A 57,578-nucleotide genomic window follows, 5' to 3' on the forward strand; every position below is an offset into this window, starting at 1 on the left:
ACGCATGGGGAAATCTGAATGTTTTTTTAAACCTGGTTGTGAGTGGTATGTGTGCCATGGAGAGGGCCTGTGTGTTTTAGGAACTCTACGAGACTCATGTCAGCCAGGTCTCTCTGTGTGCAGTGCCATTTCGCATGAGCTCGCTGTTTGTCAGAACAAGCTGTGAACACACTCCTCTCAGGACTAGGCTGTGTGTGTGTCCCACGGGATGGAGGCAGGCTTTCAAACTGCTTAGTATGTGTCCTCCCTGTTAGTCAGTTAGCCTTAGAGTCACTGCACTGCCGTAGCTATGTTTTGTATTGTGGTAGCAACTTGCAACAGTTCGTTAAGGGTGTTAGCACTGTTTTAGCCGTTAATCATTACTGTAGACTGTCTCTAGATGGTGTTGCTAACCTTAGCGCCTCTGTCTCAGTGTTACTGAGTTTGTGGTTGTTGTGGTTTAACAACTAGCGTGTTACAGTCAACTGAAGCTTAGTAGTTGTGTTGTAATAGTCTGTTATGGTTAACTGAAGCTTAGTAGCTGTGTTGTAATAGTCTGTTATGGTTAACTGAAGCTTAGTAGCTGTGTTGTAATAGTCTGTTATGGTTAACTGAAGCTTAGTAGCTGTGTTGTAATAGTCTGTTATGGTTAACTATAGCTTAGTAGTTGTGTAGTAACCAGCGTGTGTTGGATGGTTTTAGGCATAGCTTTGTCACGGCTGTGTACTAGAGGCTTGGTCCCTCTCCCCGTCTCTCGGTGTCCCAGCCCTCAGATCAGTAATGCTCTTATCTAACACTGTTACTTTGGAATGCACTCTAATGCTGTCGTTAGGGTGTCTGTCAGTCCGCCAGCCCCGCCGCCCAACAGGCAGCAAGCCCCGCCGCCCGACAGGCAGCAAGCCCCGCCGCCCAACAGGCAGCAAGCCCAGCCGACAGGTAGCAAGCCCCGTTTCTTTTAAAAGGCCCTCCGCTGCCACCGTCATCGTCACAGCAATGCAACGAAGGACAGCCAAACAGCGGGAGGGATGGTAGGGAAGTGTCTGACCCTGCAGGGTGACGTAGTTTAGACGGATACATAGAGAGCCCTGGGGACGACTGAAAGTTAGCTGGACAGACACATGCTTCCCCTGTATGGTATGATTTCCCTGGGTCGTGCTGTAGTCAGCGGCAGCAGGCACAGAGATAGATACTAGTGTTGTTGTTGTGTTTCTGTGGTGGAAGGATTAACTGTGGTGGAAGTGTGGGTTAACTTTTGTGTTCACTTGTAAAGAGAGTGTGTGTGTGTGTGTGTGTGTGGGAAACAGAACTGCAGGAGTAGGGTCTCTTTTATTTATCTCTCTCTCTTCTCTAGTCCCTCCCTACCTCTGTCTCTGTTGTGTGATGAATACCTCAGTGGTTTCAGGCTGTGATGACAGGCTCAGACAAGCAGCCGTGTAATGACCTCCGACGCCAGCCAGCCCAGTCTCTCTCTCTCTCTCTCTCCTCTCTTCTCTCTCCTTTTGCTCTCTCTCTCTTTCTCTCTCTCCTCTCTCTTCTCTCTTCTCTCTCCTTTTGCTCTCTCTCTCTCTCTCTCTTCTCTCTTCTCTCTCCTTTTGCTCTCTCTCTCTCTCTCTCTCTCTCTCTCTCTCTCTCAGGAATAAAAAAACACAGAGGAAAGGAAAGGGGGGGTTAGTGTGGGAGAGAGAGCGAGGGAAAGAGCAGGGAGGAGTAGAGAGCACAGCCCACAGGTGCGCTCTAAGAGCTTTGCCTCGAGTCACTCACATCCAAGGAACAATGAGAATATTAACTTTGAGGCCTTTAAGAGGCCACGAACGAGCGTGCGCACAGACACACAGACACACACACACACTCACACACCCACAGACACAGACAGACAGACAGACACACACAGACACATAATAGCGGCCCCCTCACCTTTTATGCCTCTTTTCTCTGTCTTTTCTCTTCAGTCAGTTTGAGGAATGTTTTTTCAAATCAAATGTAAATACTACCTTTGTCCCTAATAGGTGGATTTACAATCAATTCCCCTCGGCCTTCCATTGGCTGACTTCAAAGCGAACGGCCCATGATCAGCCTGTGGAAGAAATGTCTCCCCTCCCTAGTGTTGTCTTTTTCCCCCCACTAGTTCTTAATGAGGTCTGGAACTGCATCCAAAATGGCACCCTATTCCCTATATCAAGGCACTCCAACCCCTAGGTTTTCACTCCAACCCTGTTCCCGGAGAGCTACCGTCCTGTAGGTTTTCACTCCAACCCTGTTCCCGGAGAGCTACCGTCCTGTAGGTTTTCACTCCAACCCTGTTCCCGGAGAGCTACCGTCCTGTAGGTTTTCACTCCAACCCTGTTCCCGGAGAGCTACCGTCCTGTAGGTATTCACTCCAACCCTGTTCCCGGCCCTATATAGTATCCCTACTTTTGACCAGGACCCAATGGACCCTAGTAAAAAGTTGTGAAAAGGGTGCCATTTCAGTTGCAGCCTAGATGCTGAGTTAATAGCAGGCCTCTAGTCTAGCAGAGCAGCCTGAGGACGCCAGACCAGACTGTGAATGCATCCAAAATGGCACACTTTCCCCAATATAGTGCACTACTTCTGACCAGGGCTCTGGTCAGAAGTAGTGCACTATGTAGGGAATAGGGTGTCATTTGGGATGCAGATTAAGATACTTAACATAACTGTACAGTTTTCTCTGCTCGCTCTGCTTTGGCTCTGGTTCCTCTGAAGAGGTTGCTGCCCAAATTACTGGGTACACTCTGCCGGCCCAGAAAGATGAAAGGATTGGGGGGGGGGGCAAAATGACTGTGAGGGGGCTCTGTTCCAGATTTTTTGTATTTTTCCTAGTTAACTTTTAACCATTGAATGTCTGACTTTCTCAGAGGATAGGCTACAACACTGAATAATTGCTGAACGTATGTGTGTGTGTGTGTCTGTGTGTGTGTATCTGTGTAAATAGTTTACTGTCAGTCCTCTGCCGTTTATACTTTATCGGTTTGTTTGTAATTAGGCCATGGTGGTATAAGAATTGAGAGGAAGTTGAGACGCAAAAGTAAAGTTGTGAAAAAAGCCCTCCCACCTTTTCCTTTGCTCTTTCTCGCTCTCCCTCTCTGCCTGGCTGAATCCCCCTCCCCTGCTTAGGAGTCAGGTTTCTGTGGGATAGAGATACGGAGGCAGGGATGGGGATAGAGACGGGAGGCACGCTAAGGGGGTCGGAGGGAAACCAGAGCTGAACGATACACTCTTTACGCTCCGGGGGGGGGGGGGGGGGGGGGCTCTAAACCTTCTGAGAGGCGTTGCTGTTCAACCAGTCACATAGCTGCCGTTGTTGTCCATTTACAGCTTTTTCTGTACCTGCAGAAGACCACTTAGTCTTCCTCTAAAAGCAACTTCTTTACCTCATGTACTGTGCTGCTACTTGGGGAATGAAGACTTGTACTTCTCAGTCACTGCTGCTTCTCGTTGCTGTGTGTTTTATTGGCCCCCTCGCTCCCCTTTAATCAAACCCATTCCTATGCGCAGAGGGGAGAGGAGAGCAGCTCTCATAGCCTGCCTCCCAAATGGCACCCTATTCCCTGTAGTTCACTACCAAAAGTAGTGCACTGTAAAGGGAATAGGGGGACATTCAAGACACAGCCCTTGTCCTAGCATGGTTTTATACTGCCTTTCAAAGATAGGCCAAATTTCTTCATGGTTCCCCTCTCTTGGATATTAAACCTATTACTTATAATTTCCTCTGGTAGAATGAGGGAACGGCCATAAAACAATGATTAGGACAGATTTACCGTCCACTTGACGGCAGCACATTGTTAGTTGGCCTGTAAGGAAAATACAAGGCTCCAGACCGAAGATAACCATTAAGGCTTGTATAAACAGGGTTTGGATGGCTGTGTGCGCGCGCGTCCTGGTGCTTTGGGCTGGTTGCTTTTCTTGGATGGTTATTGTGAAAGGAAGGATGCAACACGCGGTATTTGGCAGCTGAAGTAACATATTTCCTTTTGTGCACTGTGATGTTGATTGTACTTTTGACTCATAGGGTTTGTAGTTGCACATAATTGTGAAATGTCTACAGTATTTAGTCAGAGTTGGAAGTTGTAAAACAGTTTTGTTTGTCTTTCATCTCCCTTGTATCATTACTTTTATTGAGTAGTTGGTGTTTGATAAGACTCCCTCTCCCAGCTCTCAGCCACTGCATCACCAAGACAGATTTGTTTTCCTGTGGAAGTCAATCTTGGCCAGTCTGCTTTCCCTCTATCTTCTACCCTCATCTGTCCTATCATCTTTCCTTACGAATGACTCATTTTAAATGAGTGAAATATGTTATTTGTCAACTATTGTATCTTCAGTCCAGTGTTGTAACCATCCTCTCTCTTTCTCTCCTCTTATAGATTCCCAGGCTCTCCAGGAGTCGGGTGACAGATCCCACTGGTGTGTGGTTGCGTACTGGGAGGAGAAGACACGCGTGGGGCGCCTCTACTCGGTCCAGGAGCCTTCCCTGGACATCTTCTACGACCTACCTCAGGGGAACGGCTTCTGCCTGGGCCAGCTCAGCTCCGACAACAAGAGCCCGCTAGTTCAAATGGTGCGGACCAAGATCGGCTACGGCATCCAGCTGAGTCGCGAGCCCGACGGGGTGTGGGTGTACAACCGCAGCTGCTACCCCATCTTCATCAAGTCGGCCACACTGGACAATCCCGACTCGCGGACCTTACTGGTGCATAAAGTGTTCCCCGGATTCTCCATAAAGGCCTTTGACTTTGAGAAGGCAGACAGCCTGCAGAGGCCTAACGATCACGAGTTCACGCAGCAGCCGAGGACTGGGTTTACTGTACAGATCAGCTTCGTGAAGGGCTGGGGTCAGTGCTACACAAGACAGTTTATTAGTAGCTGCCCCTGTTGGTTGGAGGTTATATTCAACAACCAATAGCAGCAGATGGATTAACCTTCCTCTCCAGAGGAGTGTTTCCCGAGGACACGGACTAGTCCTTTACTCTTTGTTCTCAGAAGACAGAGGTTTAAAAAAGAAGAATATGTTTAAAGAAAAAAGAAGAGACAAGCAAACCCCAATGAACTTGTTTAATATGACAAATGACTCTAAGATTTAATTCAAGTGAAATAAAAAGCGGAAATGTATTTTATGTTATATATAAATATATTATTACTTGTAAATATGAAGACGTTTTATATGCATCATTATTTATGTATTGTGCAATGTGTTGATGAGAAAAAAATGAAATAAGATGCACTTTGCTTAATATAAATGCAAACAAAGAAATGCCAAAATAAAAATAAATATAAATGTTTCTACTGGCGTTTATTTGCTGTGGGTGTACTGTAGGCACCAAGGAAAATGATCATCTTCTTATATGATAATGTCTTCCACTGTAGGACCAAAAGAGGATGAAATGAGTAGCTAACATACACTACAATTGTCAGTTAACAGTAATTTGGCATTTGGATTTGGTAAGGCAACTAAATATTGACAGACCCCTATCCAACATGACACAATCCACCTGCCTAACCATGTCATTGTAAACAACGTCAACAAATTGTGGTTTATTTTCTATTTTGTTTTACAGCTATTGTGCCATTTACAGGCATTTAACACAGCTTAAACTCACATCTGTCTGTCACCCTCTTCTGAAATGCTTGTTGGGGCTTTTTCTCTTCTTCTACTGGTTGTTTTCTGAAGAATTCGTGTTCTCTCCTTCCTCTCTTATTAACCAACCTAAGCCCTATACTACATACCTGGTTTGAGGAGTTAGTAAAGTACATTTTGACGAACTCGGGATAACTGGTACCTTACCGTAGCCAGGTCATTTCTATGGCAATGAATCCTTCAGAACCTAGAAAGGCTAACTTCATATCAGAGGCTGGTGGGAGGAGCTATAGGAGGACGGACTCATTGTAATGGCTGGAATGGAACAAATGGAACTCATTCCATTCCAGCCAATACAACGAGCCCGTCCTCCTATAGATCGCTCTCTGAACTCAATTTATCCTGAATGACGTGTCTTGAGCCGCGAGTTGAGGACCAATGAAATAAGATTCCCTCCCTCTCGCAAAAATTGCGTCATCACGCAAACATTGACTCGTCATCCTCTTCGTTTGAGGAAGACAACGGATCATATTTGAATGCGTTTTGTGTACGAAAGTAGTCGTGTTAAAATACCTATCACATCAAACGTTTAGTAATGACAGAGTGCATTTGGAACTTCGCACACAGTAACACTTGTATTAATACAATTGTTTTATCGATAGGAGTGGTGGAAAAAAACATGCTTGTGCATTGATAAGCACACCGAAGGCGGCATTAAGAATAAGTAATCAAATCAGGATGCATTTCAACAAGCTTATTGTTGAAATACCCATAGTCTGCGGAATTAACAGATGAAAATGTGCCACTGTCACGCCCATGGATTGATGTTTCAGTATTGTCTCAGTGAAGGGTTCGGCAAGCCACGTGGGACATGCACATGCAGTTACAAGCCTGCTTGAGTTAGCGGCAGGCGGTCGGAACAATATCCACCGTCATAGTACGGATGAAGCCGGAGCTGGAATGTGAAGCTGGCTCGCTTTAGAAAACCCAGAGTAGATCTAGTTTCAATCATAGTATACCCCTCTGCTCTGATGACATCACAGGAAGGAAGCCATAATAATGACATACAGGAGCCTATAAAAGTAACAGGCACTTAAAACACTGTCTGTGTCTGGCTGGCAGACCAGTCTGACAACCAACACAACAGCATGCAGGGCTGTGCAGCGCTGCCCAGCTCTCTCTTAACTAGTGTGTGTGTGCCCGGCTTCTAGCTAGCAGATGGCATGTAATTAGTGTTTTCCTTCAGCTAAAAGAGAACTTAATGACTGAGAGTCTCTTTACAAAGAGAGAAAAACTAATGAAGGACTTTCAGAGTTACAAGGTGAGACTCATATATTGGTTCAGCAGATTCAAATTTGCACAAATGTGCTATTTAGCTGTGGAAGTGAAGAAATTCAAGTGTAGGAGAAAACACACATTTCTCCAAAACAAACTGTAGCCTACACTGCCTGAAATTTAAAAAACTAGCCCACCCTCCTTTCATTTTTGCCTTAAGTAACCTTCTGTAACCATATAAAACGTAACATATACTAATTTGAGTGTCCTGAATTTACAGTGCCTTCGCAAAGGATTCAGACTTTTTCCATGTTTTGTTTTACGATACAGCCTTATTCTAAAATAGATTTTAAAAATCTGCACACCCCATAATGACAAAGCAAAAATGTAATTCATTTTAAATTCATTTTTTATTTATAAAAAATATCATATTTACATGAGTATTCAGACCATTTACCCAGTACTTTGTTGAGCACCTTTGGCAGCGTTTACAGCATCAAGTCTTCTTGGGTATGACTACAAGCTTGGCACACCTGTATTTGGGGAGTCCCCCCCATTCTTCTCTGCGGATCTACTCAAACTCTGTCAGGTTGGATGGGAAGCATTGCTGCACAGCTATTTTCAGGTCTCTCCAGACATGTTCGATCGTGTTCAAGTCCGGGCTTTGGCTGGGCCACTCAAGGACATTCAGAGACCTGTCCCGAAGCCACTCCTGCGTTGCCTTGGCTGTGTCGTTGTCCTGTTGAAAGGTGAACCTGCGCCCCCGTCTGAGTGCCTAAGTGCTCTGGAGCAGGTTTTCATTAAGGATTTCTCTTTACTTTGCTCCGTTTATCTTTGCCTGAATCCTGACTAGTCTCCCTGCCACTGAAAAACATGATTTATATTATTTAACCTCTATTTAAACAGAGTCACATTGAGATTATAAATCTATTTTGCAAGAGAGCCCTAGAAAGCAATATAATTCAGCACAATAAACAAATATAAACATTTAATAAAAGCAATCACATTCAACTACATAGAGGTCCTCAATCAATCATTTCAACTGCCAGAGTGGCACTAGTACATCTAGCTGCAGTGAAATCTGTATATTGTTCCACAAATTAGGGGCAAAAAAAAACCAAATGCAGATTTCCCAAATCCATTCCTGTGAACGGGTTTGGTAACTTGTGATTCTTAATTAATGATGTTACATATAGAGTGAGTTTCTGTAAGATTACTTTGTAAATAAAAAGAGAACGCAGGATGGGGTCATTTTATACAGACTACAATGATGAGTCCTAAAATTGTCCCCTGTGATAAAACGTATTGCTGAATGGCAGACTGCGTCCAAGGTTTTAAAACAGAGGTTGCCGCATGCATGTAAACAACATCGCCAAAATCCTATACAGGGAGAAGCGTTGTTTGTACCATCTTTGTTCTATTTTTAATACTAAGGCATGATTTATTTCGATATGAAAAAGCAATCTTGGATCTTAGCTTCTTAGTCAGATTTTCTATATTTGTTACAAAGGTCAACTTGTCATCAATCCAGACACCCAGGTACTAATATTGAGAAACGAGCTCAATTTGGGCTCCATTTATAGTGTAGATATGCAGGTCCTCAGGGTCAACATTTTGTGACCTAGAGAACAGCATGAGCTTGGTTTCACTTGTATTTAACACTAATTTAAGATCTGCAAGTGATTTCTGAATGTAATCAAAGTCATGCTGAAGTACACGAATGGCCTGCTGCACTGAGGTGGCACAGGAATACAAAACGGTGTCATCTGCATAGAGATTAATGTTACAAGTATTAACAGTGTTTCCTATCTCATTAATATGCAAAGTGAACCATAATGGACCCAAAATCAAACCCTGAGGAACACCTTTTGAATCTCAAGAAATTCAGATTTAACCCCATCTATGAAGATGGCCTGAGTTCTGTCGCTAAGATAATTCTGAAACCATAAACAGGCTGTATATCCCAGGCCTACTCTTGATCATATCCTCAGCAAAGCAGAATGGTCAACAGTGTCGAATGCCTTTGACAGGTCAATAAACAAGATAGCACAGCTCTTTTTAGCATCCAAGGCATTGACAGGATCATTAACAATTAGCGTCGTTGCTATGCTATCAGGGTTTAGGTGTGGTGCCCAGGCCTAAACCCTGATTGGTTTATATTAAGAATACAATTATCAGATTAAAAGGAACAAGGTTGTACAGTCGTGGCCAGAAGTTTTGAGAATGACACAAATATTCATTTTCACAAAGTTTGCTGCTTCAGTGTCTTTAGATATTTTTGTCATATGCTACTATGGATTACTGAAGTATAATTACAAGCATTTCATAAGTGTCAAAGGCTTTTATTGACAATTACATAAAGCTGATGCAAAGAGTCAGTATTTGCAGTGTTGACCCTTCTTTTTCAAGACAACTGCAATATGCCCTGGCATGCTGTCAATTAACTTCTGGGCCACATCCTGTCTGATGTCCGCATAATCAATGCTTGGAGTTTGTCAGAATTTGTTGGTTTTTGTTTGTCCACCCGTCTCTTGAGGATTGACCACAAGTTCTCAATGGGATTAAGGTCTGGGGAGTTTCCTGGCCATGGACCCAAAAGATCAATGTTTTGTTCCCCGAGCCACTTAGTTATCACTTTTGCCTTATGGCAAAGTGCTCCATCATGCTGGAAAAGGCATTGTTCGTCACCAAACTGTTCCTGGATGGTTGGGAGAAGTTGCTCTCGGAGGATGTGTTGGTACCATTCTTTATTCATGGCTGTGTTCTTAGGCAAAATTGTGAGTGAGCCCACTCCTTTGGCTGAGAAGCAACCCCACACATGAATGGTCTCAGAATGCTTTACTGTTGGCATGACACAGGACTGATGCTAGCGCTCACCTTGTCTTCTCCAGACAAGCTTTTTTCCAGATGCCCCAAACAATCGGAAAGGGGATTCATCAGAGAAAATTACTTTACCCCAGTCCTCAGCAGTTCAATCCCTGTACCTTTTGCAGAATATCAGTCTGTCCCTGATGTTTTTCCTGGAGAGAAGTGACTTCTTTGCTGCCCTTCTTGACACCAGGCCATCCTCCAAAAGTCTTCGCCTCACTGTGCGTGCAGATGCACTCACACCTGCCTGCTGTCATTCCTGAGCAAGCTCTGTACTGGTGGTGCTCCGATCCCGCAGCTGAATCAACTTTAGGAGACGGCCCTGGCGCTTGCTGTACTTTTTTGGGCGCCCCTGAATCCTTCTTCACAACAATTGAACCGCTCTCCTTGAAGTTCTTGATGATCCGATAAATGGTTGATTTAGGTGCGATCTTACTGGCAGTAATATCCTTGCCTGTGAAGCCCTTTTTGTGCAAAGCAATGATGACAGCACGTGTTTCCTTGCAGGTAACCATCGTTGACAGAGGAAGAACAATGATTCCAAGCACCACCCTCCTTTTGAAGCTTCCAGTCTGTTATTCGAACTCAATCAGCATGACAGAGTGATCTCCAGCCTTGTCCTCGTCAACACTCAGACCTGTGTTAACGAGGGAATCACTGACATGATTGTGGCAGGGCTGAAATGCAGTGGAAATGTTTTGGGGGGGATTCAGTTAATTTGATCAAGCCCCTGGGGATTTTTTTCTGTCTAACGTTAACAAAGCATCCCGGACCTCTTTATCAGTGAATTTCCGAAAAGAAAACTCCTGACCAGCATTTTCAGTACCATTCAATAGATTTTCACCATCCACATCCAAACTACTCTTCTCAAGAGCTTTGAAAAACGTTAAAATATAAAGCCCGCAGAGATAAAATGGTGATTAAATGCATTAGTGACATCAATTTTGTCAGTAATAGGGCCAGAATCTAAATACATTTCTTGGGGGGAGAAGAAGAGACACAAACCTTCAGTGATTTAACAGCTTTCCAAAATTCTGCTGGGTTCCCTGTACATTCAGATAGTGTTTGAACATAATAATCTGATTTAGAATTTTTAACTAGTTTTACACACAGATTTCTCAATCGCCTGAAAGACTGCCCGTCTGGGCCCAAGTCTGTGAATCTAGCTTTGGCCCAGGCAGTATCTCTCTACCATGCTTCACAGTAGGGATGGTGCCAGGTTTCCTCCAGATGTGACGATTGGTATTCAGGCCAAAGAGTTTAATTTTGGTTTCATCATACCAGAGAATCTCATGGTCTGAGGGTCTTTAGGTGCCTTTTGGCAAACTTCAAGTTGTAGAAACTTCTCAAGGATGATCAATGGAAACAGGATGCACCTGAGCTCAATTTCAAGTCTCATAGCATAGGGTCTGAATACTTATGTTAATAAGGTTTTAAAAATTATATATATATATATTAATTAACAAATATTTCTAAAAAACCTGTTGTCGCTTTGTCATTATGGGGTATTGTGTGTAGGTTGCTGAGATTTTTTATTTATTTGATCAATTTTACAATAAGGCTGTAACATAACAAAATGTGGAAAAAGTGAAGGGGTCTGAATACTTTCTGAACGCACTGTCCATTTACTGTTATGTCTAGTCTATGAGATCAGTGTTTGCTCAGCATCTAAAATAGCATCCTATTCCCTATTATAGTGCACTACTTTTGACCACAGCCCTATATAGGGAATAGAGTGCCATTTGAGATGCACCATAATGTCTAGACTACTGCTGTCTGTCAGATGAACGTCTGCCCAAGGGATTACTAGAGTAAACCAACTGCACCAAATGGCACCCTAATTCCCTATACAGTGCATTACTTTTGACCAAAGCCCTATGCGATTCCATGTGGGTCCTGGTCAAAAGTAGTGCACTGCAAGTGGAATAGGGTACCATTTAAGACTCAGTCTAAACCTGATTTACCCACACTCACTGTCTCATCTAGGGACCTACATTCACCAAGACCCAGTTTCCACTAACTCCCACCAACCCCCAGAGAATGCTTTTAGAACTTTAGTAGGAAATAGAGCATTGATTCTGTTATAACCACGACACTGTTTGTTAATCCGTTGTACGAGGAATGGAGTTGACCCCGGTCTGGATTCCCTTTTCTCTGGACCGAACAGAGAGGGTCTGGCGGTATAGGACTGGTGGGCTGGGTTTGCGGTATAGGGCTTGTACTGTGCATAGGGAATGAAAGCTGGAGCTAGGCTAGGGCCAGAGCTGGTGCTGGGCCTGAGGGATAGGTATGAGGCTGGGCTGCATGGGGCTGGAGCTAGGCTAGGGCCAGGGCTGGTGCTGGGCCTGAGGGATAGGTATGAGGCTGGGCTGCATGGGGCTGGAGCTAGGCTAGGGCCAGGGCTGGTGCTGGGCCTGAGGGATAGGTATGAGGCTGGGCTGCATGGGGCTGGAGCTAGGCTAGGGCCAGGGCTGGTGCTGGGCCTGAGGGATAGGTATGAGGCTGGGCTGCATGGGGCTGGAGCTAGGCTAGGGCCAGGGCTGGTGCTGGGCCTGAGGGATAGGTATGAGGCTGGGCTGCATGGGGCTGGAGCTAGGCTAGGGCCAGGGCTGGTGCTGGGCCTGAGGGATAGGTATGAGGCTGGGCTGCATGGGGCTGGAGCTAGGCTAGGGCCAGGGCTGGTGCTGGGCCTGAGGGATAGGTATGAGGCTGGGCTGCATGGGGCTGGAGCTAGGCTAGGGCCAGGGCTGGTGCTGGGCCTGAGGGATAGGTATGAGGCTGGGGCTACATGGGGCTGGGGCTAGAGCCAAGGCTAAAATTGGGGCAGAGGGTAGAACCAGGGCTTGGTGGGAGTCTATTGCTTGGCAGTGGCAGTGAGCTGGGGAGGGGTGGTGGCAGTGACTTGGGGAGGGGTGGTGGCAGTGAGCTGGGGAGGGGTGGTGGCAGTGAGCTGGGGAGGGGTGGTGGCAGTGAGCTGGGGAGGGGTGGTGGCAGTGAGCTGGGGAGGGGTGGTGGCAGTGAGCTGGGGAGGGGTGGTGGCAGTGAGCTGGGGAGTGGTGGTGGCAGTGGGCTGGGGAGGGGTGGTGGCAGTGAGCTGGGGAGTGGTGGTGGCAGTGAGCTGGGGAGGGGTGGTGGCAGTGAGCTGGGGAGGGGTGGTGGCAGTGAGCTGGGGAGGGGGGGTGGCAGTGAGCTGGGGAGGGGCGGTGGCAGTGAGCTGGGGAGGGGTGGTGGCAGTGAGCTGGGGATGGTGGTGGCAGTGAGCTGGGGAGGGGTGGTGACAGTGAGCTGGGGAGGGGTGGTGACAGTGAGCTGGGGAGGGGTGGTGGCAGTGAGCTGGGGAGACGTGGTGGCAGTGAGCTGGGGAGGGGTGGTGGCATTGAGCTGGGGAGGGGTGGTGACAGTGAGCTGAGGAGGGGTGGTGGCAGTGAGCTGGGGAGGGGTGGTGGCAGTGAGCTGGGGAGGGGTGTTGGCAGTGAGCTGGGGAGGGGCGGTGGCAGTGAGCTGGGGAGGGGTGGTGGCAGTGAGCTGGGGAGTGGTGGTGGCAGTGAGCTGGGGAGGGGTGGTGACAGTGAGCTGGGGAGGGGTGGTGGCATTGAGCTGGGGAGGGGTGGTGGCAGTGAGCTGGGGAGGCGTGGTGGCAGTGAGCTGGGGAGGGGTGGTGGCAGTGAGCTGGGGAGGGGTGGTGGCAGTGAGCTGGGGAGGGGTGGTGGCAGTGAGCTGGGGAGGGGTGGTGGCAGTGGGGAAGACAGGAAAAGGGAAAGGGGGATACCTAGTCAGTTGTACAATTGAATGCATTCAACTAAAATGTGTCTTCCACATTTAACCCAACCCGAGGGGTGGTGTCACAGCCTCACAAGACCCCGGCCCCAATTATTTTTTAGATATACTTCCAGTTAAACTATTACTATTAGCTACCATTGTTGCCAGCTACTTTACTAATAGACTATACTAACACAACTACTACTTCTACTACCACTACTATTAATACTAGGATCTTAATTTGAGCCAGTTTGCTACAGCAGGAAAATAATCCTGCGCAACAAGAAATGTGAATTATTATGAGGATTATAACTAATGGACATTTTTGTAGGGGTTCATACATTTTTAGTAATGCAAAATCAAGTCTGAAATGTGCAGCCTTTTTAAACCTAAAATATTTTACAAGTTTAAAATGTCCTATATTGCCGTTCTCCTGCAACAGGGGGATCAAATTACGGTCCTACATCTGTACTACTACTATTGTCACAACTATTACTACTGTTACTACGATTAGGGCAGCAGGTAGCCTAGTGGTTAGAGTGTTGGGACAGCAACCAAAAGGTCGCTGGTTCAAATACCTGAGCTGAAAATCTGTCAATGTTCCCTTGAGCAAGGCACTAAACTCTAATTTGCTCCAGGGGTGCCGTACTACTACGGTTGACACTGTAAAAACAACACATTTTACTGCACATATCCAGTGTATGTGACAATAAGTTGTTATTTTTTTACTACTGCACACTGCTAACCCTAATGCCTAACCTTAAATGAAGACCAAAAAGTGAATTTTTGCTTTAATAAAAGATACAATATAGCCAATTTTGACGTTGCAGCTGGCCTATCTAAGGGGAAATCACTAAATTCTGCTTTCAGGACAAGACTCATGATAATAAACATTAACCTGCCTACTAAATACTACTACTATCCCTAATTAAAATGGTTAGTCTACTAGTACTCTGAACACTAACACTTCTGTTTGCACATTAAAAAAAACTGCCTATTAATATTATTACACTGTACAAAGGAGCTCTCTAACAGTGTGTTGTTTGATATCCATACATAGTGGCTCAACAGACAGACTGTTCTATACATACACTGGCTGGTCACTGCCAGCCAGACATCCAGGCACAGTGGCTCCACCATTCCAGAGACGTCACATCACAAGGGGTCTTTTCTCGGCACTCGCCTGGCCTTTCCCTGCAGTGGATCTCCAGACTGTGGCTTCAGTCTGCAGGCCATAACCAGGCACCGGCCCATGTGTCACCCCAGTGCGACCACTGACAGAGGAGAGGAGTGTTCAGAGTGTTCCGAGCTCCAGACTGCAGCAGGAGCCAGGCCATGTTGATGAATGAGCTGGAGTTCCCCTGAGCTATGTCGGGTCGCTGGGCATGGGGCTGGAGAGGTGTGCGTGCGTGCTGTGTGGATACCTAAGTGAGTACACGTCTCTAGTTTGGCCCTGGCTAAGACCTGGGGCCTGGGTAGTGTTTTGGGACTCGGACAGGTCTGAGGCCCACAGAGACTATCTAAACAAACACAGGACCAGAGCTGCTTTCTCCAGGAACAGGGCACCCTGTCTGCTGCCCTGCGCAACCCAGCCTAAGACCCCTGGAGCTGAGGTGGGGAGAGAGGATGCAAGGGGGTGTGAAGGTGGAAATGGTGGGACAGTAGAGTGAGGGTACTAGGGATCTGTTTGCTATTGTTAGTTTTCTGTGTGTGATGAGAAGGCAACTACTCGTCAGTCAGTCACTCAGTCACTCATGACAGCAGTTCTCCTGACCTCCTCTCCCTGATGACTGTAGACTAACTTCCCTGCTGGAATCCACAACGGTGTCGGTCTGTAGGTGCTGCTGGGTGGGCTACGCTCAGCCTTCACAAACAGACCCCTCCAATCAGCTCCATGCAGATCTGCCTGGTGGGGCCAGTCTGGCGGAAGGGAATGGTCAGTGAGGATGGGAGGTGCCAGTGTGGTGGGGTGATCATGGATTAGAGGGGGGGTTCTGCTGTTCGGGCACACAACATTTTTTCTGGAGGCAAGCCGAAGTTTGGAGCCGAAGTCTGCACCCCTCCGTTGGTGATTGGTCAACAGTAGGGATTCTTCAATAAGGTCTTTGTTGTCATTCAATACTGTACCAACATCTTAGTTAGATGTAAAATTGCGCGAGTAAGATCTCCTCGGCAAAAACATTAGAATTAATGACTTATCTTAGATTAATTCAGACTATACTGGCTATGGTGTCTCGAAATGGACAAATAAACGACTGCTGTTTTTTTCAAGCTAATGTCTTTTAAGGGAGTATGCGATCACACTCGTTCGGCTAGGTGCCAGTCGTCAAACTGATGCGTGTGTGTGTGTGTGTGTGTGTGTGTGTGTGTGGCTAGCATACCTCCCTGAGTACACGTCTCTGGGAGACACAAAGCCGACCCCATCTCCCTCCTTTCCCCATCACCCATATCCCCCCCATCCCCCTCTTCCACTGGGGGAGAGATAAGGCACTTTACTGTCTGTCTGCTCAGTCTCAGCAGGGAAGGGGGGTGAGGTGGCCTGTTTACAGGGTGGGCGTGTTGCAAGTCTTGGAGGGGGGGAGGAGGGAGGCAGCCACTTCAAGCATTCTTATGCTTAATTATTTCCCTAAGCTGCCCTGCAGTTGTATTCATAATGCTTTCTAAACCCCCCCAAAACTAGGAGGGGTTCAGTTTAGTCATCAACTTAAACAAGCAAAATATCCCTCTGTTTGACTTCTTTGAACATTTTGTGAAAGGTTGTGGTCTATCCCTTTAAAAAACGAAGTAGCATTTTTGGTGAATGATTACCTCTTCTTTTCAAGCACACATATTTTGAAACTGCACACAAGGCAAGCAGACAAATCGACTGGGCTCTCTCTCTCTGGTACAGAGCCTTCAGAAAGTTTTCACACCCCTTGACTTTTCCACATTTTGTTGTGTTACAGCCTGAACTTAAAATGGATTAAATGATCATTTTTGTCACTGGCCAACACACAATACCCCATCATGTCAATGTGTCACATTTCTTTTTACAAATTAATAAAAAATGAAAAGCTGAAATGTCTTGAGTCAATAAGTATTCAACCCCTTTGTGACATAAGTCAAGCCTAAATAAGGTCATGAGTAAAAATGTGCTTAGCAAGTCACATAATAAGTTGCATGGACTCACTCTGTGTGATTTTCAATGACTACATCATCTCTGTACCCCACACATACAATTACCTGTAAGGTCCTTCAGTCGAGCAGTGAATTTCTAACACAGATTCAACCACAAAGACCAGGGAGGTTTTCCAATGCCTTACAAACAAGGGCACTTAATGGTAGATGGGTACAAAAAAATGCAGACGCTTTGGATGGCATATCAATACACCCAGTCATCACAAAGCTACAGATGTCCTTTCTAACTCAGTTGCCGGAGAGGAAGGAAACCGCTCTGGGATTTCACCAATGGTGACTTTAAAATAGTTACAGAGTTTAATGGCTATGATAGGAGAAACTTAGGATGGATCAACAACATTGTGGTTACTTCACAATACTAACCTAATTAAAAGAGTGAAAATAAGAAAGCCTGTACAGAATAACATATACACTGTTTGCGATAAAGTACTAAAGTAAAACAGCAAAAAAAAAATGGCAAAGAAATTCACTTTATATCTTGATTAAAAAGCATTTGGGGCAAATCCAAGACAAAATCTTATTGAGTAACACTCTTCATAATTTCATGCATGGTCGTGGTTGTATCATGTTATGGGCATGCTTGTCATTGGCAAGGAAAGAGAGTTTTTTTATGACAAAAATAAACAGAACATAGTTAAGCACAGGCAAAATCCAAGATGAAAACCTAGTTCAGTCTGCTTACCAAACAGACACTGGGAGAAAAATGCACCTTTCAGCAGGAAAATAACCCAAAACACAATGCCAAATAATGTGCCAAATATTGACTGTAGTTGCTTACCAAGATTACATTAAATGTTCCTGCGTGACCTGGTTACAGTTTTGACTTAAATTGGCTTGAAAATCTATGGCACGACTTAACAATGATCAACAACCAATTTGGCAGAGCTTGATTCTTTTTTCAAAGAATAATATGCAATTATTGAACATTCCAGGTGTCCAAAGCTTTTAGAGATTTAACCAGAAAGACTCATAGCTGTTATCACTGCTAAAGGTGATTCTAACATGTACTGACTCAGGGGGTTGAACACTTACCTAATCAATATACATTAGTGTTTAATTTTTATATTTTACAAATGTTCAAATTTTTCTTCCACTTTGACATTAGAGAATTTTGTGTAGTATTTTGTGTAGATAGATTGACAACAAAAAAAGACAATTAAATACACTTGAATCACACTTTGTCACACAACAAAATGTGGTAAAAGTCAAGAGGGTGAATTATTTCTGAAGGCACTGTATGTCCAACAAGGGCCCAGCCAGGCTGTGCTGCAGCACTAGGAGTGAGTTAGCCACAGAACTGGGTTCAAATAGTATTTGAAATACTTTGAGAATTTCCTTGACCCTGCCTGTAGAGAAAGATGGCTGGGGTTTGCCCTTGTGAGGCTCTATCCATTTTCAGAAATGTTGGTAAATTAGCTTTTATTGTTAAAGGGAAATTTCAACATTTTTCGACATCATATTCATAATCTCCAGCAGCACCCCAACATCAACACATGTAAAAATGGCACGTTCCTTTAATTACACACACATGAAGGTACCCATAAACAATCATTTCTGATGAAAAAACACAAATGTGAAAAATTTGTTTAAATAGCATTTTGGAAATCAACTCTTAATTTGTCCATTGATCCAGGGAAGATCAATCAAGCACAGAGAAATTATTTCTAAAGATGTCAAATACTGTTTGAACCCAGGTCTGTTTGGCTAAGGGTTCTGGCGTAGTCAGAAGAGAGAGGGTGGGGTTGTCATTAACTCAGCATAGGCCAAACATCTAGCCCAGCTTCCTTTTCCCAGCCAGTGTGACTGTGTGTGTGTGTGTGCTTGCTTACGTGCGCGCGTGTGTATGTATGTGTGCGTCAGTGGAGGCTGGGAGACCAACAAATTTAACATAGAAAAATGTATTAAAGACGTTTATAGTCAAATATTATGGGGAATGGGAATGAGAGGGCTACTTCCACAGTGTTGGGAAGGGATCACAGCAGTGACAGGGATTGAGGTGTTCAGAGGCTTCAAGGCAGGACAGGCTCATCACAGATGGATGGTGTTGGAGAAGAGCTCAACTTGTCCACTGAGGGCAGGAAAGGATTAGACTGGGAAGTCAAAAAACAATAACACAACAGCTAGACAAAAGAGATAAGAATTAGTTTGTCCAAGCAAGGATTAAAATCACATTGATGTGTCATAATGTGATTGTGTTTCTCTCATTACATAGAGTAATGAGAGAACATTTAGGGCCTACTCACATAGCTTGGAGAGGAAACATTGAAACATCCAGTGGATGAAAGGGCACATGAGACACATGGCTTAAGTTCTTATCAGAGAGTTGACACTGGTAGTGGAGTGGCCATTAATCAGGGAAACGGAGGGGACTTAGCTATAAATACAAATAGAAGATACATTTCATTACAGCAGCACCATCATAGGTTTGGGCAACAACTTTCTCCATGAAGTTAAACGCAGACATCTCAGAATTCACGAAGTCTAACAGAGACTGTGTGTGTGTATGCATGAGAAAGACAGAGACAAACAGGGACTGAATGGAACAACTATGACTCATGTTGGAAGACGGCGATCCACTGATAATGATTGGACTTATGGAATCTGTTTACGTTGATCTGGTGGCATGAATGAACAGTGTGTGTGTGTGTGTACTGTACACCACCATAACTGTCTATAAGTACTATACAGAGTGCACTTTGAAGTATAGTGCGAGGCTCCACTACTCCAGTTTTCTCATCGGAGCTGCACCATCACAGACATCATTGATCATTTTTTAAATTTACTTTTTCAAATTCATGCAACATAATACCTGTGATAATGTCTGATTTGGATAATGAAATGTTGTGGTTTTATGGGGTACTGTATACATGAACAGTTGGAGTCAGAAGTTTACATACACCTTAGCCAAATACATTTAAACTCAGTTTTTCACTATTCCTGACATTTAATTCCAGTAAAAATGCACTGTCTTAGGTCAGTTAGGATCACCACTTTATTTTAAGAATGTGAAATGTCAGTTTTAATAGTAGAGAGAATGATTTATTTCAGCTTTTATTTCTTTCATCACATTCCCAGTGGGTCAGAAGTTTACATAGCCTCAATTAGTATTTGGTAGCATTGCCTTTAAATTGTTTAACTTGGGTCAAATGATTTGGGTAGCCTTCCACAGTCTTCCCACAATAAGTTGGGTGAATTTTGGCCCATTCCTTCTGACAGGGCTGGTGTAACTGAGTCAGGTTTGTAGGCCTCCTTGCTCGCACATGCTTTTTCAGTTCTGCCCACACATTTTCTATAGGATTGAGGTCAGGGCTTTGTGATGGCCACTCCAATACCTTGACTTTGTTGTCCTTAGGCCATTTTGCCACGATTTTGGAAGTATGCTTGGGGTCATTGTCCATTTGGAAGATCCATTTGTGACCCAGCTTTAACTTCCTGACTGATGTCTTGAGATGTTGCTTCAATATATCCACATAATTTTCCTACCTCATGATGAAATCTATTTTGTGAAGTACAGCAGTCCCTCCTGCAGCAAAGCACCCCCAGAACATGATTCTGCCACCCCTGTGCCCGTGTGCCACCCCTGTGCTTCACATGGGTGTCCCCATGTGCAGTTGCAAACCACAGTCTGTTTTTTTATGGCGGGTTTGGAGCAGTGGCTTCTTCCTTGCTGAGCTGCCTTGCAGTTTATGTTGATTTAGGACTTGTTTTACTGTGGATATAGATACTCTTGTACCTGTTTCCTCCAGCATCTTCACAAGGTCTTTTGCTGTTGTTCTGGGTTTGATTTGCACTTTTCGTACCAAATTACATTCATCACTAAGAGACAGAACTCGTCTCCTTCCTGAGCGGTATGACGGCTGCGTGGTCCCATGGTGTTTATACTTGTGTAATATTGTTTGTACAGATGAATGTGGTACCTTCAGGCATTTGGAAATTGCTCCCAAGGATGAACCAGACTTGTGGAGGTCTATAATTTATTTTCTTTTGAGGTCTGGCTGATTTCTTTAGATTTTCCCAACGAGGCACTGAGTTTGAAGGTAGGCCTTGAAATACATCCACAGGTACACCTCCAATTGACTCAAATGATGTCAGTTAGCCTATCAGAAGCTTCTATAGCCGTGACATAATTTTATGGAATTTTCTAAGCTGTTTAAAGGCACAGTCAACTTAGTGTATGTAAACTTCTGACCCACTGGAATTGTGATAAGTGAAATAATCTGTCTGTAAACAATTATTTAAAAAATGTATTGTGTCATGCACAAAGTAGATGTCCTAACCGACTTGTCAAAATTATAGTTTGTTAACAAGAAATTTGTGGAGTGGTTGAAAGACGAGTTTTAATGACTCCAACCTAAGTGTATGTAAACTTCCGACTTCAACTGTATATATACAGTGCCTTGCAAAAGTATTCACCCCCCTTGGCGTTTTTCCTATTTTGTTTCATTACAATCTGTAATTTAAATAGATTTTTATTTGGATTGCATGTAATGGACATACACAAAATAGTCCAAATTGGTGGAGTGAAATGGGAAAAAAAAGCTTGTTTCAAAACAATTATACAAAATAAAAAACTGAAAAGTGGTGCTTGCATAGTTATTCACTCCCTTGGCTATGAAGTCCACAAATAAGATCTGATGCAACCAATTACCTTCAGATGTCACATAATTAGTTAAATAAAGTCCACCTGTGCGCAATCTAAGTGTCACATGATCTGTCACATGATCTCCATATATATACACCTGTTCTGAAAGGTCCCAAAGTCTGCAACACCACCAAGCAAGCGGCACTATGAAGACCAAGGAGCTCTCTAAACAGGTCAGGGACAAAGTTGTGGAGAAGTGTACTGTAGTGTATTTATAAGGGTTAGGGTTATAAAAAAATATCCGAAACTTTGAACATTCCACCCCCCACCACCATTAAATCCATTATTAAAAATTGAAAGAATATGGCACCACAACAAACCTGCCACCATAGAGGGCCGCCCATCAAATCTCACGGACCAGGCAAGGAGGGCATTAATCAGAGAGGCAACAAAGAGAACAAACATAACCCTGAAGGAGCTGCAAATCTCCACAGTGGAGATTGGAGTAGGACCACTTTAAGCCGTACACTTCACAGAGCTGGGCTTTACGGAAAAGTGGCCAAGAAAAAAAGCCATTGCTTAAAGAAAAAAATAAGCAAACATGTTTGTTGTTCTCCAAAAGGCATGTGGGAGACTCCCCAAACATATGGAAGGAGGTACTCTGGTTAGATGAGACTAAAATTGAGCTTTTGGCTATCAAGGAAAATGCTATGTCTTGCGCAAACCCAACACCTCTCATCACCCCGAGAATAACATCCCCACAGTGAAGCATGGTGGTGGCAGCATCATGCTGTGGGGATGTTTGTCATCGGCAGGGACTGCTGGACTAGTCAGAATTGAAAGAATATGGATGGCGCAGGGAAATTCTTGAGGGTAACCTGTTTCAGTGTTCCAGAGATTTGAGACTTGGATGGAGGTTCACCTTCCTAAGCATACTGCTAAAGCAACACTTGAGTGGTTTAATGGGAAACATTTAAATGTCTTGGGATTGCCTAGTCAAAGCCCAGATCTCAATCCAATTGAGAATCTGTGGTATAACTTAAAGATTGCTGTGAACCCATCCAACTTGAAGGAGCTGGAGCAGTTTTGCTTTGAATAATGGGCAAAAATCCCAGTGGCTAGATGTGCCAAGCTTATAGAGACATAATCCAAGAGATTTGCAGCTGTAATTGCTGCAAAAGGTGGCTCTACAAAGTATTGACTTTGGGGGGGTGAATAGTTATGCACCCTCAAGTTTTCCTTTTTTTTGTCTTATTTCTTGTTTGTTTCACAATAAAAAAATATTTTGCATCTTCAAAGTGGTAGGCATGTTGTTGAAATCAAATGATAAATCCCCCCCAAATAATTTTCATTCCAGGTTGTAAGGCAACAAAATAGGAAAAATGCCAAGGGGGTGAATCCTTTCACAAGCCACTGTAGGAGCTAGGTATTATGTATGTACACTGAGTGTACAAAACATTGGGAACACCTTCCTAATATTGAGTTGCACCCCCCTTTGCCCTCAGAACAGCCTCAATTCGTCAGGGAATGGACTCCAACAACAAAGTCCACACAAGATGGCATCAACAATTTAACCAGGCTAGTCATTTATGAACAAATACTTATTTACAATGACGACCTAACGGGGAACAAAACGGCACATTTTTACCTTGTTAACTCAAGGATTCCATCCAGCAACCTTTCGGTTACTGGCCCAACGCTCTAACCACTAGGCTACCTGCTGCCCCCAATGACTGGGAAAACAGACTATCTAGAGGGACAATCGAGGAGGAATTACATCGTTGTGGATGGCAAACCAGAGTCTTCACGTGAGAACTGTGCCGAGTCTGAGGAGAAAGTAAGAACAATTATCACTGAAAAGCTGCAGATGGATCATAGTCAGATTGAGCTGGAGCGTGTCCACAGTTCTGGAAAACCTATAACCAGCCCAGGTGACATACCCAGGCCAATAGGGGTCAAGTTCCTAAGGGTTAAGGTCAAGATGGCTGTTCTGGAGAGATCCAATAACTTGAGAGGAACCAACATCTTCCTTAACGAGGACTACTCGAGAGCATGTGGCCTTACATCTGCTACAACAGGCTCACTGTCCACCCTCCTTCCCAAAAGACTGGAAGGAGTGAGAGAGCCTAACTTCCGGGTTTGTAGCTAAAGCCTCGCATCACACGCACATACACACACCAACTGACACTCACAAGTGCCTGATTGACTGACTCTATATTTCTGACTCTCTTTTTCCCCCTTCAAATCTCCGATAACCTACCTAGGAAAGGGCTAAAAATAGCCCATTTTAATGTATGTAGCCTTAGAAATAAGGTTGATTAAATCAATAACTTGCTAAAATCAGATAGCATTCATATATGGCCATCTCCGAGACTCTCTTAGATCATTTATTTTATGCAGTAGCAATACAGGGATATACTGTAACATCTACAGAGAGACAGGAATGCCGAAGGTGGAGGTGTTGCTGTATATGTTTAGCGCCATATTCCTGTAAAGCTTGAAGAGGATCTGATGTCTAATGTTGTTGAAGTGTTATGGTTACACGTAGGGCTGTGGCAGTCAAGAAATTTAATCAGCCGGCGACTGTCAAGCAAATAACTGTCATCTCATGGTAATTGGCCGTTAATTAACATAAACACATGTAGCAATAAATAGAAGTATAATAAATCCATGTAATATAGCCTACACCCTCACAATAAATCCATTATTTATTTTAGACAGGCCTTAAGTAGCATGATATGAAAAAAATGTAGTCTATTGTCCTCATGTTAGGTCCTGATCTGGCTATGCCAAATGGCTGTGGGCTACACTAGTTCATGTAGCAGACAAGACTTGCTTATAATTCCATGGCATTATTTTATATAATTTTATAGCATGAAGAATACAATTGAACAAAGCTGAATAAAATATGTGTCACGTTTCTTCAAAATCGAACCCAGAAGCAGACCAGGACAAGGAGTAGGAAGAAGGTGAGTATTTATTTACAAGTGAATGTGAATGGGTAGATATATCCAGGTGGCGTAGCGGGCAGCGGTGGTGAGTTGATGGGAGTAAATAGGTGGATCCAATGGGGAAGCGGAATCCTCCGACGACCAGGCGGGAATGGGGTAAATGATCCGGGTGAGTAACTGAAGACAGAACAAACGGAGGTAAGTTTAAGGCAAGCAATACGTAAAAAACAACAAAACAAATTGAGGCTGATACTATGGCACAACATACTGTTCATGGCTAACGATCCGGCAGGGAATGGATGTCAGGTCCGGGCTTATGAAGAGGAGAGATGATGATCAGGACCAGGTGTGCAGATAGCTGATGGGATACAGGTGCGGGTAATCAGAACTCCCAACTGGCTACATTGCCCGGCAACCAGACAGGGTGCGTTCCAGGACGCCGGAAAAAACACTCCAGGACAGAACACAGGCAAAAAACAGACTCAGGAAACGGGATTCGTGACAGTATCCCCCCTCCGACGAACGCCACCGGGCGGACTACCCGTAGCGCCAGGGTGGAGGCGGTAAAAGTCACGAAGCAGGTCATCGTCAAGGATCTGACGCCGAGGAATCCAACTCCTCTCCTCAGGACCATATCCTTCCCAATCCACTAAATACTGGAACCCTCGACCCCGCCGTCTGGAGTCCATGATGCGGCGCACCGTGTAGACAGGACCACCTCCGATCATCCGAGGACGAGGAGGAGGGGGCAACAGAGGACTGAGGAGAACCGGCTTGAGGCAGGAGACATGAAAGGTGGGATGTACTCTTAGTGTAGCAGGCAACTTGAGTCGGACCACAACAGGATTAATGATCTTCTCCACTACAAACGGACCAATGAACTTCGGTGACAGTTTCCTCGACTCAGTCCGTAGAGGAAGATCCCGTGTAGCCAACCAAACCCTATCTCCAACGGTATAAGCGGGGGCAGGAATACTGCGACGATTCGCCTGGATCTGATACCGGTCAGAAACCTTAAGGAGGGCCTTCCTGGCCCGATGCCAGGTGCGGTGGCAACAACGAATGTGGGTCTGGACGGAAGGAACTGAGAGATCCCGCTCCTGAGAAGGAAACAAGGGAGGTTGGTAACCGTACAGGCACTGGAAGGGAGACATCCCAGTGGCAGATGAAGGGAGAGTATTATGAGCATACTCGACCCAGGGTAATTGAGAGGACCAAGAGGTGGGATCAGAGGAAACAAGACAGCGCAGCGTGGACTCCATCTTCTGGTTGGCTCTCTCCGCCTGACCATTAGATTGGGGGTGAAATCCAGATGTGAGACTGACTGTAGCTCCAATGGCCAAACAGAAGGATTTCCAGACAGCAGAGGTAAACTGAGGACCACGGTCAGAAACAATGTCACAGGGCAACCCGTGGACCCTGAACACCTCCCTAACCAGGATCTCGGAAGTCTCAGTGGCAGACGGCAGCTTGGAGAGGGGAACAAAGTGGGCAAACTTGCTGAATCTATCCACAATGGTCAGAATAACCGTGTTACCAACAGAAGAGGGCCACCCCGTGACAAAATCCAGGGCCAGATGCGACCAAGGTCGCCGGGGAATAGGTAGGGGGTGAAGAAGCCCAGAGCTGGCCCGATTGGTACTCTTATTCCGCGCACAAACAGGACAAGCGGCAACAAACCTCCGGGTATCTTCTCCCATGGCAGGCCACCAAAATCGTCTGCGCAGTAACGCCATAGTCTGTGCAACACCAGGGTGACAAGCTATCTTGGTGGCGTGGGACCACTGAAGGACAGCAGAACGAACCGACGCAGGCACGAACAACCGACCGGGTTGACCGTTATCAGGCCTGGGCTGTGTCCGAAGAGCCGCCATCACCTCCTCCTCAATCCTCCATGTAACGGCTCCCACGACAACGTTCTGGGGAACAATCGTCTCAGTCTTGGCCCCACTCTCCTCCGTCTTGGAGAACATCCGGGACAGGCCGTCCGCCTTCCCGTTCTTCGACCCAGGTCGGAACGTCAGGGAAAAATTGAAGCATCCAAAAAACAAAGCCCACCGGGCCTGACGGGAGTTGAGACGTTTAGCCGATTGCACGTAAGCCAGATTCTTGTGGTCAGTCCAGACCACAAACGGTTGCTCAGCTCCCTCCAACCAGTGACGCCACTCCTCCAAGGCAAGCTTCACAGCGAGAAGCTCCCGGTTACCCACATCGTAGTTTCTTTCAGCTGGAGAAAGACGACAAGAGTAGAAGGCGCAGGGATGGAGTTTACCGTCAGTGGAGCTACGCTGGGACAGGATGGCGCCCACCCCCACATCAGACGCATCCACCTTCACAACGAACTGACGGGAAGTGTCAGGTTGAGAGAGAATCGGGGCGTTGGTGAATCGGCTCTTCAAATCTAGAAATGCTCGGTCTGCCTCAGGAGACCAACAGAACTTTCTGGTGCAAGACGTCAGTACAGTTAAAGGGGCGGCCACCCGGCTGTAATCACGGATAAACCTTCGATAAAAATGCGCAAACCCCAGGAATCTCTGGAGCTGCAATCTCGTACCGGGCTGGACCCAATCCCGAACCGCCCGAACCTTCTCTTGGTCCATCTTGATCTCTCCCCTGGAGATGATGTACCCGAGGAAGGACGTCGTGTGGGCGTGAAAATCGCACTTCTCAGCCTTCACGAACAGACGGTTCTCCAATAACCGCTGCAGGACCTGCTTGACATGCTGAACGTGGCTAGAAAGCTCCTTCGAGAAGATGAGGATATCATCCAGGTAAACGAACACAAAAATACCAATCATATCTCTCAGAACGTCATTCACCATACTTTGGAACACAGCAGGAGCGTTGGTCAGTCCAAACGGCATCACCTGGTACTCGAAATGTCCCATCGGAGTATTGAACCCAGTCAACCACTCGTCCCCCTCTTTGATCCGAACCAAATGATAAGCATTACGTAAATCAAGCTTCGTAAAAACCGTAGCACCCTGTAAAGAATCGAAAGCCGAGCTCATCAAGGGCAGGGGATACTTGTTCTTGACCGTAATATCATTCAAACCCCGATAATCAATACACGGTCGAAGAGAGCCATCCTTCTTGCTCACAAAAAAAAATCCTGCTCCCAGAGGTGATGACGAGGGCCGAATGAGACCTGCAGCTAGAGACTCCTTGATGTGGGTCTCCAAGGCCTCACGTTCAGGTCGAGAGATACTGTATAACCGTCCCTTGGGAAAGGCGGCTCCAGGAAACAGATTAATTGCACAGTCATAAGGTCGGTGGGGAGGAAGGGACTGAGCCTTCTGTTTACTGAATACTTCACCCAACTCGTGATAGGTTTCTGGAACAAGGGACAAATCAGGAGGAGCAGAGTCACTGACCTGACTGGAAACGGCAGGAGAACAGGCAGTCCTAAGACAGTTAGCATGACAATCAATGCTCCAACTAGTTACCTTACCCGTCACCCAATCAAACGAGGGATTGTGTTCCTTCAGCCAGGGGTAACCAAGAACCAGAGGAACATGGGGCGAGGACAGAATGAAGAAGGAGATAAACTCTGAATGATTCCCCGACAACAACATCTTAACCGGTTCAGTCCTCATAGTGATCCGTGCCAGACTACTGCCGTTCAGAGTGGTTGCTTCAATGGCTTCCGGCAATTGCTCCTTGGAAAGCCCCAGCTGTTCCACCAAGTCGGCATCAATAAAGCTGCCATCGGCACCTGAATCGATAAAAGCGTTCATCTCTAAGCTCTGATCCTTATTCATAAGGGTCGCAGGAAAACGGGGTCTGACAGGATTCTTGAGAGGTTGAAACTGGCTCGCAAAAATTCCTCCCAAAACTAGCGAGCCGGGCAGTTTAACGAGCACTGTGGACAAGCGGAGATGTAATGTCCTGAGCTACCACAGTAGAGACAGCTGTTGGTCTCACGTCTACGTTGGCGCTCCTCCTTAGTTAGCCCGTGTCGCCCCACTTGCATTGGTTCAGGATCTGGTGGCAAGACCCCTCGACTAATCCCGTGTGGGGAATAACGATCAATACGTTCTGGTTCACTTCCTGAACCAAATGGTAACCGAGTTGCTGATTGATTGGATGGGCCCCACTGCTTCTCCCTCCTTCTCTCTCGGACTCTATTATCTACCCGAATTAGATAAAGTGACCAAGCTGTCTAGATCACTAGGCTCTGGATAGGATATCAGTTCGTCCTTGAGTTGCTCCAACAACCCCTGGTAAAAAGCCGCTTGTAGTGACTCCTCATTCCAAACACTCAATGTCCTGAACTCGATCATAAAGTCTGCCACACTGCGAGCTCTTTGGCGAAGAGTGAACAAACGTTTAGGTCTCCTGTCGTTCCCAAACGGCTGAAGCCCATTCCAGGACTGGATGGTCAAAAAGCCTTCTCATCTCTCCCGTGAATTCCTGGTATGAAGCCATGCAGGTCTCCTGTCGTTCCCAAACGGCTGAAGCCCATTCCAGAGCTCTTCCACGCAGCAGTTCAATAACAAAGGCTATCCTAGCCTTGTCAGTGGCGGAAGAATGGGGCTGCAGATCAAACACTAACCCACACTGCATAAGAAACGAACGGCATCTTCCCAAATCCCCTTCATATTTATCAGGCGTCGGTACCTTGGGTTCACGGAAGGAAACCGCACTAGACACGGCAGGTGAGATGGGTGAAACGGGTGCTGAATGAATCGCCGGCAAACTGAGCTGATCCTGGATTTGTGTCAAGCTAGCAGATAAGTTCTGGATTGCACCCGCTATCTCCTCTAGCGCCGTCTTGTGTTGTCCCGATGTCTTCCCCTGCTGGGTAATGGCATGGCAAACGGAGTCCAGGTCCGCTGGGTTCATCCTTGGCCGGATCGTTCTGTCACGTTTCTTCAAAATCGAACCCAGAAGCAGACCAGGACAAGGAGAGTAGGAAGAAGGTGAGTATTTATTTACAAGTGAATGTGAATGGGTAGATATATCCAGGTGGCGTAGCGGGCAGCAGTGGTGAGTTGATGGGAGTAAATAGGTGGATCCAATGGGGAAGCGGAATCCTCCGACGACCAGGCGGGAATGGGGTAAATGATTCGGTAACTGAAGACAGAACAAACGGAGGTAAGTTTAAGGCAAGCAATACGTAAAAAACAACAAAACAAATTCTATCCAACTTGAGGCTGATACTATGGCACAACATACTGTTCATGGCTAACGATCCGGCAGGGAATGGATGTCAGGTCCGGGCTTATGAAGAGGAGAGATGATGATCAGGACTAGGTGTGCAGATAGCTGATGGGATACAGGTGCGGGTAATCAGAACTCCCAACTGGCTACATTGCCCGGCAACCAGACAGGGTGCGTTCCAGGACGCCGGAAAAAACACTCCAGGACAGAACACAGGCAAAAAACAGACTCAGGAAACGGGATTCGTGACAATATGAATATTTTCTCCAAACGATTTGAGGGAGTGTGCACATGCGGCTATGCTGTGTTGAGCAGATAACAAATAAATAGGTACTCCTATATGCTTAATTTAGAGTTATTAATGGAACTTTAGATGTTCTACAAACATCGGGCTATATGTTTTGATTTTTAATACATTGTAAGGCTACATGATACGATTCTAATGATGATTTGAAAGAAGTCTCTTGAAAGGCATGAGCTCTGCTTGTTGTTTTGTGCAGGCTGTACACACTCCAATAGTCTCTCTTTCAAAATTTGGCAAGCACTTGATCATGCCTCAAATTTCACAGCGGCATCCCCTTTGTGGGCCATAATGCATCCTAAAAAAATCCATGCCTTTTGAGGCCTGGAGTGCTATGTTGTGCCCTTCTCCCTGAGTGTGCTGCGCAATCTGGCTCTCCATCACCTGATTGGGTCTTTCTCACAGGTTACAAATGAAGACAGACTCATCTGGGACGCAACTGCGCACGTCCTTATCCAATTCCCGAGGTGCATATTGAAGATTAGGAAGAACTGTCCACCTTTACTTTTCTTCAGACAACAAGATTAGGCCTAACGAACAACAAAAGCACTAGCCTATGTCATTCTACTATCCCCCATAGTACAAAAGTCGACCTATTCTATTCTGTGCGAGAAATAAATATTCCCAACATAGTCTGGGACAGTTGTGGGATGTGATAGACCCCAAATGTACACAACCACTAGCATTAAAAAAAACATTTTTATTAATGCAATGTGGCTGACAGAACAGAATGTTGATAAACTATTAGGCTATTTCTTCACATTAAAAGCGCAGCATGGTCGTAGGCTATAAACAGGAATGTATCATTAGCGGAAAACACCATTATCAAAAGTGACCGCAAATGCAATTATGCATATGATGCCTTTATTATAAAGGTGCATTTTATGGTGAAAATGATCTCTGTTTATGTATGTCAGTTAGGCTCTACACCCCTTGTAAAGCTGAGTAATGTGCTTAATTTTAAGAAGTTATTTGGCCACTTTAGATTACAAACCCTCCTAATCTTGTCTTTACATACACTAAATAATATATGTGTAACATTTGTTTTGATTTAGAATGGACCATTATCATGCACCTGTATTGAAACGGGCAGCGGGGGGAAATACGTGTCATCTTTACACTTAAATAGGGAAAACAATACTACGTGTCATCTTTACACTTAAATAGGGAAAACAATACTACGTGTCATCTTTACACTTAAATAGGGAAAACAATACTACGTGTCATCTTTACACTTAAATAGGGAAAACAATACTACGTGTCATCTTTACACTTAAATAGGGAAAACAATACTACGTGTCATCTTTACACTTAAATAGGGAAAACAATACTACGTGTCATCTTTACACTTAAATAGGGAAAACAATACTACGTGTCATCTTTACACTTAAATAGGGAAAACAATACTACGTGTCATCTTTACACTTAAATAGGGAAAACAATACTACGTGTCATCTTTACACTTAAATAGGGAAAACAATACTACGTGTCATCTTTACACTTAAATAGGGAAAACAATACTACGTGTCATCTTTACACTTAAATAGGGAAAACAATACTACGTGTCATCTTTACACTTAAATAGGGAAAACAATACTACGTGTCATCTTTACACTTAAATAGGGAAAACAATACTACGTGTCATCTTTACACTTAAATAGGGAAAACAATACTACGTGTCATCTTTACACTTAAATAGGGAAAACAATACTACGTGTCATCTTTACACTTAAATAGGGAAAACAATACTACGTGTCATCTTTACACTTAAATAGGGAAAACAATACTACGTGTCATCTTTACACTTAAATAGGGAAAACAATACTACGTGTCATCTTTACACTTAAATAGGGAAAACAATACTACGTGTCATCTTTACACTTAAATAGGGAAAACAATACTACATGTCATCTTTACACTTAAATAGGGAAAACAATACTACGTGTCATCTTTACACTTAAATAGGGAACACAATACTACATGTCATCTTTACACTTAAATAGGGAAAACAATACTATGTGTCATCTTTACACTTAAATAGGGAAAACAATACTACGTGTCATCTTTACACTTAAATAGGGAACACAATACTACGTGTCATCTTTACACTTAAATAGGGAAAACAATACTACGTGTCATCTTTACACTTAAATAGGGAAAACAATACTACGTGTCATCTTTACACTTAAATAGCGAATGGAGGACGATTTTCCCGGTGGTTTATTTTCATGCCAGCCAGGTAGGCTACCAGGGTGTTAACAAACAGGACACCAACTGTATCATCAATTGATCACATTTTTACCAATGTTGCAGAACTTTGCTCTAAAGCCATATCCATACCCATTGGATGTACAGTACTGACCATAATGTAGTGGCCATATCTAAAATAAGTGGATAAAAGATCATGTTTTGTACTGACCAATATTTGTTGGTCTGATGTGTGTAATGAGGAGCATCCAGACACGGCACTTGAAGTATTTAGCTGACACAGTAAACATCTGTGTTCTGCCCCTAGGCAAGGCACTGTTCCAGGGCGCCAAAGACACATTTCAGTTAAATGCATTCAGTTGTACAACTGGCTAGGTATCCCCCTTCCCCCTATTCGTTTATTAAATTGTTTCTACCAGTTATTGATAAGCATGCACCTATTAAAAAACTGACTGTTAGAACTGTGGATTGACGAGGAATTTAAAGTTGTATGATTGAGAGGGATGAGGAAAAGGAGTGGTGAAGTCTGGCTGCACATCTGACTGGCAAATTTACTGTAGATTGAGAAATGACGTGACAAAACTAAACAAAAAGAAATTGTATTATGAAATAAAGATAAATTAATGGAACCTTCTTTAATATCAAACATGTAAAGTGTGGTGTACCGCAGGGCAACTCTCTAGGCCCTCTACTCTTTTCTATTTTTACCAGTGACCTGCCGCTGGCATTCAACAAAGCATTTCTGTCCATGTATGCTGATGATTCAACCATATACGCATCAGCAACCACAGCTAATGAAGTCACTGAGTCTTTTTTGGAATGGGTGGCCAGTAATAAACTTGTCCTGAACATCGGAGTACCTCAGGGCAGCTCTCTTGGACCTCTACTTTTCTATTTCTATTTTTACTAAAGACCTGCCACTTGCATTAAACAAAGTCTGTGACACAGACATGCCACCAGGTTTTTCACAGTCCACAGATCCAGAACAAATTCAAACGATCAGTATTATATAGAGCCATGAGTGCATGGAAGTCCCTTCCATCTCAGATTCCTCAAGTGAATAGCAAACTTGGTTTGAAAAACCCCACATAAAGCAATTGCTCACGGCACAACACCTCTTCCCTATTTAAGCTAGATATTTTGTGTGTATGTTCTGATATGTAGACTGTGTGAAGTTGAAAATGTATGTAGTTATATCCATAAACTCTTCTTGTCTATTCATGTTCTGTATTATGTAATGTTTCATGTTTTTTTCTGCTTTCTCAACCGCTAATGGGGATCCCAATAAAATACCAACATTTTGTGCACTATTTAGCACTAAGGTGCCATATATAGGGTGCCATTTGGGATGCAGCTCCATAACAAGCCATGTCAGTTAGGCTGCCAGAATCTTGACTTTAATAAAGTTAAGGCTACAGTAATAATGACGATAGAAAGAGAACACACTAAAAATAATGAGCCAATAAGATTCAGAATATGAGAAATATGAAACAGGAAAGATCCCTCTGACACCCAAAGGGTTGACTTTTCTTTCTCGGTAGATTGAAATGATCCCTTTTCTTGAACTCAATTCAAAATAAAATCAATTCATAAACAAATTATTTTTATGATTTGGTTTGAGGGAGGAGAGAGCAGTCTGTAACAGTCATGTAAAATGAAATCAAACTTAATTGAAAGTGCATTTAAATTGCAACAAACTGTACTGTAAAAACAATCAAATAATTTGTTTTACAATAAATCAATTACATGATGTTAAGACTGTTGAGAGGTCTTGTAAGTGAAAGTCGCTTTTCTTTCTCTAGCAGAATTAATTATTGTCCAGGTCAAAGGGCAAACCACTATTTTTACAGCTCTCTTCACAGTTTGGTGTAAAGACACAAACACCCACATGCCGATTACAACATTTCTGACATTTTACAACCCTGCTACAACTACAAAAAAATTGCTTTCACGATATAGTGTGACAAATTTACTTGAAGAAAACATTCATCTCTCTGTATGAAGAATATGAAAGCTTGACAAAGCAGTGTGTGATTATCTTGCGGTAAATGTTTCGAGTTTGTTGGTTAACTTCTGTTCCGCTGTTAGTTAGGCCTGGGCTGGAAGGATGAAATGCTGACTTCAGTGAATTCCTGTCTGGATTGTTGCAGTAAAGTAAATGACTGCCTGGAAAGTAGAGCTGCAATAATCATCCCCTGTGTAACCAGAGAACCTCAGACTTCACAGCCATAATGGATAACCCACCAACCCCCGACTGGAGACAGCCATACTGACTGTAGACACCGGTGGTGGGCCGTCTGGGCTAAAGCCCAAGCCCCCAACCCACACCTGGTCCCCGGCAGCTAGACCAACCTGGGTAGAAGTTAGAACTCCAGGGGCTAGTTTCCCAGACAAAGATTAAGCATAGTCCTGGATTAACAGGTTCATGTTCTCATCAGAACTACCAATACCGAACTGAAGAAACCTTTAGAAGTGAAAAGCTGATGTACTACAATATGAAATCAGACTGCTTATTCAACATAAAGATTCGAGGTCCAGAGTTAAAGCTTGGGTAAATATTTAGAGTAGCCAGTGAATTAGCCTCGCTAGTGGATTTACATACATCCCTTCCTGTTGGGAAATTGTTCTAAAAGGTTCAACATCTCTTTATGGCGGTGTCGAAATGGCACCCTATTTTGACACAGCCATTGTCTCTTTGTTATCATTGGGACTTTTGTACTCTTAAAATATACTGCATAAATTCAGGCATATTCTAAGCACTGAAATAGGCTCCTGAATCTTCAGAGTAACTGTGTGCTGTGTGGTAGGTTGCCTCCCACCATCCCTTAAGTTCCCCCACTCCCCTGTGGGGCTAGCTAGGCCCCCCAGTCTGGGTGACAGCAGGGTCCTGTCTGGTTTTGCTCTGGAGGGGTACAGGCTCAGGCTTGAGGAAGGGGGAACAGCGGGGGGTTGGGGCTCCTTGACGATAGGGGTGAGGGGCTGGGGGGAGCCTCCAGGATGCCAACTCCTGTCTGACCTGCACTAAACACTCCTCTCTCACTAATACACCATAAATCAATTCTCCACGGAGGGAGTGATGGAGAGGGGGATGAGGATTGAGATTTTTTTTAAATCCCAGTCTTTTATCTAATTAAAGTGTCAGACAAGAGAACAGCGGGGAGTCCAGAATACACCCTGACTGTAAAAACTGCTCGTGCACAGCTAAAAGCATGCAGACGCACACACGCACACACTGGACATAAGACACACACACTCACACTCCTTCTAATAAATGAACATACCTAACCACATACCCACCCGTGGACTTTGCGTAATACTCTTCAGACAGTTAGACTCGGACTGCCGACAGAGCTGGCTATATACTGTCTGTTGTTCTCTAAAGTATAGTCTGCACTCATATGGCTCCATCCAGGGGATGTGACTGATCTTTATCACAGATCCTAGATCAGCCCTAAATCTGTTATACTGTACTCCACTAGACAGGCATCCTAGTACCCAACAGAGAAACACACACACACACACACACACACACACACACACACACACACACACACACACACACACACACACACACACACACACACACACACACACACACACACACACACACACACACACACACACACACAGCGAGCAGGAAGAGAAAAAGAGTAGAGAAAATATTAACGGAAACAAATCTTCTCTGTACATTTAATACTGTTTTATTTCTCTAACCTATGTAAAGCTCAAATACACTTTACAATAGGTCAGCTAACAGACGTCACAGCTGCAGTTTGCCGTGCATTTTATGGATTGGATCATGTGTGTTTTTCAAGAGGCAATACTTTATCTGGCTCTCTAGCTTTAGGCTTCTTTGCATTACTATACTGTACTACACACTAAATTGTAATGCAATTACATATATTTCGAAAACGGTATAAATGCAGACACAGGAGGCAGATGGATGAGCTCCGATATTTATTATAACAAGAGGAGTAAGCAAAAGGCAGGTCGGGGACAGGCGAGAGTTCATTAAGTCCAAACAGTACCAGGGGATAGGCAGGCTCGAGGTCAGGACAGGCAGGGGTTCAGTTATCAGGTGCGAGTCCAAACAGTACAAGGGGATAGGCAGGCTCCAGGTCAGAAAAGGCAGAGTGGTCAGACAGGCGGGTTCGGCATCAGGACAGGCAAGGTTCAAAACCAGGAGGGTTAGAAAAAAACTGAGACTGGGAAAAACAGGAGCTAGGAAAAACACTGGTTGACTTGGCAAAACAAGACGAACTGGCACAGAGAGAGGAAACACAGGGATAAATACACCTCTCAAATTAAGATCCTACATCTGTACATCTATAGAACAAGCAGAGAGTGTTTCACTGTCTGCTCAGTCAGTTCAAAGAAAACTCTTAGAAAGAGACAGCTAGCTATTTCACTTGCTCTGGAAATGTAAACATATGTTTCCCATGCCAATAAATCCCCTTAAATTGAAATTGAGAGAGCAAGAGAGAGAGAGATTGGACTAAAGAAATGTAACTTAGCAGATGTTATTCAGTCTTCTCCTCTGCTCTATAGAACACCCAGGAGTCTTGTTAGTGAGTAGATCAGTCAGGAAACAGAAGAGTGTGCCTGTGTGTGTGTGTGTGCATGTGCCTGTGTGCCTACCACGTCTCCATCTCAGAAAAAGAGAGAGACAATTCAAAGATTCTTCTGTCACACTAAATGAAACCATCAATGTCTGACAACTGATTAAAAAGTCTCACAGAGAAAAAAAAGGGGGAAAAGTTCTCACACTTGACACGCTGTTCTTATGTATGACGTAACACGGAGCCCTTACCGTGGTGTATTGGCCATATACCACAAACCCCCGAGGTGCCTTATTGCTATTATAAACTTGCTACCAACATAATTAGAGCCGTAAAAACAAATGAAGAGGCGACCCAGGGATGCTGGCGTTCTAGGCAGAGTTCCTCTGTCCAGTGTCCGTGTTCTTTTGCCCATCTTAATCTTTCCTTTTTATTGGCCAGTCTGAGATATGGCTTTTTCTTTGCAACTCTGCCTAGAAGACCAGCATCCCGGAGTCGCCTCTTCACTGTTGACATTGAAACTGGTGTTTTGTGGGTACTATTTAATGAAGCTGCCAGTTGAGGACTTGTAAAGTGTCTGTTTCTCAAACTAGACACTCTAATGTACTTGTCCTCTTGCTCAGTTGTGCACTGGGGCCTCCCACTCCTCTTTCTGTTTTGGTTAGAGCCAATTTGCGTTGTTCTGTGAAGGGAGTAGTACACAGCGTCTTGACATTTTCTCGCATGGAATAGCCTTCATTTCTTCGAACAAGAATAGACTGATGAGTTTCGGAAGAAAGTACTTTGTTTCTGGCCATTTTGAGCCACTGCCACTCTTGCCATCGAACCCACAAATGCTGATGCTCCAGATACTCAACTAGTATAAAGAAGGCCAGTTTTATTGCTTCTTTAATCAGAACAACAGTTTTCAGATGTGCTAACATAATTGCAAAAGGGTTATCTAATGATCAATTAGCCTTTTAAAATTATAAACTTGGATTAGCTAACACAACGTGCCATTGAAACACAGGAGTGATGGCCATATTGCTATTATAAACTTGCTACCAACATAATAATGGGCCTCTGTACGCCTATGTAGATATTTCATAAAAAATCATCCGTTTCCTGTTGCAATAGTCATTTACAACATTAACAAAGTCTACACTGTATTTCTGATCAATTTTATATAAAAAAATTTGCTTTAAAAAAAAAACATTTCTAAGCGACAACAAACTTTTGAACAGTAGTGCATATTATTTACATTTGAATATAAATGAAACATTCAAAACAATTAAAATATATTGATGAACTAAAAGCAATACAAAATAAAATACAAAAACAATAAATCATTAATTCACGCTCTTTCCCCTCACTCATTTACTCACTCACCGATACAAGGCCAAATGGACATATCCTAAAGGATTTGATGTCAAATTAGCTCTAGCGCAGTGGTTCCCAATTACATTCAGCCGTGGGCTGATTTTTGCTTCAGCAGATGGTCGGGGGGCTGGAACATAGTTATAAATCATTTGTACACTGCAATTGAACGCAAGAATCCCAAACAGATATAGTATTTGACAAAAACGGAATCATTTCAAACCTTGATTTACTTTGGGATACGATCACATATGCCTCTCTATTTATGCGTGGGAATACTTGGGAACAAGTAGTCAAATGAAATCACCTGCAGGCCTATTGGGGATCCCTGCACTAGAGGCTACAACAGAACCTCATGGAAATGCAAAATTAATGAACAAACCTTTGAGACCCCTGAAATAGAGGGGGCTATAGATTTGCAATAGATTCATAAGCTATAGGCTACATAAGCTGTAGCCAAATGTACAGAGTGCGTGAAGTTATGTAGTGTTCCTTGATAAAACAAAAACAAAGAAGTTCTGTTCTATTGCCTTCACTTGCCTCTGAATTTGCTGTTTCTTTTTCAGTAAACACTGATTTTCAAAGTGAACCGTGTCTATCCTGGCTCACTTTGCAGTGAAGAGCAGTCCAGCACAGCTAAAAAGATGCTTACAGGCAGCATAGGCAGGCAGGCAGGCCTTTGTTCAGTTTGAGAGACAGCTTCTTTATGTATAGAAAGGAATGAAGCAAGTGCATCGTGTATGACACACAGGCAAGGTACCCAACCAGCTTCCCTGTACCTTGTGACCTTTTTGGCATCAGTGATGAGAGCAAATAATCTTTATCAGATGAATGCTGCCTCTGTTGCGTTGTCTCATCCTCTGCTATTGTGTCAAGATGATGCTTCAGGTAGACCAAGTCTGTATAGTGGCGAATACACCACATACACATGTTTAATACTTCTGCAAATTCTGCTTTATGTGGCAACTTAGTTAATCATATCACTGACATTACAATTGCCCAAACAAAGGCTTTCCGTACTTGTTATTTTCAGATACTGAGACTTAAGAGAGTTGGTCAGATGTTCTCTGACCTAAAAAGTTGTCTAACGTTGAGATGAGCCTATGTCTAGCTGTACCTATTGTGTAGAGACACACAGTTACAGTATGTGCAAAATGTATCACTTCATATAACACACACACAATCAAATTAGACTGATGTGTACACAAAACATTACTTGTGAGAAACACTGATTTTGAATGAAACACCAATCATGGAGGTTTATGCAATGAATGATAGGCATACAACTCTCATTAATGTGTCCTGAATGGCTTCGACTTCGTCTCGGGCCTAACAACACCCATGCCAATATATCCTCCAAACACCGGCTTCTCTGGCATTATCATGTTTTATTTTTTGTAGGAAGCAACCTCTGCCATCCTGTGTAAGCAGCTTCCCACTGGGCAAAAACTGGTTGAATCAATGTTGTATACACGTCACTTCAACTCCAAAATTCAAGGGGACGCACAAGACATTCTCCAAACACCCCACAGGGCCGACATCCCCGTTATTTGCAAGGGAAAATGACACATGTACAGAGGACAAAGAGCCAGAGAAGGCGAGTGGGAAAGCTGGGGGGGTGGGGGGGGGGGGGGCTGTGCATGTTTGTAAACAACAGCTGGTGCACGAATTCTAAGGAAGTGTAGATTTTGCTCGCCTGAAGTAGAGTATATTGTGATAAATTGCAGGCCACACTACTTGCCTCGAGAGTTTTCAGCTATACTTTTCGTGGCTGTTTATTTACCACCACAGACAGATGCTGGCACTAAGACTGCACTCAGTCAGCTGTGTAAGGAAATAAGCAAACAGGAAACCACTCACCTAGAGGCGGCGCTCCTAGTGGCGCTCCGCAGCCGACGTGAGTAAGACCTTTAATGGCGCTCTGCAGCCGACGTGAGTAAGACCTTTAAACAGGTCAACATACACAAGGCTGCGGGGCCAGACGGATTACCAGGACGTGTGCTCCGGGCATGTGCTGACCAACTGGCAGGTGTCTTCACTGACATTTTCAATATGTCCCTGATTGAGTCTGTAACACCAGACCCGTAGCACTCACATACGTAGCCATGAAGTAATTTGAAAGGTTGGCAATGGCTCACATCAACACCATTATCCCAGAAACCGTAGACCCACTCCAATTTGCATACCGCCCAAACAGATCCACAGATGATGCAATCTCTATTGCACTCCACACTGCCCTTTCCCTCCTGGACAAAAGGAACACTTATGTGAGAATGCTATTCATTGACTACAGCTCAGCGTTCAACACCATAGTAAAGCTCACCACTAAGCTAAGGATCCTGGGACTAAACACCTCCCTCTGCAACTGGATCCTGGACTTCCTGAAGGGCAGCCCCCAGGTGGTGTGGGTAGGTAGCAAAACATCTGCCACGTTGATCCTCAACACTGGAGCTCCCCAGGAGTGCGTGCTCTGTCCCCTCCTGTACTCCATGTTCACCCATGACTGCATGGTCAGGCACGACTCCAACACCATCATTAAGTTTACAAACGACACAACAGTGGTAGGCCTGATCACCGACAACGACGAGACAGCCTATAGGGAGGAGGTCAGAGACCTGGCCGGGTGGTGCCAGAATAACAACCTATCCCTCAACGTAACCAAGACTAAGGAGATGATTGTGGACTACAGGAAAAGGAGAACCAAAGCACGCACCCATTCTCATCATCGGGGCTGTAGTGGAGCAGGTTGAGAGCTTCAAGTTCCTTGGTGTTCACATCACCAACAAACTAACATGGTCCAAACGCACCAAGACAGTCGTGAAGTGGGCATGACAAAGCCTATTCCCCCTCAGGAAACTAAAAAGATTTGGCATGGGTCCTGAGATCCTCAAAAGGTTCTACAGCTGCAACATCGAGAGCATGGTTGGAGACTGGTTGCATCACTGCCTGGTACGGCAATTGCTCGGCCTCCGACCGCAAAGCACTACAGAGGGTACTGCGTACGGCCCAGTATAAGCTGCCTGCCATCCAGGACCTCTCCACCAGGCTCTAAAAATTGTCAAAGACCCCAGCCACCCCAGTCATAGACTATTCTCTCTACTACAGCATGACAAGCGGTACCGGAGTGCCAAGTCTAGGACAAAAAGGCTTCTCAACAGTTTTTACGCCAAAGCCATAAGACTCCTGAACAGGTAATCAAATGGCTACCCAGACTATTTGCATTGTGTGCCCCCCCAACCCCTCTTTTTACGCTGCTGCTACTCTCTGTTTAGCATATGTGCATAGTCACTTTAACTATACATTCAGGTACATACTACCTCAATTGGGCCGACCAACCAGTGCTCCCACACATTGGTTAACCGGGCTATCTGCATTGTGTCCCGCCACCCACCACCCGCCAACCCCTCTTTTACATTACCGCTACTCTCTGTTCATCATATATGTATAGTCACTTTAATCATATCTACATGTACATACTACCTCAGTCAGCCTGACTAACCGGTGTCTGTATGTAGCCTCGCTACTTTTATAGCCTCGCTACTGTATATAGCCTGTCTTTTTACTCTTGTTTTATTTCTTTACTTACCTATTGTTCACCTAATACCTTTTTAGCACTATTGGTTAGAGTCTGTAAGTAAGCATTTCACTGTAAGGTCTACCTGTTGGATTCGGCGCACGTAACAAAGAAACATTTTATTGTCTTCTGACTCTCCTCTGTCTTCATTGTTTTTCACACACACTGCTTTGATGAAAACCACCCCCCCCCCGATTATTTTTGCTTTTTTGAAAATCTTCATTCCTTTTGTGCGCACAGCTTGATTTGATTGCCCTATTTTGCGAGCAATGCGTAAAATTTGATTTGATTGGTCACTGACTAAACAGCATCAATTTCCATCAATTCCCATTATTAAAGTGGCTGGAGTTTAGTCAGTGTGTTGGCAGCAGCCACTCAATGTTAGTGGTGGCTGTTTAACAGTCTGATGCGTTGTGCAGACCTCACTACCTTCTGGAGAGCCTTACGGTTGTGGGCGGAGCAGGCGGTGATACAGCCTGACAGGATGCTCTTGATTGTGCATCTTTATTTATTTATTTTATTTTACCTTTATTTAACTAGGCAAGTCAGTTAAGAATAAATTATTATTTTCAATGACGGCCTAGGAACAGTGGGTTAACTGCCTTGTTCAGGGGCAGACCGGTGATTCGATCTAGTAACCTTTCGGTTACTAGTCCAACGCTCTAACCACTAAGCTATGCTGCTGAAGTTTGTGAGTGCTTTTGGTGACAAGCCGAATTTCTTCAGCCTCCTGAGGTTGAAGAGTTGCTGCTGCGCCTTCTTCACGACACTGTCTGTGTGGGTGGACCAATTCAGTTTGTCCGTGATGTGTACGCCGAGGAACTTAAAACTTACTACCCTCTCCACTACTGTCCCATCGATGTGGATAAGGGGGTGCTCCCTCTGCTGTTTCCTGAAGTCCACAATCATCTCTTTTGTTTTGTTGACGTTGAGTGTGAGGTTATTTTCCTGACACCACACTCTGAGGGCCCTCACCTCCTCCCTGTAGCCCGTCTCGTCGTTGCTGGTAATCAAGCCTACCACTGTAGTGTTGTCCGCAAACTTAATGATTGAGCTGGAGGCGTGCATGGCCACGCAGTCGTGGGTGAACAGGTAATACAGGAGAGGGCTCAGAACGCACCCTTGTGGGGCCCCAGTGTTGAGGATCAGCGGGGTGGAGATGTTGTTGCAATGGAGATGAAGATGGATGCATTCTCTAAGCGTTGTTTCAGAGACCTTGTGAGTCAGGAAAAAATGTATAAAAAAATAAGTTGCTAAGAGAATCCCCAAAGACTCTGAGGGCAGACCGAACCAGGAAATAATAAGGAGACCTTCTGTTCTACACGGATGATCCTAATACTTGGCACACAGTTCTCCACACCATCAACTAACTTATAATGTCAGAAAACAAAACAATGAGGCAACTGTACATTGATTCCACCCACAAATGTAACATTAATATTTATAATTAAGGCAACTGTGATGGTACAAGGTTCGGAGGCCAGTCTGGATCAATGTGTCCACTACTTCAACCAAATAAAACCTCTTGTTACTGAACTTAAAACCTCTCCACTGTCACTACCTACAACAGCCTCCACTCCCTCTGTTCCCCAGTATGTAGTCCCCAATATCCCTCTCCCTTCCTCGCTTGCAGCAGACACAACCCTGAGCATGCCTCTCTCACACGTGACACCTGCAGTACCACAACACAGAGGAGGAGGTCAGCCTGATGCGTCAGCATAGGGATGAGATCCGGGAGCTGCAGTGTGCAATGGTAAATGTTGAGGAGGACAACCAGGCTCTCAGGATGGAAGTGCGCAGACCTAGACACAGTCAACACCAGCCACACGCAGGACCTGCAGAAGGAGCTACCTGAGCTAAGGCAGGAATATCTCAGCCACCACCATCCACTCTACAAAGAGTCCCACAAAAAACCCAGGACCAAGCCAACAGCTGAATCAGAACCCACCAACCAACCCAACCAAACAACCCAACCAACGAATGCACCAACCCAGCTGAGCCCCTCCACCACCATCTCACAGACTGTAATTACCCCCATCACTCTTGCCATCCTCCACAGACCTGACGAGAAACCAGACTCCAATGGAAAGTTTATATTAGAGAATAAACTTTTCCCAAATAAAAAGGTAGAGAGCTATGGAGCTCTTGACTGTGGCCCAGCTTTGCTCCCCCAGCCACATCATCATTCACACGGGGACCAATGACATACGTGCCCAACAGAAAAGGGTGGCCACATCACTAATGGGAGCGATAGAGAGGGCCTCCACCATCTTCCCCCTTGCGAAGATTGTAATATCTACAAGTAATATCTACAGGCCTGGGCCAAAGCAAGGAAAACTGGACTGGCAATCTTTCAGACAATTGAGAAACAGATGTACCGTCTTGATTACTAGCTACTTTTTAAGCTCCATCTCTGACCGAATGCACTGAAGTGTACAAATTCCTCTTCTTCCCTGCCTAAGCAAGTTCTGTCTGACTCTGGCATCATAACTGAGAATAATGGGATAAGTGAAGTTTTTAATTATCATTTTATCTCAGCAGGCTTCTTATTTGAGAAAAAACTGCGGTTTAATTGACCCTGGTCAGTTAACCGACTGCCCTTCCCTCTGCTAGCCTCTGACTCAACGGTTTACCCATCAACTTCTAATGAATCTTTGTTTCATTTAAACAATTTACTATCTGTGATGTGCTAGATGCCTTAGTTGTGCAGTTACCCCTTCATTATAAAGCCATTGCGGTTTATCATAGCACAATGCTCTTTATTACGGATGCCAATTTTAGTACTCATCACTGCATTCTCTACCAGAAAGTTGGTTGACCCTCTTTGATGTCACGAAGATAGGTTGATACTTTGCTATGTTTTCATTTATAAAGCCCTTTTACAAAATGTCCCACTGTATCTAACATCATTACTAAACTTTAGACATATGAGTTACCACACCCGGTCTCATTCCTTGGGTCTTTACTGAGTTAAGTAAATCAGCTTTTAGTTTTCTTGCACCTTATTTGTGGAACAAATGTGGATCTTCAAAATGTTCTTAAATGTGATGTTCTGGTGCCTCTAGGGTAATTAAGATAGCTGATTGAGGACCTTATTACTGATGAATGTCATGTTCTGGTGCCTCTTGGGTAATTAAGATAGCTGATTGAGGACCTTATTACTGATGAATGTGATGTTCTGGTGCCTCTAGGGTAATTAAGATAGCTGATTGAGGACCTTATTACTGATGAATGTGATGTTCTGGTGCCTCTAGGGTAATTCAGATAGCTGATTGAGGACCTTATTACTGATGAATGTGATGTTCTGGTGCCTCTAGGGGTAATTAAGATAGCTGATTGAGGACCTTATTACTGATGAATGTGATGTTCTGGTGCCTCTAGGGTAATTAAGATAGCTGATTGAGGACCTTATTACTGATGAATGTGATGTTCTGGTGCCTCTAGGGTAATTCAGATAGCTGATTGAGGACCTTATTACTGATGAATGTGATGTTCTGGTGCCTCTAGGGTAATTCAGATAGCTGATTGAGGACCTTATTACTGATGAATGTGATGTTCTGGTGCCTCTAGGGTAATTAAGATAGCTGATTGAGGACCTTATTACTGATGAATGTGATGTTCTGGTGCCTCTAGGGTAATTAAGATAGCTGATTGAGGACCTTATTACTGATGAATGTGATGTTCTGGTGCCTCTAGGGGTAATTAAGATAGCTGATTGAGGACCTTATTACTGATGAATGTGATGTTCTGGTGCCTCTAGGGTAATTAAGATAGCTGACTGAGGACCTTATTACTGATGAATGTGATGTTCTGGTGCCTCTAGGGTAATTAAGATAGCTGATTGAGGACCTTATTACTGATGAATGTGATGTTCTGGTGCCTCTAGGGTAATTAAGATAGCTGATTGAGGACCTTATTACTGATGAATGTGATGTTCTGGTGCCTCTAGGGTAATTCAGATAGCTGATTGAGGACCTTATTACTGATGAATGTGATGTTCTGGTGCCTCTTGGGTAATTAAGATAGCTGATTGAGGACCTTATTACTGATGAATGTGATGTTCTGGTGCCTCTAGGGTAATTAAGATAGCTGATTGAGGACCTTATTACTGATGAATGTGATGTTCTGGTGCCTCTAGGGTATTTAAGATAGCTGATTGAGGACCTTATTACTGATGAATGTGATGTTCTGGTGCCTCTAGGGTAATTAAGATAGCTGATTGAGGACCTTATTACTGATGAATGTGATGTTCTGGTGCCTCTAGGGTAATTCAGATAGCTGATTGAGGACCTTATTACTGATGAATGTGATGTTCTGGTGCCTCTAGGGTAATTAAGATAGCTGATTGAGGACCTTATTACTGATGAATGTGATGTTCTGGTGCCTCTAGGGGTAATTAAGATAGCTGATTGAGGACCTTATTACTGATGAATGTGATGTTCTGGTGTCTCTAGGGCAATTCAGATAGCTGATTGAGGACCTTATTACTGATGGATGTGATGTTCTGGTGCCTCTTGGGTAATTAAGATAGCTGATTGAGGACCTTATACTGATGAATGTGATGTTCTGGTGCCTCTAGGGTAATTAAGATAGCTGATTGAGGACCTTATTACTGATGAATGTGATGTTCTGGTGCCTCTAGGTTAATTAAGATAGCTGATTGAGGACCTTATTACTGATGAATGTGATGTTCTGGTGCCTCTAGGGTAATTCAGATAGCTGATTGAGGACCTTATTACTGATGAATGTGATGTTCTGGTGCCTCTAGGGTAATTAAGATAGCTGATTGAGGACCTTATTACTGATGAATGTGATGTTCTGGTGCCTCTAGGGTAATTAAGATAGCTGATTGAGGACCTTATTACTGATGAATGTGATGTTCTGGTGCCTCTAGGGGTAATTAAGATAGCTGATTGAGGACCTTATTACTGATGAATGTGATGTTCTGGTGCCTCTAGGGTAATTCAGATAGCTGATTGAGGACCTTATTACTGATGAATGTGATGTTCTGGTGCCTCTAGGGTAATTAAGATAGCTGATTGAGGACCTTATTACTGATGAATGTGATGTTCTGGTGCCTCTAGGGTAATTAAGATAGCTGATTGAGGACCTTATTACTGATGAATGTGATGTTCTGGTGCCTCTAGGGTAATTCAGATAGCTGATTGAGGACCTTATTACTGATGAATGTGATGTTCTGGTGCCTCTTGGGTAATTAAGATAGCTGATTGAGGACCTTATTACTGATGAATGTGATGTTCTGGTGCCTCTAGGGTAATTAAGATAGCTGATTGAGGACCTTATTACTGATGAATGTGATGTTCTGGTGCCTCTAGGGTAATTAAGATAGCTGATTGAGGACCTTATTACTGATGAATGTGATGTTCTGGTGCCTCTAGGGTAATTAAGATAGCTGATTGAGGACCTTATTACTGATGAATGTGATGTTCTGGTGCCTCTAGGGTAATTCAGATAGCTGATTGAGGACCTTATTACTGATGAATGTGATGTTCTGGTGCCTCTAGGGTAATTAAGATAGCTGATTGAGGACCTTATTACTGATGAATGTGATGTTCTGGTGCCTCTAGGGGTAATTAAGATAGCTGATTGAGGACCTTATTACTGATGAATGTGATGTTCTGGTGTCTCTAGGGCAATTCAGATAGCTGATTGAGGACCTTATTACTGATGGATGTGATGTTCTGGTGCCTCTTGGGTAATTAAGATAGCTGATTGAGGACCTTATTACTGATGAATGTGATGTTCTGGTGCCTCTAGGGTAATTAAGATAGCTGATTGAGGACCTTATTACTGATGAATGTGATGTTCTGGTGCCTCTAGGGTAATTAAGATAGCTGATTGAGGACCTTATTACTGATGAATGTGATGTTCTGGTGCCTCTAGGGTAATTAAGATAGCTGATTGAGGACCTTATTACTGATGAATGTGATGTTCTGGTGCCTCTAGGGTAATTAAGATAGCTGATTGAGGACCTTATTACTGATGAATGTGATGTTCTGGTGCCTCTAGGGTAATTAAGATAGCTGATTGAGGACCTTATTACTGATGAATGTGATGTTCTGGTGCCTCTAGGGTAATTAAGATAGCTGATTGAGGACCTTATTACTGATGAATGTGTTTGTTTTCATGTCCTTGTTTTGCTTTCGTATAATTCCCTGGTAAAATAAAGGTAAAATAAACAAATTCATCTTAACCATGTTCCTTCTCTCTTTCTAGAAGCAATCAGTTACAAAGCAAAAATACCGATTGAGGCCTTCAATCAAACGGAGGACAGAGAAATATGTGGTGCGCCAGGTCAAGGCTTCTTGCATGTATGGCTTTGAGACTTAAGTTAACAATAATTCATTTTGGAAAAATATCATGAATTGCCACATTAGACATAACTCAATTTTATGTTGCTTTTCTTCCACCCGAGCCAGGAAGAATAGTCAAGTGGTAGACTTAATGATGACGTCCCCAGTCTAGATTGAAAATCATCATTAGTTGATTAGTTTGAATCAGTTGTGTTGATATAAAAATATTGTTTACTGTGTGGCTCTACAGGAACAGTTGGACACACATTTAAAGGTAGATTTAATAAGCCTAAGCCCCAGTTTATGCTAAATACGTTGTTTGTTCGTATAGCATTTGTACAAGGCAAAAACATTGTTTCCTTGCTGAACAATATATATAATGCCAGTTTCAGTGAGAAGCAATAGCAACATCAAGGCAACTTTGTAATAGCTGACATCCGTTTTTCCAAAGCCAAACCCACCCATTAGCCGCTGAGTTGACCTTTTTAATATACCAAAATATAAACCATTTTCAGTAACTGTTTGCTTTGGACAAAGTTCACTTAAAAAGGCACGAGTTCTGAACTGGGTTTGATCTAGTTTTTGTTTGTTTTAATTATTTAAATGTTGTTCATTATCTTTTAAACTTCCATTGGTTGAAAGCTATTGCTCAGTTACAGTGGTGTAAAGTACTTTAGTAAAAACATTTGAAAGTACTACTTAAGTAGTTTTGGGGGGTATCTAGGCCTTATTTATATTTTTGACAACTTTTGCTTTTAATTCACTACATTCCTCAAGAAAATGACATTTTCCCTGACACAAAAAAGTACTTGTTACAGGAAAATGGTCTAATTCACACACAAGAGAGCATCCCTGGTCATCCCTATTGCCTCTGATCTGGCGAAATCACTAAGCACATGCTTCATTTGTAAATTATGTCTGAGTATTGGAGCGTGCCCCTGGCTAACTGTACATTTAAAAAACCAAGAAAATGGTGCTGTCCTTGCTTAATATAAGGAATTTGAAATTATTAGTACTTTTACTTTTGATACTTAAGTATATTTCAGCAATTACATTTACTTTTGATACTTAAGTATATTTAAAACCAAATACTTTTAGAATTTTACGCAAGTAAGATTTTACTGGGTGACTTCCTCTTTTACTTGAGTCATTTTCTATTAAGGTACCTTTACTTTTACTCAAGTATGACATTTGGATACTTTTCCCACCACTGCTCAGTTATCACTTGGCTCTTGTAAGTTCTGTAGTTGCCTCTTTAAACATCCTAAGGTCAACACCCCCATAGTGTTCACATTTGTATCATGTAATGTTGTAGCTACATTAACAAAATTGCAGCAAACAGTAGAAGTTTCCCAGAATTGTTTGCCAGAAGTTTGCAAGTCAACTAATTTGCATGTTAAAATATGAGCTGTTTGCCAGAAGCCTGTTTTTTTGGTAAGGGTCTTATCCTGCCCTCCCTCTCTGTCTCCCTCCCTGTCTCCCTCCCTGTCTGACTGAGTGCTCTCTTCCTGGAGTGTCTCTCAACGAATGCCAAGAAATAAGATGAGAAATCTCCCCGCTGACGTACTTCCATGTTCTGCTAGTTATTTAGTCCAAATAAACACAGACAGAGAGAGATAGGGACATTGGCTTCACTTGAAATAGCACCCCATTCCCTATGAAGTACACTTTTGCCCCATAGGGTTCTGGTCAAAAGTAGTGTACCATATAGGGAATAGGGTGCTCTTTGGGATGCACCGGGTCACCGACAGGCAGCAGCCAGATACACTACAAAAAATGGATGCTGACTGCAAGAGCAATCTTCTACTTCAGGGTGTAGTTATAGGGGCCCTGTTTTTAACCCTGTGAAAGGACTGGACTTTCTCTTTACTCTGATCTCAGATTACTCAACAGAGAGGGCCTACTTTATTTCATGTTGTTGCTATGGTAGCCATGTGTGTGGTGTCTGTGAGACTTATGATCTTGGTGTTCTTATCCAAATATGGTCGTAGAGAGCCTGGGCAGGATGTTTTGCTCAGGCCAGGCTCCAGGAAGACCCCTCCACTAGAGACAACAACAAAACAAATCATCATAAACAAAAAACAACATTTGTTAATCAGGGCCAAGGGTAAAAGACTCACTGTCCCCCTGCATGTGTGTCTAAGTGTGTGTGTGTGTGTGTATGTGTGTATACATGCACACTCCATTTGGGCCATCACTATCTTGTGTTGTTGTCCTGTCTGTCCCCTTTAATGCCGACCCAGTCGCATCCTGGCTGTGTTGTGTTTTGATCTGACCTGTGCTGTCAACCAATCAGGGTCCAAGGTAACCGTCTAGCGCAATCAGTCAAGCCGTCGCCCCGGTGGAGAACATACCATTATGGGATGTGGAGCGATCATAAGGACACAATTACAGGCATTTATATGGCCGTCATATCAGTCTGATTGACGTCATTAACCTGATGACTGTCTGATATACAGCGTCAATAACAGCAGCCTGGCTGGACAGACTTTAAAGATAGATAGCGTAACAGCTATAACAGTTTACAACGCAACACCCAGAGAGCGAGAGAGAAATAGAGAGAGAACTAGAGAGGTGGACTGACTGGCTTGCTGGCTGGCTGGCTGGGTGAATATCCTGGCTTGGTGGACTGTAATTGTTGTTTTTTCATGCAACTCCACAATGGAGCATTAAACTGAACAGTGGAACTCCAAAGAGGCATGACGTTTGATGCTGCCGGTGGGTCACCCGCCAGGTGAGTCACCCGCCGGGCGGGCAGGGCTAGCTGGCGGACCTGGCAGGGCAGGCACCATATTGTTGGCTAATGATAGATTTTTTTTAAAGATAAGAAGTTATAGCAGCGTTAGAAGATTTCCAGAAAGTAGAACCCAGGTATGTTCCGATTGCCAAGCCCATAGCCAACCATTAGTAAAGTCATTCATACATACATTCATTCATATACATTTATACATGACCTTTTGTTACCTCCAGCATAAGTGTGAGATGATGGGCGCATGGCCCCCCAGAGCTCCTGCCTCCCCCCTCCCGCTGCGGGGGGGGGGGGGGGGGGGGGGTTCTGCTATGCCAGTGAGACCAAGAAGAAATCCTTGTGGTTCAAGTGTGACATTTGGGCTTGCAAGTCTCTGGCAGTGCTACCTTATCACAAGAGCGTGATTCCAAATCACCACTGCTACATTAGCACTCAGCCAGTTAGCTTAGCTCAGCCATGCTTTTCTAAAATGATCAGGACTCATACATACATAAGATGATCCGATTAAACCTGGATAGCTAGCAGCTACTGTACATGATGTACCTGCCACACAATTATAAGACTAGGTTAGGGTTAGACCCCCCTCCTCCTTCTTGAATGCTCCTTCACTAACAGGTTGGTGACATTTCAAATCCCAATCCCCTTGGTTTGATCACTCTAAAGCCAGGCTTGAGTATACATAATTACCAAAGTGGTAAAAACTGAAATACAGTTCTTCCGTTGCCAAGCAACTGCATGCCTCAAAGTAGCTGGAATTTAAACAGTGGAAGTGGTCCAATTTTCCTGGGGACCATTGTGACGTGGAGTGGATTGCAGTCTGTGTGTGAGTGTGTGTGCCCCTAGTCAAAAAATCCTATAGTGATTTTTCCAATAGAATCCTATAGGATTTTGTGTCACCTCTATCAGAATCCTATTGGAATCCTTAATGGACTACTTTTTTCCTATTGCAAATCAAAAGTAATCCCAATGGATCCTATATGATTCTCACAGTCCTATATATGATTTTCTGTCACCTCTATCAATAATCCTATTGGAATACTATTGGACTACTTCTTTCCTATTGGAAATGAGTCCTATTGAGTCCTATAGGTTTTTGATAAGACTTGTAGTTTTTTGTCACCCCAATCAGAATAAAATTAGAACTTTTTTACTTAAAGGGATTTTTTACTTAAAGGGATACTTCGGCATTGTGCCCGTTATCTTATTTCCCAGTGTCAGATGAACTTGTGGATACCATGTTTATGCCTCTGTGTCCAGTATGAAGGAAGTTAGGGGTATTTTAACGAGCCAATGCTAACTAGCGTTTGCACAATGACTGGAAGTCTATGGGTATCTGCTAGCAAGCATAATAGACAAATCCTATCAGTGTGCTGGAGTGCAGTGTAGCGGTCTAAGCTCCCGCCTACAAACCACGGGTTTGAGCCTCAGATCGGGTCAACTGTCTCTTCCCTTCTACATCTGTCTTCCTATTTGTCAAGTAAAAAGAACAATAAAGTAACTCCGGCCTCAAAAATAAACATTTTACTGTAGCAAAAATTATGTTTTGGGAAAAAAAATAGATTTGGGAACCAGTCCCATAGTCCCAGTTGGTATTAGATAGAACGTCACAGCCCTACCCTCCTGTTGGGTAAAACAACCTGTAGTTACCTGTGCTACCAGCCATGAGAGTGAGTGTTAGCTAGCTACCGACCGGAACATTAAAATAGCCAATACCAACAACACAAACAAATGAACTACACAGCTCACAAGCAGTGAGTGTAGTTACAAACAGACTATACTAAACAAGTTAAATGTGTTACCTGTGATGAAATGTTTTCCACACACATACGCAGCCTACTTAGACACCGGGTCCCCACATTTCCCACGTCGAACAGCCTGAAGCCACAGAGCTCTTCTTAGGTTGTTTTTTTGTTGACCTGGTTACATGAATATTTAACGACACAGCAGCTTTTTGGCATCTACGACGAAGTTTGCTCTTTTACACTGGGGGTCAATGGGAAAGCATGTTTGTTTCCCCCAATTTGTGGGCGTGGTTGGGAGGAATTCCTTATTATTATATCCTTAAAGATTCTATCCTGTAGGACAAAATCCTATAGGATAGATTGCAACATTTGACAGGATTTTCTTTTTTGATTCTAATAGGATTTTATTTTTGGAATCCTTTAGGTTTTTTTGACTAGAGGAGTCTGTTTGTGCTGTCTGTATATAACCATGAAAGAAGACAAGACAAGCAGCAGTGAGTGACTGACATGACCATCCATTCCCTACAGGGACTCGACCTATCTCCAGTAGCCATTGTATCTTGTGGTCTAATCCATCTACTGTAGAAGAACTACACCCTACACATAACTACACCCTACACATAACTACACACATAACTACACCCTACACGTAACAACGTACATAGAGCATTAATAGCACATTCGTGAAGGTGTAGTAACATTTAGTAGACCATAGATAGAGAGATCTATGTTTGGTAACCTCTCAGTGAACCACTATACTCTAACAGCAGAATCAGTCATATCCAGTTCAGTGATCTGGTCTGTGCCAGAGCTCTCAAGGGTTTGGGTGGGCAGAGTCAGACTAGGGTTCGGGTGGGCAGTATTAACTATGAGATTTGAGATAGATTACAGCTGGGGTGTCTCTAAGACAGAGCAAGAGAGAGAGAGAGAGAGAGAGAGAGAGAGAGAGAGAGAGAGAGAGAGAGAGAGCTGTGGATTTCATTGGGTGATTGTGGCACATTAGTGGAGTTTAAACCTGGGTCTCCTGCTTGCCCCAAAGACTGTGTTAGCCTGCTGAGCTAAAGCCAAGGCATTAGCTTAGGGGGCTAACGCAATTTCATAGATCTGAGGTACTCATCATCACGTGAGCGTAGTTGATCGATTCACTGAGTTACCTGTGGGTGTAAGTCCATTGAGAAACATCATAGGGGACTGACACACTGAAGCAGCTCAGCTCTGCTCAGAATGCGGTTTCTAACACATTTAGTGGGGTGAGGGCTTTGGCCGTTGAGAAACATGGCTGTGAGGCTATAGGGCAGTGTTCTCCAACCCTTTCCTCAAATACCCTAGCCAGTTCTAGAACAGCAGTGAGTGACTGACTCCATTCCCTACAGAGGGTCAACATATCTGCAGGTAGCCTAGTGGTTAGAGCGTTGGGCCAGTAACCGAAAAGTTGCTGGATCGAATCCCCAAGGTGAAAATCTGTCATTCTGCCCCTGAACAAGGCAGTTAACCCACTGTTCCCCAGTAGGCTGTCATTGTAAATAAAAATCTCTAGTAGCCATTGTATCTGGGGTCTAACCCACCCACTGTAGAGGGTCTATAGCCTCCACAGAGATGCAATCACAGCACATTTCAGCAACATCAGATAGGATGTTGAAAATCTGTGGTGGTGAATGTAATAGTACTTTCATTGCAGTGGGAGAGGGTATAAGCCTCATCTTTTTCACAGATTCTCCAGAAAGGAGAAGGGGAGATGAGAAGAGAAGAAAAGAGTGCAAATGTAGACCAGTGGGTATACCCCATCTTCTCATTATCATTTAAATTGATATTTCTGCCTCATCAATTAACATAGAAGTGGCGCTCAGCTCCGAGAGAAATATAGACTTCATGGATGGCAATTACAAGACAGTTGCCATTATGGGAAAAGCATGGCAGGCTGGAGCGCTATAAATGACTGTATTTAGGTAGTTTTCTCTCTCTCTCTCTCACACACACACACACACACACACACACACACACACACACACACACACACACACACACACACACACACACACACACACACACACACACACACACACACACACACACACACACACACACACACACACACACACACACACACACACACACACTGTATTTAGGTAATTTTCTAGTTAAGCTTTGTAATTATATCCATGTTGATTTTAATTGTCCAGGCAGGCACACAATGTGAAGCTGCTGTTTAATTTACTCTATTGCCTCGCAAATGGCACCCTATTCCCTACATAGTGCACTACTTAAAAGTATGTACCAAGCTGTGTGCATCTGGTGGCTAAACCACCTACGATCCTGTTCAGTTGCAGTTTTATCCTTTCCATTATAGTGTGTAATCTTACATCTTGAGTGATAAATAATCGTTGTTTAAGCTAGTCTTTTATTAAAGCTAGTCTTGATGAAGCTAGTCTTGATGAAGCTAGTCTTGATGAAGCTAGTCTTGATGAAGCTAGTCTTGATGAACCACTGTAGTCCAAAACACTTCCTTTGCATTTTATTGACATAAATCATTCATAACAGCATATACACTGACTGTACAAAACATTATGAACACCTGGTCTTTCCATGACATAGACTGACCAGGTAAATCCAGGTGAAAGCTATGGTCCCTTATTGATGTCAATTCTGAAATCGACTTCAATCAGTGTAGATGAAGGGGAGGCGACAGGTTAAAGAAGGATTTTTAAGCCCTGAGACAATTGAGACAATTGAGACAACTCAAAACAAGGAAGGTGTTTTAATGTTTTGTACACTCAGTGCATAAAAGCATTAAGAAGCAGTAACATTTAGTAGATAACCTCTTAGTGAACCACGATAGTCTAACATCAGAATTAGTCAGATCCAGTTCCGTGATCTGGTCTGTGCCAAAGCTCTCGAGGAATGTCTCAGAGTCAGATTAGTGTTTGGGTGGGCATCAGTATTAACTATGAGATTTGAGACAGATTATAGTGGACTAACTACGTGACACACTGGGCATTTTTAAGAGAGAGAGAGAGAGAAAGAGAAAGGAAACAGGGGATTTAGTTGGGTGAGTGAGGTGCATTAGTGGAGTTTGAACATGAGTCTCCAGCTTCAAATCAAATCAAATGTTATTTGTCACATGAGCCGACGACACAGTGAAATGCGTACTCACAAGCCCTTTAACCAACGATGCAGGTTTGAGAAAAATACCTAAAGAAAAAGAATAAATAAAAGTAAAAAATGATTCAACAAATTCATTAAAGGGCTCCTGAGTGGTGCAGTGGTCTAAGGCACTGCATCTCAGTGCAAGAGGTGTCACTACAGTCCCTGGTTTGAATCCAGGCTGTGTCACATCTGGCTGTGATTGGGAGTCCCACAGGGTGGTGCACAATTGGCCCAGCATCGCCAGGGTAGGCCGTCATTGTAAATAAGAATTTGTTCTTAACTAACTTGCCTAGTTAAATAAAAGTTAATAAAATAAAATAAAAGGAGCATCAGTAAAATAACAATAGCAAGGCTATATACAGGGGGTACCGGTACAGAGTCAATAGCAAGGCTATATACAGGGGGTACCGGTACAGAGTCAATGTGGAGGCTATATACAGGGGGTACCGGTACAGAGTCAATAGCAAGGCTATATACAGTGGGTACCGGTACAGAGTCAATAGCAAGGCTATATACAGGGGGTACCGGTACAGAGTCAATGTGGAGGCTATATACAGGGGGTACCGGTACAGAGTCAATAGCAAGGCTATATACAGGGGGTACCGGTACAGAGTCAATGTGGAGGCTATATACAGGGGGTACCGGTACAGAGTCAATGTGGAGGCTATATACAGGGGGTACCGGTACAGAGTCAATAGCAAGGCTATATACAGGGGGTACCGGTACAGAGTCAATAGCAAGGCTATATACAGGGGGTACCGGTACAGAGTCAATAGCAAGGCTATATACAGGGGGTACCGGTACAGAGTCAATAGCAAGGCTATATACAGGGGGTACCGGTACAGAGTCAATAGCAAGGCTATATACAGGGGGTACCGGTACAGAGTCAATGTGGAGGCTATATACAGGGGGTACCGGTACAGAGTCAATAGCAAGGCTATATACAGAGGGTATCGGTACAGAGTCAATGTGGAGACTATATACAGGGGGTACCGGTACAGAGTCAATGTGGAGGCTATATACAGGGGGTACCGGTACAGAGTCAATGTGGAGGCTATATACAGGGGGTACCGGTACAGAGTCAATGTGGAGACTATATACAGGGGGTACCGGTACAGAGTCAATGTGGAGGCTATATACAGGGGGTACCGGTACAGAGTCAATGTGGAGGCTATATACAGGGGGTACCGGTACAGAGTCAATGTGGAGGCTATATACAGGTGGTACCGGTACAGAGTCAATGTGGAGGCTATATACAGGTGGTACCGGTACAGAGTCAATGTGGAGACTATATACAGGGGGTACCGGTACAGAGTCAATGTGGAGACTATATACAGGTGGTACCGGTACAGAGTCAATGTGGAGACTATATACAGGGGGGTACCGGTACAGAGTCAATGTGGAGGCTATATACAGGTGGTACCGGTACAGAGTCAATGTGGAGGCTATATACAGGGGGTACCGGTACAGAGTCAATGTGGAGGCTATATACAGGGGGTACCGGTACAGAGTCAATGTGGAGGCTATATACAGGTGGTACCGGTACAGAGTCAATGTGGAGGCTATATACAGGTGGTACCGGTACAGAGTCAATGTGGAGGCTATATACAGGTGGTACCGGTACAGAGTCAATGTGGAGGCTATATACAGGTGGTACCGGTACAGAGTCAATGTGGAGGCTATATACAGGTGGTACCGGTACAGAGTCAATGTGGAGGCTATATACAGGTGGTACCGGTACAGAGTCAATGTGGAGACTATATACAGGGGGTACCGGTACAGAGTCAATGTGGAGACTATATACAGGTGGTACCGGTACAGAGTCAATGTGGAGACTATATACAGGGGGTACCGGTACAGAGTCAATGTGGAGGCTATATACAGGTGGTACCGGTACAGAGTCAATGTGGAGGCTATATACAGGGGGTACCGGTACAGAGTCAATGTGGAGGCTATATACAGGTGGTACCGGTACAGAGTCAATGTGGAGACTATATACAGGGGGTACCGGTACCGAGTCAATGTGGAGGCTATATACAGGGGGTACCGGTACAGAGTCAATGTGGAGGCTATATACAGGGGGTACCGGTACAGAGTCAATGTGGAGGCTATATACAGGGTGTACCGGTACAGAGTCAATGTGGAGGCTATATACAGGGGGTACCGGTACAGAGTCAATGTGGAGGCTATATACAGGGTGTACCGGTACAGAGTCAATGTGGAGGCTATATACAGGGGGTACCGGTACAGAGTCAATGTGGAGGCTATATACAGGGTGTACCGGTAC

At 44.0% G+C, this 57,578-nt stretch overlaps 2 protein-coding genes across 2 annotated transcripts in view; one reads left to right on the forward strand and one right to left on the reverse strand.

Annotated features, from left to right (window-relative positions):
• The window catches only part of LOC109877860 (mothers against decapentaplegic homolog 7), a 21,406-nt gene extending 16,133 nt beyond the window's left edge, over nt 1–5,273 (forward strand). The window contains exon 4 of the mRNA XM_031802890.1: nt 4,359–5,273. Coding sequence (XP_031658750.1) covers nt 4,359–4,897 — 539 coding nt within the window. The 3' untranslated portion in view covers nt 4,898–5,273. The remainder of the gene's footprint in view (nt 1–4,358) is intronic.
• A 7,293-nt stretch (nt 5,274–12,566) lies between these two features.
• Nucleotides 12,567–34,083, reverse strand: LOC116356520 (uncharacterized). The gene is made up of 5 exons (XM_031802228.1): nt 34,058–34,083; nt 26,842–27,559; nt 12,992–13,357; nt 12,729–12,950; nt 12,567–12,638 (listed from the first exon to the last, which is right to left on the reverse strand). Exons 1-5 carry the CDS (start codon nt 34,081–34,083, stop codon nt 12,567–12,569), a joined length of 1,404 nt encoding a protein of 467 aa, XP_031658088.1.
• Between the last annotated feature and the right edge of the window lie 23,495 nt (nt 34,084–57,578).

This window comes from Oncorhynchus kisutch, linkage group LG23 (assembly GCF_002021735.2).
Source record: "Oncorhynchus kisutch isolate 150728-3 linkage group LG23, Okis_V2, whole genome shotgun sequence".
NCBI classification, from domain to species: Eukaryota; Metazoa; Chordata; class Actinopteri; order Salmoniformes; family Salmonidae; genus Oncorhynchus; species Oncorhynchus kisutch.

What these genes read in the sequence shown, in the direction of transcription:
- LOC116356520 (XM_031802228.1), bottom strand. Translation starts at nt 34,083, where the DNA reads ATGGCTGTGAAGTCTGAGGTTCTCTG. An exon ending in CCACCCCTCCCCAGCTCACT is followed by an intron (nt 12,951 to 12,991) that starts GTCACCACCCCT and finishes CACCATCCCCAG; the next exon opens with CTCACTGCCACCACCCCTCC. An exon ending in CCACCCCTCCCCAGCTCACT is followed by an intron (nt 12,639 to 12,728) that starts GCCACCACCCCT and finishes ACCCCTCCCCAG; the next exon opens with CTCACTGCCACCACCCCTCC.